Source organism: Thalassophryne amazonica, chromosome 17 (genome assembly GCF_902500255.1).
Source record: "Thalassophryne amazonica chromosome 17, fThaAma1.1, whole genome shotgun sequence".
NCBI lineage: Eukaryota > Metazoa > Chordata > Actinopteri > Batrachoidiformes > Batrachoididae > Thalassophryne > Thalassophryne amazonica.
In genome coordinates, this window is record NC_047119.1 from 42520316 (window position 1) to 42581263 (window position 60948).

At 42.1% G+C, this 60948-nt stretch overlaps 1 protein-coding gene across 1 annotated transcript; it reads left to right on the forward strand.

Moving 5' to 3' along the window:
* Positions 1-36053: 36053 nt before the first annotated feature.
* skor2 (SKI family transcriptional corepressor 2) lies at positions 36054-59852 on the forward strand. The gene is made up of 8 exons (XM_034192384.1): positions 36054-36160; positions 38292-40245; positions 41922-41985; positions 43130-43207; positions 53866-53931; positions 54026-54124; positions 54247-54314; positions 59796-59852. Exons 2-8 carry the CDS (start codon positions 38293-38295, stop codon positions 59850-59852), a joined length of 2385 nt encoding a protein of 794 aa, XP_034048275.1. The 5' UTR covers positions 36054-36160; position 38292.
* The last annotated feature ends 1096 nt before the right edge of the window (positions 59853-60948 follow it).

The window sequence follows — 60948 nt, forward strand, 5'->3', positions numbered from 1 at the left end:
GAGCAGTTTCCGTCAATTAAAAGTTAACCGTCCTGATGATGGTACTAAAGTGGAATCAAGGTCAGTAACAAGTTACGTCACTATGTGTGGAAGAGTGTGAACAAGCCAAATATGTCTGCTGTTTAAAAACATGTTTTCACGCTTTAAGTCATTAAAAACATTTCATGAAAAACATGTTAATCTTTGTTGCTGTCACACAAGTGACAAACCTGATCAAAAACAACAAGCTGACATTCCTGTGATTATTAGGGGGGTCAGATCAGTGTCATATATCCCTAGTTAATCCTTTAACTCGCACATCGCTGCACAAGATCAGGCAGGAAATCAATAATAATGCCCTAAAAGCTGTTTTGATGCAGACTTTTAATGTGGAGATTAACATGTCAAAAACAATACAGATGTAAAATCCACACATATGCAAAGTGCATGATCCTGTTTGGAATGGCATAAAATGCAAATGTTTCTTTTTACATTTGAAAAAGAAAAAAAGGACAAATAACAAAAAATAAAGTCAATAACAGCCTTTCAAAATTGATGCCGTGAATGTTTTCAGAGAACACAGAATACATTATGATTTTATCCCCATCACAAAGTCAACACAGTGTTTGGAAAAATCTGAGTGAATCCAAAGTCTCCACCAAATTACACTCAAACAAACTGAAATATGTGTTTCCTGACTATAGGAATATGAAAATATGAATATGAAATTTCCTGACTAAGATGTGAGTGTGATCTCGGTGTCAGTGTGAATAAAGACCCAAAACACCTTAAAAATACATTCTTTAAATATATCTTACCTCTGAATTCAAAATGAACTATTGTCCTCTCCAGGCTAGACACACCTCATCATCACATTTTGAGATTTAATTTCATTAATTTATTTAGTTTTTGTAATCTTGCAAAATAAATGAATAAATTATCAGTAATCAAAGCAAACCAAAAAAAGCATTTTATTGAGTCAGTCAACTACATACTTGAAATTATTTCTCTGAAATGTAACATACTGTATTTTCCTGAGTATTAGTCAGGGTTTATTTATTTATTTTTTTACTCGCTTGGAAGGCCCTGTGACTTACACTCCAGTGCGACTTTTGTACTGAAAAATCACACATTTGTTGTTAATAATAATTATAACGACTATTTAGATAGGATGTTCCCAGTAATCAAAGCACTAAACACAATACACTCTAATAATAAAAGAATCAATGTCAGTAACAATAAAATACACTGCAACGCACAAATAATAATAATAATAATAATTATTATTATTATTATTATTATTATTATTATTAATGACAATAAAACATTTTAAAGAGCTGATAATATAAGGAAAAAAGGTGCACCTTATACTCTGGAAAATACAGCACCTGCCCTGAACGTTTCAAACCTCAGCATATCGGTTATCTAAATTTAAATGATTTAACTTTGATTTCAGACATCTGCATCACTTGTGAGTTGTTCTCGTTATGTGTCCTTGCAACACAAATTGACATGCACGGAGAAACAACATAACAGCGTGTGTGTCAGTATGTGTGTCCATCCACCACAACAAAGACTGCTAATATTCATTATTTAAACACCAGAGGAGATATGCAGCTGAACAATAATTATTTTCCAGAACAATAATTATTATCATTTAATTCTGTTCTTTACCATCTTGCCCAGTGGCTCATCTTTTAAAAACCAACCTCTATCTATAATGACAAACTCTTGAGCAGAGCGGCTTTTAACACAGATGTCAAATAATAAACAATTAACCTAAAGAAAAATTAAAGTGCAGCTTTTTATTACAACATTAATTGCCAGCTACAGAATCCTTCCTTCCTTCCCTCCTCTAGTCTAATGCTGCACAGTGGGATGGAGTGGTGCAGCGGTTAACACTGCTGTCTCATAATGACCACAAATTTTAAGAAGCAATTTGACTTGGCTTGACTGTAATTCTCCAAAATTCCAGGGTTCAAAACAATCGAGTTACATTCAATTGCTGCGAATATGCAAATAGTGTCACATGATTAAATTTGGTTAAAGTTTGAAACCGCTGAAGTATAATGCGTTCCTCACTATTATGTGTAGCCGAAGTTTCCTTGAATTATTAAGTATTGATTACTGAATTAATGAATCATTTCTGATTTGCTGATTTGAAATTTGACTCCTTCAAACAAACATGAATTCAGTTTATAGTGTTTACTGTGTCGCTGTTATAATCTGTGAGGGAACACTGTGTGGCAGTTATTCTGTACATTTGGAGGGATTACAAAGCGGGTCGAAGGATTAAACAATTAGTTTGTGTGACAGATTACAGACCCTCAACCCCTTTGGTCAGTTCCCCACTAAAGACTACCCCAAATACAGTGCATCCGGAAAGTATTCACAGTGCTTCACTTTTTCCACATTTTACATAGTGCAGCAGATAAACAAAACAATCTTTCAGTTTGTGATAAAAGCATGAAATTTGCCAGACATAAGTACATAAGTAACTTTAACTTTTCACCCCTGTACAAACTGAAACTGACCTTTGTCACCATTTTTTCTGTTTACCCCATAACTCCAGAACATTCAGTCATAGATAGTCCAAACTATTCCTTTTTGGAATCTTTATGATCAGACAAATAATGTCGTATATTTTTCAACATGATTGAGGCATTTTTAAATTTTTACCCCTGTGTAATTTTTTATTGATCCCTGTAGCTCATTAGAGGTCAGCTCCAGGATGTCTTCATATCTGAAAATGAACAGTAGTTAATTTAGAATAAGTGTGCCAAATTTCATGCTTTTATCACAAACTGAACGACTGTTATGGAAATTTTAGTGAAGCTGCACCACTAACAGCCTTATTCCAAAATGGAGTAAATTCATTTTTTCTACTCTCAACACCCCATAATGACAACATGAATTAGTTTTTATTTTACGTTTTTGCAAATTTATTAAAAATAAATAAATAAATAAAGTAAGAAATCCCATGTACGTAAGTATTCACACCCTTTGCCCAATACTTTGTTGATGCACTTTTGGCAGCAATTACAGCCTCAAGTCTTCTTGAATATAATGCTTGGTGCACCTGTCTTTGGACATTTTTGTCCATTCCTCTTTGCAGCACTTCTCAAACTCCATCAGGTTGGATGGGGAGCGTTGGTGCACAGCCATTTCTCCAGAGATGTTCTATCAGATTTAGGTCTGGACTCTAGCTGGACCACTGAAGGACATTCAGAGAGTTGTCCTGAAGCCACTCCTTTGATATCTTGGCTGTGTGTTTAGGATCATTGTCCTGCTGAAAGATGAACTTTTGCCCCAGTCTGAGGTCAAAAGCACTCTGGAGCAGGTTTTCATCCAGGATGTCTCTGTACATTGCTGCATTCATCTTTTTCTCAATCCTGACTAGTCTCCCAGTTCCTGCCACTGAAAAACATTCCCACAGCATGCTGCCACCACCATGCTTCACTGTAGGGATGTGAATATGTGAATACTCTCTGGATGCATGTATGTCTATAACCAGACAATCCAGATACATCTTTCCATCTTTTTATATACTCTGGCAGAAATTGCTGGTGGAATGGAACCTCTTTATTATGTCGGGAGGGAACAATGGGTCACAAGCTTTTTTTTTTCTATTCCCCCAAACTTATGGAACTTCCAGACACAAAGGAATAAATGTGTCTAATGCTCATCAATCTGTTACTTGACTGATGAGTGACTGGATCGTTGAGGTAGAAAAACATGCAAGTTTCCACTTTTATATCTGAAGGTGTTTCAAACTCACTGTAAATTTTCAATGTTGAGATGCAGATTTTGCATGCAGATATGAAGAATAAACACAAAAACCATGAAAACCCAAGAACCTGGATGGTCTGAGCTTTATTTCATCTACAGCTTTTCAAATCAACATACTTTTTGACAGTGAAGGTAAACCTCCATCAAGCACTAGACCTCCACAAATCACAAGTTACCTGAAACTACTACACAAGTCAGATCTAGACCTAAGAATATTGGTGACAGTGGGAAGGAAAAACTCTTTCAGTGTTTTCTGATTACAGCAAGAAACCTCAAGCAGACCAGATTCAGTGGGGTGACCATCTGGGGTAACTGAATATACAATAACATGGTGAGGATTCAAAACTAAGAGAAACAGACTCAGTGAATCAGTGTGTGCTGCAATGCCAGGCCAGTCACCAAAGCAAGAGAGTTCTAAATCCCATTCCAAATCAGCAGGACCCTCAATATGTCCAAAAGACACTCCATCACTCAGCAAGTGTGTTCCTTGGATCTACTGTAACTGAAACGTAGACTCTGCACCTATTGGTGTTTGGTCTCAGATTTTACACAGTCAACAAACACCTCCATTCATGTTCATCGTCATTCAGACAGACGTTACCCAGGAAGTCCCTCCACACCAGATGAACCTTGCATATGTTCAACAACCAATCAGTTATTTCCAAAATCATCTGAATTAAATAAATAACAATAAAATGTTCTACAGTATGTGAGGTGGTTACCTGAATCACTACATCTGGTCACTACATCTATATGAACTGATGTTAAATCCCACCCCGCCAAAAAAAAAAAAAAAAAAAAAAGAAAGAAAAAAAATTAGGTTTAGCGTAAGTATGAAAATATGGGAATCTTGGTTTCTATATCCCAAATGTTAAGATTTTTCTGTTTGTTTTTTCACAACTGTAAGTTGTAGTTGTCAGTAGAAATTCAATCCTTCCATACGTCCTCACAACAAACTTTCATATCTTAAACTCAAGAACTATAAAACTCTCAAAAATTGATTTTTTTTATATATATATATATACGAGGTCTATTAGAAAAGTATCCGACCTTATTATTTTTTTCAAAAACCATATGGATTTGAATCACGTGTGATTACATCAGACATGCTTGAACCCTCGTGGGCATGCGAGAGTTTTTTCACGCCTGTCGGTTACGTCATTCGCCTGTGGGCAGTCTTTGAGTGAGGAGTCGCCCACCCTCTCGTCGATTTTTTCATTGTTTAGGAATGGCTCAGAGACTGCTGCTTTGTTTGATCAAAATTTTTTCAAAACTGTAAGGCACAACTGAGTGGACACCATTCGATAAATTCAGCTGGTTTTCGGTAAAAATTTTAACGGCTGATGAGAGATTTTGGTCTGGTAGTGTCGCCGTAAGGGCGGCCCACGGCGCCTGACAGCGATCTGCGCTTCAAGGCGGCAGCGTCTCGCCATTTCAAGTTGAAAACTTCCACATTTCAGGCTCTGTTGACCCAGTAAGTTGTCAGAGAACAGAGAACTTTCAGAAGAAGTCGGCATTAGGAGTTTATTCGGACATTCCATTGTTAACGGACATTTTGTAATGAAAGAACATGTGGGCAGAGTCGCATGTCGGGCCGGACCCGACCGCGGGGGGTCACCACAGGAAAAACACCGCCGTTGGAAACCTTAACGGACAAGTTGGAACATGCCCAAGCTGTTAAACAATTTCTCAGTTACTCACTTGTTGAAAGCCATCAAAAGCCACCTGAATTTTACAAATGGTTTTCAACACGGAGGTGTTTTTCCTGTCGCGGCGCACACAGATTTACCGAGTCGTCACGGAAACAACTCTGCGAATTTGCGCGCACGTCTTTCATTAAAAAATGTCCTTAAACAGTGGAATGTCCGCATAAAGTCCTCATGCCGGCCTCTTCTGAATCTTCTCTGTTCTCTCACGATGTTCTGGGTGAATTAAGCCTTAAATTAGGATGTTTTCAGGTCGAAACAGGCCGATGACGGCGCCTGGAAGCGCTGCACGACGTCCCGCTCCGTGGGAAGTCCTTACACCGACAGAAACACCCCATAATCTCTCATCAGCCGTTAAACTTTTCACCGAAAACCAGCTTAATTTCTCGAATAGTGTCCACTCGGATATTCCTCACAGGTCCAGAAAAAATTTTGATAAAGCAACGCGCTCCGTCTCGAGCAGCGTGTGAAACAAAGGAATTCAGCTGAGAGGGCGGGACCACATCTCACTCAAGGCCTGCCCACAGGGAAGTGACGTCACCGACACGCGTGCATGCGCACGAGGGTTCAAGCATGATTGGTGTAATCGCACGTCATTCAAATCCATATAGTTAAAAAAAAAATAAAAGGGTCGGTTTATTATCTAATAGACCTCGTACATTAACACTAGGAGGTCAAAGCTCTGTGTAAAAAAAACAACAAAAAAAAAAATCATGCTTTTCTGTAATTGCCTTTTTTTAACAGAATTTTGGGTTTCACAAGTAGGAAATGTACCAGAAGCCCTGAAATGTTCACATCGCCCACTAGATGGCACCAAAGGCTGCTCAAATGTGTGGCAAGGTCTTGACTGTTTAATCATTTGAGAAGTTAACTTTTACAGAAAATAAGATCAACTTAGAATTGTGTCCCTTGGCCTTATGGGAACTTCTGGTTTTGTAAAGAAATGAAGAAAAAAAATTGTTCAATGACATCTATGTTGCGGATGTCTTCTGGACTTTGTTTTTTGTTCAAATTTGTCTCTTTCCATCTGCCCTTCTCTGTGTGTTGCCTGGTGATTAAGCAGTAGATTAACCTCCAGCTGTCATTAATAAAAGATGAATGGAAAAAGGTCTGGTTATTCCGCTTCCTGTCTGCAGCAGTAATAGACCCTTTAACGCTCACATTAACAAACCTCTTGTTTACTCGGGATGATGGCCACAGATTCACAGATACATTTATGTCCACCAGCGTATAATGCATGTGAACATGAGGGGAGGGCGAACCGCGGAGTCAAATGCAGTTCCTGAAATAATATCTTTACTTGATCCATTATGGCAAGATGCAATCTGTTTTCTACTCTATGTTGTCATGTTTGTCAGTTCAGACACCTAATTTTAGATGGTGTCACAGTGATTTCAACGGTGTATTTAGTTTGTCACAAGGGACCAAAAGCCTAATTTGTGCGCCAAAATGGGAGGATGATGCTCCTACAAAAAATTGTTCCATATCATATTCCATTCCATATTTAGACAGAAGTTTATCCAGAACTGTGTTTTTTTCCCTTCAAATGGGCAATTACTCGTATTGATCCGTTCACACTATCAAACCAGAGTTCAGAGAATTTTAAATATCCAGAGGATCTCCAAAACTAAATAAATTCAGTTTGCATCTGCCCAGAAAAAATGTGCACAAATTATAACAAATGTTCTTAGAGCCAAGGTTACTAAGAAATGACCAGGGTCGACAACAATCCAGAATCACACTTCTGTCTGGAAACCAGGTTGTATTAGTTACCCAGAAAGCAAACAGGACAACATGGAGCAGCAACATCTTAGGTCTCAGAAGTCCAAGAAGATCATCACAACCATCTTCCAGGATAGCCAAGACATCATTCATTCTAACGTCCTACCACATGCTTCTGAGACATGGTTCCTACCACATGGTTCTACCATATGCTGCTACAACATGGTTCTACTATGTGCTTCTCCCACGTGATTCCTAAGACATTGTTCCTACCACATACTTCTACCACATGGTTACTACCACAATGGTTACTTCAACAAGGATCCACCACATGTATCCTACTACATGGTTTAAAAGTACATGATTCCACTGCTGAATTCCTACCACATGGTTCCCACCACATGGATCCTACTACATGATTCCCCTGATCAAGGCAGCATCTGCCCCTAACCAAAGCAGTGTCTCTACATCTGGAATTGGTACCCGGGCGCCGGACTGTGGCTGCCCACTGCTCCTAGTGGGTGGATTGTGTCTAACTGTAATTAGGATGGGTTAAATGCAAAGGACAAATTTTGTTGTGTGTGTGTGTGTGTCTGTGTGTGTGTGTTTTGTGTGTGTATATATATATATATATATATATATATATATATATATATATATATACACTCAACAAAAATATAAACGCAACACTTTTGGTTTTGCTCCCATTTTGTATGAGATGAACTCAAAGATCTAAATCTTTTTCCACATACACAATATCACCATTTCTCTCAAATATTGTTCACAAACCAGTCTAAATCTGTGATAGTGAGCACTTCTCCTTTGCTGAGATAATCCATCCCACCTCACAGGTGTGCCATATCAAGATGCTGATTAGACACCATGATTAGTGCACAGGTGTGCCTTAGACTGCCCACAATAAAAGGCCACTCTGAAAGGTGCAGTTTTATCACACAGCACAACGCCACAGATGTCGCAAGATTTGAGGGAGCGTGCAATTGGCATGCTGACAGCAGGAATGTCAACCAGAGCTGTTGCTCGTGTATTGAATGTTCATGTCTCTACCATAAGCCGTCTCCAAAGTCGTTTCAGAGAATTTGGCAGTACATCCAACCAACCTCACAACCGCAGACCACGTGTAACCACACCAGCCCAGGACCTCCACATCCAGCATGTTCACCTCCAAGATCGTCTGAGACCAGCCACTCGGACAGCTGCTGAAACAATCGGTTTGCAAAACCAAAGAATTTCTGCACAAACTGTCAGAAACCATCTCAGGGAAGCTCATCTGCATGCTCGTCGTCCTCATCGGGGTCTCGACCTGACTCCAGTTTGTCATCGTAACCGACTTGAGTGGGCAAATGCTCACATTCGCTGGCATTTGGCACGTTGGAGAGGTGTTTTCTTCACGGATGATGTGAAGGAGATGTGTTGCACTGCATGAGGCAAATGGTGGTCACACCAGATACTGATTGGTATCCCCCCCCAATAAAACAAAACTGCACCTTTCAGAGTGGCCTTTTATTGTGGGCAGTCTAAGGCACACCTGTGCACTAATCATGGTGTCTAATCAGCATCTTGATATGGCACACCTGTGAGGTGGGATGGATTATCTCAGCAAAGGAGAAGTGCTCACTATCACAGATTTAGACTGGTTTGTAAACAATATTTGAGGGAAATGGTGATATTGTGTATGTGGAAAAAGTTTTAGATCTTTGAGTTCATCTCATACAAAATGGGAGCAAAACCAAAAGTGTTGCGTTTATATTTTTGTTGAGTATATATATGAGGTCTGTCAATTAAGTAATGGACCTTTTTATTTTTTTTAAAACTATATGGATTTGATTCATATGTTTTTACGTCAAACAAGCTTGAACCCTCGTGCGCATGCGTGAGTTTTTCCACGCCTGTCAGTGACATCATTCGCCTGTGAGCACGCCTTGTGGAAGGAGTGGTCCCGCCCCCTCGTCAGATTTTCATTGTCTGGAAATGGCGGAATGATTTGGACTTTTTTTCCATCAGAATTTTTTCAGAAGCTGTTAGAGACTGGCACCTGGAAACCACTTGAAAAATTTATCTGGCTTTCAGTGAAAATTTTACGGGCTTCACAGAGAATAAGGACTGTTACTACAGCTTTAAGGACGGCTTTAAGGACGCTCGGCGCGCCGCGCTCTGAGCTGCGACGACAAGGCAGAAAACGCCAGATCATTTCTAAGCTGATGGCTCTGTGGATACGAGACCGTCGTGTGCACTTTCTCTGGTTATCACAAGAGCTGGACATCAGCCATTTTCCGGCAGATTTCACTTGTAACAAGAGATTTTGTCATGGAAAGGCGCGCGGAGGCTTCGTGCGTAACGACCGATTCGCTGTTTGAGCAAGACAAAGGAACACCTCCGTTTCAGCGTGTCAGAGGACAAGTTAGGACAAGCCCAGCTCTCCACAATTTCTCTGATACTTACTGGACTGGTAAGCATTGAAAGCCGAGATAGGCATGTCCCAACTTGTCATTTCTGTTATGTGTCGACGCGGGTTGAGGAGCGGACCTGCGCCAGACAGGACCCAGCGCTAAAAATAACCAGAAAGCGGTTCCAAACAGAAACTATTTATTATACACCTGTGCTTAAAAGTGTAAAAACATAAAAACAACGTCCCTCTGGTGGAGTGATCCGCGGCTCGCTCTCCAGCGCCCGCAAGGATTAAGCCGGCGCTCCTGGACTTCCTACCACCGCCAAACACCCCCCAGGTGGACACGACAAACTGATTCTCTGTGAAGCAAAGAGACGGTGAGGTAAGTCAACAGATACAACTATATCTTCCAATAAACACACGCCGTCAGCAACACACTCAGGTCAGTGTCCTTTTTTACTTTATGCAAATGAGCAGCTTCTCACAACAAGTGGAGGATCACTTATCCTTCACGCCACAGTAGTGAGAAGCAAACTGCGCAATTCTCTTCACAATTCCAGTATACTGTGTAACAAAACACCAAGTTACTATCAACAATTATTTAAACACTTAATTACCTTTCGTGTGTGCTGACAGCATGTGTCCTCACCCCTCCCTGCTTCACGGGCTCGATGTGTCAAAACCCAGGCGCGGTCCTCAGCGTCTCACAAACGAACGTCACAAGGTCGAGTTCCCGGCAGCTCTGCTTGAATCACACATGACCCAAATGCAGAACGCCATCCAACCATCCGCTTCAGCTGCAAGTCGTCCAGGTTGCACGTGAGCACCAATCACAGGTGCTTTCCATGATGTTGATGAGGGTGAAGACTCTTCAGCCAGCACCTTCTTCACAGACAAATCAGCCCTCATGCCACCTGGAGAGCAAAGAAAAGAAAAGAACACCAAAACATCCAGCCACGCCCCCCCCCAACACACAACAATTTCAAGGAAAAAGACAGAACGACTGGAGCAGCACCGCATCAAATTTTGCCAGAAACTGGGCGACAACCAGGTGGAAACCATTCGGAAGATTCAGATGGCTTTCGGTGATAATCCTATGGGCATCACACAGATTAAGGAGCGGTACAACCGGTTTAAAGACGTCCGCACAATGGTGGAGAGCGAGCCACGCTCTGGTCGGCCATCAACATGCTGAAATGACCAGATCATTTCCAAAGTGAACGCTGTGGTGATGCGGGGCCGTCGTGTGACTATCCAAGAAATTGCGGAAGAGGTGGACATCAGCACTTTTTTGGTACATTCCACTGTGACAGAAGATTTGGCCATGAAAAGTGGCGGTGAAATTCATGCTGCTGCTGACGGCAGCGCAAAAGCGCCTCCGTGTTGAAGTCTCACAGGACATGCTGTGACATGCCCACCTCTTCCACAATTTCTCGGATAGTCACACGACTGAAAAGTCACAGAAAGCCGTATGAATCATCCGAATAGTTTCAAGGTTTGCTCATGCAAGCACACGTTACAGCCAGATCTGCTTCGGTATTTAGCACAGGTTTTATGCTGGATGCCCTTCCTGACGCAACTCCAGTTTTACCTGGAGAAACATACACAGCCGCTGGTGTTCTGAAGAGGTCTTCCATCCAAGTACCAACCAGATCCTGCACTGCTTAGCTTCTGAGATCTGACGGGATCAGGCTGACACAGAGCAGACCGGCTGCATGTATATATGTACAATGACAATAAAAAAGCCTCTGTTCTCTATTCTATGGTTATACCATATGATTCCTACCACAAGGTTCCTACCACATGCACATGGCTCCTATCACATGAATCATATGACATGGATCCTACCACGTTTCCAACCACATGGATATGACATGGATCCTACCACTATTTACCACATTGTTCTACTATGCGCCTCTTTTCTACATGGTTACTCCAACAAGGTTCCACCACATGGATCCTATCACATGGTTTTAAAACACATGCTTCTACCAGTGTGTTCCTACCACATGATTCCAACCCAGTCTCACGTTTGTTTTGTGCTCCCATCACAAAATGAATCAAATTTCTACGACTGACACTGGAGGGTACAATGGTATGTAAACTTTTGGGCACACCTGATGATTTCCATGATGTTCTTTTATAAATCATTGGTTGTTTCGATCAGCAATTTCAGTTAAATATATCATATAGCAGACAAACAGTGATATTTGAGAAGTGAAATGAAGTTTCTAGGATTTACAGGTGCATAAATTTGGCCACCGAATATTTAGTAGATCCTCCTTTAGCAGAAATAACAGCCTCTAAACGCTTCCTATAGCTTCCAGTGAGAGTCTGGATTCTGGCTAAAGGTATTTTGGACCATTATTCTTTACAAAACAACTCAGGTTTGTTGGTTTCTGAGCATGGACAGCCCGCTTAAAATCACACCACAGTTCTTCAATAATATTCAGGTCTGGGGACTGAGATGGCCATTCCAGAATGTAGTACTTGTTCCTCTGCATGAATGCCTTAGTAGATTTTGAGCAGTGTTTGGAGTTGGTGTCTTGTTGAAAGATCCAGCCCCCTTCAACTTTGTCACTGATTCATAAACATTGTTCTCAAGTATCTGCTGATACTGACTGGAATCCACGTGACCCTCAACTTTAACAAGATTCCCAGTACTTGCACTGGCCACACAGCCCCACAGCATGATGGAACCACCTCCAAATTTTACTGTAGGTAGCAAGTGTTTTTTTTTTTTTTTTTGGATTGCTGTGTTCTTTTTCAGCAATGTATACCGTCCCCTGTTAGGTCCAAATAACTCAATTTTAGTTTCATCAGTCCACAGCACCTTATTCCAAAATGAAGCTGGCTTGTCCAAATGCGCTTTAGCATACCTCATGCGACTCTGTTTGTGGAGTGTACGCAGAAAAGCCTTCCTCTGCATTACTCTCTCATCCAGCATCTCCTTGTGCAAAGTGTTCTGTATAATTGAATGAAGCACAGAGACACTATCTGCAGGAAGATCATGTTGTAGGTCTTTGGAGCAGGTCTGACTATGGCTGTTCTCACCATCCTTCGCTTCAACTTATCTGAGATTTTTCTTGGCCTGCCACTTCGGGCCTTAACTAGTACTGTGCCTGTGGTCTTCCATTTCCTCACTATGTTCCTCACAGTGGAAACTGACAGCTGAAATCTCTGAGATAGCTTTTTGTATCCTTCCCCTAAACCATGATGTTGAACAATCTTTGTTTTCAGGTCATTTGAGAGTTGTTTCGAGGCTCCCATGTTCCCACTCATTAGAAGAGATGCAAAGAGGGGAAACATTTGTAAACGGCCACCTTAAATACCCTTTCTCATGATTGGCTTCACCTGTGTAAGAAGGTCAAGGGTCAATGAGCTTACCAAACCAATTTTGTGTTCCAATAATTAGTGCTAAATGTGTTAAACTCAATAAAATGACAAGGGTGCCCAAATTTATACATCTGCCTAATTTTGTTTAAATAATTATTAGCCACTTTCTGGAAATAATAGAAATTTCATTTCACTTCTCAAATATTAGTGTGTTCGTCTCCTATATGATATATTTAACAGAAATGTCTGATCCAGACAACCAATGATTTATAAAGGAAAATCATGAAAATTATCAGGGGTGGCCAAAATTTTGCATATAACTGTATGTCTCTTCCACACAGTGTTATGACTCAACAAATGAATTGAGCAATATGATCCTACATGAAATAAATAGATAAGGCATTGATGTAGATCAGGTGTGATGCATTGTAATAACTGACTGGGAAAAATATGCGAGGCTCAAAACTTTCTGACATCCCTTCGTACCTTCTTACTGTGAAAAAGATTGTGAAACAGCACCTCACTGTGCTGGTCAAGAACCAAAAGACCTTCTGCATGCCCATATCTCCGCCAGTCTATGAAGACTGCACTTCCATGAGAGAGCTATCAGTGGTGCTGTAAGGAAGATCTAGAACTTTTTCACTACCTTTGTCGAGTCATCTGTCAAAGTGAGTGATCATTTAAAAATGCATTTTGAGTTTATTTGTCTGACATTAAATTGTTAGAATATAACAAATCGGGGCTTTTCTTGCAGTACTGTTCTCAGATCAGTTTCATTTTCTGGGATATGAGCATGAACAAAGTGTTTGTTGCCAGCAACACTGGCTTTATGGCACATTTGTGGTAATTCATTCACAATCCATTTGAACACACGGAGCTGGCCTAAGTACCAATCTTCCTTTTTGGTGAGTTTTCATGATTTTATGTCTCATATAAAACGATGCAGTTTGCTTCACAATGGCCTATTTAAGTTACATTAAATTCCCCAGTAAAGAAAATTAAGTCTGATACTGGGAGATCATCTCAGTTAGTTATCTTCTCCCTGCCGAGATGAGCCGCTCTGACACCCTGTGGAGAACTCAGTGACTCTGTTGACTGATAGATAATAGTCTTCTGCTCCCTTCCTTCCCTGCGCTCGCTGTCCCCGCCCCCTCTGACCTTGAAGGCAGTGCACTTTAAAGCATACAGTAGCGCCCAGCTGTCTGTCTGCATTGGATAACGACTCATTACTCATTCTGCTTAGAATAACTTCCACAAGTTTGCTTGTGTTCAGAGGTCATTAAAAGCTGAGTACCCCTTTAATTACAAACTGGATCATTCAGTAACTACACTGAAGCTGTGGATGTGCACATGCAGGGTCTCACCAAAAACACATGGGTCTGGTTTTTGGGTCAGCAGCAGCAGGTTATGATCTGGTTCATGTGTTGTTAAATGTCCTTTGATCACTTCACTATAATCCAACTTTATGACATCACAAAGATCTATAGTTATTGTTCATACAGACGTGAATGGGAGAGATCATTGTGTGGCGTCCGTTTACCCATTAATTTCACCGGATGCCTATGTGATGTCTGACATATTGTGAACCTTCTCTTCCATTATTTATTTATTTATCAGGAAAATTTTGCCTCAAGTGTATTGAATAAATTCACCTTTTGCCATGGATTTCAGAGAGATAGCATGCGAAGCTAGCTTTGGAAAGCTGAAAAAGCTTTGGATATTAGTTGAATATTGAATATTAGTATTTTTTGTTTTGTTTTGAGGTTTTTTTTGCAGCGGTGAGAACCAAATTTGTAGCCTCTTGTTTTTGTCTCTATGTAGTGTTCCACTACGTCTGCAAATTACACACAGAAGGGGAAAGTTTACAAGACAGCAGTGAGACCAGCTATGTTGTACGGTTTAGAGACGGTGGCACTAACAAAAAGACAGGAGGCAGAATTGGAGGTGGCAGAGCTGAAGATGTTGAGATTCTCCTTTAGGAGTGACGAGAATGGACAAGATTAGGAATGAACATATCAGAGGGACAGCTCAGGTGGGACGGTTTGGAGGCAAAGTCAGAGAGGTGAGATTGAGATGGTTTGGACATGTGCAGAGGAGGGACCCAGGGTATATAGGGAGAAGGATGCTGAGGATGGAGCCACCGGGCAGGAGGAGAAGAGGGAGTCCAAACAGGAGGTTTATGGATGTGCTGAGGGAGGACATGCAGATGGTTGGTGTGACAGAGGAAGATACAGAGGACAGGGTGAGATGGAAACGATTGATCTGCTGTGGAGACCCCTAACGGGAACAGCCGAAAGACAAAGAAGAAGAAGCAGCATGATAAAAACAGATAAAATTAGCCTTTCATGGCTGTTGTGGTCTCTGAAAGGAAATGCATTTCTTTGCGTTGAACACTCGATGATGTATCATGTATACTATGGACACAGTACATATGCTATGTGGAAACGGGTTGAGTGTGCAGTGTCGGCACAAAACATTCGGAAAATGGGGTGTCAGCGCTCAGCGGCGAAAACGAACGGTGCCCCGACAAGATGAGCTACTTTTAGCTTATATATGCAGTTTGTCTTGCTGCTCCAGCAAAATAGCTAGAAAATCTGTGTGGATATATCTTGTTTCTTGCTTATTTGAATTATACCCAAGATTTTGCTAGGTAGTCGTAGCATTTTCTTTATTCTTTTTGTTTTGGAATTCATACTTTATATTTCTCTGTATTTTGACAACACTTTTATTGCATGAAAATGTATAGCCTCTACAAGAAGATGTATGTTTTTCTATATTGTTTTATTGTGTTCAATTAAAAAAAAAAAAAATCTTGTCTTGCTGATGGCCACACGCTTCAAGAAAGAAGAACCAGGGCTGTGAATCCTCGAGAATGACATGAACTGAGTGGCATAAACTTAAGTTAATTCATATTACAAGGGGAATTTTCCAACTTCAAAATTTTATTGTATTGTTTGTTCTCTGTTTCTAAGAAAAAAAAATGTCCCTTATCACTTTTTTCTGATGTCAAGGATGATAAACTATTTTTTAATGGTTGATGAGGGATTTTACTGCCATAATTTTGTTTGGTTTATGTATTTTATTTTGCATTATGCATATTTTACATGGCATTTGGGAGGTATTTTTTTCACCACCTAGCGCTCTGTAAACAGCATACTCACCACTGACTCACATCGCTGACACCCCTTCATCCGAATGGTTTGTGCTGACACCGCACACTCAACCTTGCGTTAGTCTCCCCCTGTGGAAGGCGTCAGTGTGAGGGTTGCAGTAAATATATATATTAAAGCCCATATGTACAGTCAGACGTGCATGATGGGGAAAAAATCTGTTGCGCACCCTCACTTGGTTGGAAGTCATAACAACACAGCCTATTCTCAAGAAAAATTTCTAATGAAATGTAAGAGAAACAGTCCACAAAAATTTGTATATATTTGCACGTGGGGATTTTGTAGATATGTCACATATATGAAGAAAAAAGAAAACAAAGGCAAAAAGTTAAAAAGAGAGAGAAAAATAAAGAACAATGGAAAGAGTTGTTTACGACTAATACAATTTTTTTAATATCAGTGACCATGATTAAATGAATGAACAGATAGTACAATTGCAATAAATCAGAACACCCCCCCCCCCCCCCACACACACACACACAGACCAAAAATTTATGTTTTAAATTTTATGTTTTTGTAAATAACCATGAAATATTGTGCTTATTACTGTTCTGCTTGCCTCTTTGATTTTTTATGGTAAATTTATTCCCACCAACAGAGGAGGAGGAGGAACAGAGCTCATGTGATTTCATGTGTCTGTTTGCACTCACTGTGACAGACTGGCGGCCTGGCCAGGGTGGACCCCGGCCTGCCCCGCCCCACTCCAGCCCCCTGTGACCCTTAATTGGAATAAGTGGATACAGAAAATGAATGAATGAATGGTTGCACATTTTTGGTGGAAACATTTTTTTTCCTTTTTGTCCTTTTGTCTTTCATTAATTCCTTTAACATTAATGACGCATTTCCCACATTTTCACTTTGTGATAACACAAGGATGTGGTGGGGGAAAAGAATTCCGACCTCTGTGCTCTGTCAGTGTGTGGAGGAAATGTTATTTGGCTGTAAGTGGAGGTACGAGCGCTGAGTGCCGCTCTTTTCTGCACCGGTCATGTTACCATTTAAATATATATTTATGGCACCAAATATTATTTTTCATTGAGAGTAATGGAGCTTTAAATCAACAAATCACATCCATTATCTTTATTATTATTATTCCCCTTCATTTGTTAAAGATGTGTTTTAATTATGACAGCCAGCAAATCTTGGTTGAGGATGAACACAAAACGGCTTTATGAGGACTAAAAGTGGGACACCATATTGTAGCCTCCATCTGCTCTCAAAGTCACAATAAATCAGATAATAATGTGTGTTGTTATTGTTTCACATCGATAGTGATCAGTTTAAAAACGAAAAAACAAATGTGCTTTCAGAAAAGCAGGTGATGTATTTATGAGAATCATTCACCCAGAGGCGTGTTCCAATTAGTGACGGGCTTCATGTCAGCTCTGAATTCAGTCTCTCTCTCTCTCTCTCTCTCTCTCTCTCTCCCCCCTTTCTCTGAATTTCTCTCCCTTCCTTTTCATTTCTTTATCTCTCTCTCTCTCTCTCTCTCTCTCTCTCTCAATTTCTCTCTCCCTTCCTTTTCATTTCTTTATCTCTCTCTCTCTCTCTCTCTCTCTCTCTCTCTCTCCTTTCTCTCAATATCTCTCTCCCTTCCTTTTCATTTCTTTATCTCCCCCCTCTCTCTCTCCTTTCTCTCAATTTCTCTCTCCCTTCCTTTTCATTTCTTTATCTCTCTCTCTCTCTCTCTCTCTCTCTCTCTCTCTCTCTCTCTCTCAATATCTCTCTCCCTTCCTTTTCATTTCTTTATCTCTCTCTCTCTCTCTCTCTCTCTCTCTCCTTTCTCTCAATTTCTCTCCCTTCCTTTTCATTTCTTTATCTCTCTCTCTCCTTTCTCTCAATATCTCTCTCCCTTCCTTTTCATTTCTTTATCTCTCTCTCTCTCTCTCTCTCTCTCTCAATATCTCGCTCCCTTCCTTTTCATTTCTTCATCCCCCCCCCCTCTCTCCTTTCTCTCAATTTCTCTCTCCCTTCCTTTTCATTTCTTTCTCTCTCTCTCTCCTTTCTCTCAATATCTCTCTCCCTTCCTTTTCATTTCTTTATCTCCCCCCTCTCTCTCTCTCCTTTCTCTCAGTTTCTCTCTCCCTTCCTTTTCATTTCTTTATCTCTATCTCTCTCTCTCTCTCTCTCTCTCTCTCTCTCTCTCCTTTCTCTCAATTTCTCTCTCCCTTCCTTTTCATTTCTTTATCTCTCTCTCTCTCTCTCAATATCTCTCTCCCTTCCTTTTCATTTCTTTAACTCTCTCTCTTGCTCGCTCTCTCTCTCTCTCTCTCTCTCTCTCTCTCTCTCTCTCTCTCTCTCTCCTTTCTCTCAATATCTCTCTCCCTTCCTTTTCATTTCTTTATCTCTCTCTCTCTGTTTCTCTTTCCCTTCCTTTTCATTTCTTTATCTCTCTCTCTACCCCCCCCCCCAACCGTGAGGTCACACTGTCATTCTGTTTATTTTTAAGGCCTGATTAATTTCTCGGCAGGCTGAGCGCTTCACATCTGATGAAACAGTCAGATGATTTTTAACTGCTCCTTTGTATCCCAATAAACCGTTTTCCTGCTTCACATTACAAATATTTGAATAAGACGTCACCAACTCCTGTTGGAGATGTGGATCATTACTCTCACCACTTTCACTCCGTAACAAAAACATACTTATTTTTATACTGTCAGGAAAGTGAGAAATAGCAATTGTTCATTAATTTATTACAGATATCAGCGTTGAAAAATTGCATGCTAAATCTAAGTTACTATTATGTGTCACACTGTTGGACAAGAGAAACTCTGAGATTGAGACTACTCACTCACTCTCACTCATCTTCAACCACTTATCTGAGATCAGGTCATTGGGGCAACAGCTCCAGGAAGGGACCCCAAAATTCCCTTTCCCAGGCCACAGTAGTCATGTTGTGTGGGCCGCTGAAGAGGAGGTACTGCTGGCCCACCACCACCAGATGGCGCCCTGCTTGGAGTGCAGGCTTCAAGCACGAGAGGGCGTCGGAGCCGCTGGGAGTGACAGCTGTCACTTATCACCATCACTATAAAGGCCGGACTGCAACTCCACCTCCTCACCAAGAAATCAGCTACCACTCAAGGTAACCTTCTCTGCGGTGATTTTGTTGTATCTAAACATTGTTCTGTGTGCAGCCGTTTTTCCTGTGGACACAGTCTGAAGCTGGATTGGTGGATAGTGGGAGTGCGACGTTTTTCACCTCTCACTCCTTCCAGGGAAGAGACTGACAGGAGCTGCACGGGCAAAGCTGTTTCTGGAGGTGGAAGTTCTCCCTCCCGGAGGAACTGAGCAAGAAAGGATTACTGGGTGTGTCTTCACACACCCACCATTAACTGTTTATGTTTCTGCCAGCAGTACCAGGTCTGACAGGTGGAGACGGTGGCCACCTGGGACTCGGGACTTGGCGGCTCCGGTGTTCTTCAGATCGGCTGGCGGTGGAAGCCGTGTGGGATCCGGCTCTTCTCTGGACAGACGTCTTCTATCCTCGAGCCTGCCCACACGTCACCTTGTGTATGATTGACTGTACTCCTCAGTTGTTATTGTCTGTATTCCGTTGTGCAATTCACAACATTAAATTGTTACTTTTTGGCTTAGCCATTGTCCGTTCATTAACGCCCCCTGTTGTGGGTCCGTGTCACTACACTTTCACAACAGGATTTCTCGGCCAGCATCATGGATCCCGAGGGGTGTCAACCATCGCTTGAACAGCCAATGGAAGAGCGAGGTGCACAGGCGCCGGCAGGAGGCGTGTTAGGTGAGCTGCAGCACATCTTAACCGCTTTTACTGCTCGGTTGGACTTAGTTACCGAGCAGAGCATTATTCTCAATCGGAGGATGGAGGCTCTCACCGCCCAGGTGGAAGCGCGTGCTCAGGGCGCTGCTGCAGCACCTCCTCCTGCTGACCGAATGCCAGAAACAGACATTCCACTGGTCATTCAACGAACCCCCCCACCTTCCCCTGAAGCATACATAAGCCCTCTGGAGCCATACGGAGGCTGTGTCGAGACGTGCGCGGACTTCTTGATGCAGTGCTCGCTCGTCTTTTCACAGCGTCCCGTCATGTACGCATCAGACGCTAGCCGGGTGGCTTATGTTATAAATTTGCTTTGTGGAGAGGCACGCGCCTGGGCTACGGCACTCTGGGAGCAGAATTCACGGCTCCTAACGACATATGCTGGGTTTGTGAGGGAGTTCCGACAGGTGTTCGACCACCCTCATAGAGGCGAGACCGCTTCAAGCGTGCTGCTGTCGATAAGACAGGGGTGTCGGAGCGCAGCGAAGTATGCAGTCGACTTCCGCATCGCGGCAGCGCGAGCCGGCTGGAATGCTGTTGCGCTCCGCGCCGCCTTCGTGAACGGACTGTCTCTGGTCCTTAAGGAGCACCTGGTGGCGAAGGACAAGCCGCGGGATTTACACGGGCTTATCGACCTGATTATACGGTTAGACAACCGATTAACAGAAGACCGACGGGAGCGAGACGAAGGGCGTGGTCAGGCACAAGCCGTCCCTCTTCCTCCCGGGTCTGAAAGAGAGCCGGCTTCCCCACGCTCCACAGCCAGGGCACTCCACGTGACGACAGCTCCCCCTGCTGACGTTGTTAGAGAGACGAGCAGGGCCAAAAGGCGATCAGATCAGAGACAAAGGAGGCTGGTCCGTGGGGAGTGTTTTCTCTGCAGCTCAACCGAGCACACACAGAAAAAATGCCCCAAACGGTCAATACAGCAGCACTCGTCCTTAGAGACTGGGCTAAGGGTGGGTCACAATACCCACGCAGGGAGACCCCGAAAATCTGCACGCATCCCAGTCACGATCCTGAGCAGGGATTTAACCCTTCATGCCCCAGCACTGGTAGACACGGGGTCGGAAGGGAATCTGCTGGATACCAGATGGGCAAAGGAGGTTGGGCTCCCTCTAGTGGCCTTACCATCACCATTGTTGGTGCGGGCACTAGATGGCACCCTTCTTCCACTAATCACACACCAGACACAGCCAGTGACATTGGTTGCATCTGGAAATCACAGGGAGGAGATTGTGTTTTATGCAACACCTTCTACCTCCCGAGTGATTTTGGGTTTTCCATGGGTGTTAAAACACAATCCCCGGATTGATTGGCCGTCTGGGGTTGTGGTTCAGTGGAGCGAAACCTGCCACCAGGAGTGTTTAGGATCCTCGGTTCCACCCGGTGTGACAGCTAAGGAGGAGGTTTTAGTCCCCCCCAATCTGGCGGCAGTGCCAGCCGAGTACCATGACCTTGCTGACATCTTCAGCAAGGATCTGGCACTCACGCTGCCCCCGCACCGTCCGCACGATTGTGCCATTGATTTGATCCCGGGCGCTGAGTACCCGTCCAGCAGGCTGTACAACCTCTCACGTCCGGAACGCGAATCAATGGAGACCTACATCCAGGACTCGTTAGCTGCCGGGTTGATCCGGAACTCCACCTCCCCGATGGGTGCTGGTTTCTTTTTTGTGGGCAAGAAGGACGGCGGACTCTGTCCATGCATTGATTACAGAGGGCTGAACAAGATCACGGTTCCCAACCGAGACCCGTTACCTCTGTTGGATTCAGTGTTCACGCCCTTGCATGGAGCCCAAATTTTCACTAAACTGGATCTCAGGAATGCTTATCACCTGGTTCAGATCCGGGAGGGAGACGAGTGGAAGACGGCATTTAACACCCCGTTAGGTCACTTTGAGTACCTGGTCATGCCGTTCGGTCTCACCAATGCGCCCACGACGTTCCAAGCATTGGTTAATGACATCTTGCGGGACTTCCTGCATCGGTTTGTCTCCGTATATCTAGACGATATACTCATCTTTTCTCCGGATCCTGAGACCCATGTCAAGCATGTACGTCAGGGCCTGCAGCGGTTGTTGGAGAACCGGCTGTTTGTGAAGGGCGAGAAGTGCAAGTTCCACCGCACTTCTTTGTCCTTCCTGGGGTTCATTATCTCCTCCAACTCCGTCGCCCCTGATCCGGCCAAGGTTGCGGCGGTGAGAGACTGGCCCCAACCAACAAACCGTAGGAAACTGCAACAGTTCCTCGGTTTTGCAAATTTCTACCGGAGGTTCATCAAGGGCTACAGTCAGGTAGTTAGCCCCCTGACAGTCCTGACCTCCACAAAAGTCCCCTTCACCTGGTCGGATCGGTGCAAAGCCGCATTTAGGGAGTTGAAACGCCGGTTCTCGACTGCACCAGCTCTGGTGCAGCCTGATCCCAATCGCCAGTTTATAGTTGAAGTGGACGCCTCTGACTCAGGGATAACAGCCGTGCTATCCCAGAGCGGGGAGTCCGACAAGGTTCTCCATCTATGTGCCTACTTTTCCCGCAGGTTGACCCCGGCTGAAAGGAATTATGACGTCGGTAATCGGGAACTTCTAGCGGTGAAAGAGGCTCTGGAGGAGTGGAAACACCTGTTGGAGGGAGCATCGATACCATTTACGGTTTTCACGGACCATCGGAACCTGGAGTACATTCGGACCGCCAGGCGTCTGAACCCCAGGCAAGCCCGCTGGTCACTGTTCTTCGGGCGTTTTGACTTTCGGATCACCTACCGCCCCAGGACGAAGAACCAACGATCTGACGCCCTGTCCCGGGTGCACGAAGAGGAGGTCAAGACCGAGCTGTCAGACCCTACGGAAACCATCATCCCAGAGTCCACTGTCATGGTCACCCTCACCTGGGACGTGGAGAAGACCGTCCGGGAGGCCCTGACACAGAGCCCGGACCCAGGGACAGGTCCGAAGGACAAGTTGTATGTCCCACCAGAGGCCAGGGCTGCGGTCCTAGACTTTTGTCATGGTTCCAAGCTCTCCTGTCATCCAGGGGTGCGAAGGACCGTGGCAGTGGTCCGGCAGCGCTTCTGGTGGGCGTCTATGGAAGCTGATGTCCGGGAGTATGTCCAGGCCTGCACCACCTGCGCCAGGGGCAAAGCCGACCACCACAAGGCCCAAGGCCTCCTCCAGCCTCTGCCCGTGCCTCATCGCCCCTGGTCTCACATCGGCCTGGACTTTGTCATGGGCCTCCCGCCATCCCAGGGCATGACTACCATCCTCACGATAGTGGACCGGTTCTCCAAGGCGGCCCACTTCGTGGCCCTCCCGAAGCTCCCGACGGCCCAGGAGACTGCAGACCTCCTGGTCCACCACGTCGTGTGTCTGCATGGGATTCCATCGGACATTGTCTCAGATCGTGGTCCTCAGTTCTCCTCCCAGGTCTGGAGGAGTTTCTGCAGGGAACTGGGGGCCACCGTAAGCCTCTCGTCTGGGTACCACCCCCAGACGAATGGGCAGGCGGAGTGGACGAACCAGGAACTGGAGCAGGCCCTCCACTGCGTGACCTCCGCGCACCCGACGGCCTGGAGCAACCATCTGGCCTGGATCGAGTACGCTCATAATAGCCAAGTTTCATCTGCCACCAGCCTCTCCCCGTTTGAGGTATGTTTGGGGTACCAGCCCCCATTGTTTCCGCAAGTGGAGGGAGAGGTCGGGGTGCCCTTGGTCCAGGCCCATCTGAGGAGGTGCCGTCGGGTGTGGCGTACCACCCGCTCTGCCCTGCTCAAAGCCCGGACGAGGGCTAAGGCCCATGCAGACCGCCGGCGTGCCCCGGCCCCTACGTATCAGCCCGGGCAGGTGGTTTGGCTATCTACAAAGGACATCCCCCTGCAAGTGGAATCCCAGAAACTAAAGGACAGATTCATAGGACCCTTCACCATCACCAAAGTCCTCAGTCCAGCTGCAGTGAAGCTGAAGCTGCCAGCTTCACTGCGGATTCATCTGGTTTTTCATGTGTCACGCCTCAAACCCTGCCATACCTCTCCGCTCTGTACCCCTGGACCGGCGCCGCCACCTGCCCGGATCATTGACGGGGAGCCGGCTCCTGGACGTCCGTCGGAAGGGCCGGGGGTTCCAGTACTTAGTAGACTGGGAGGGGTACGGACCCGAAGAACGCTCCTGGGTGAGGAGGAGCTTCATCCTGGACCCGGCCCTCCTGGCCGACTTCTACACCCGGCACCCAGACAAGCCTGGTTGAGGGGGGGTCCTGTTGTGTGGGCCGTTGAAGAGGAGGTACTGCTGGCCCACCACCACCAGATGGTGCCCTGCTTGGAGTGCGGGCTTCAAGCACGGGAGGGCGTCGGAGCCACTGGGAGTGACAGCTGTCACTTATCAGCACCAGCTGTCACTCATCACCATCACTATAAAGGCCGGACTGCAACTCCACCTCCTCGCCGAGAAATCAGCTACCACTCAAGGTAACCTTCTCTGCGGTGATTTTGTTGTATCTAAACATTGTTCTGTGTGCAGCCATTTTTCCTGTGGACACAGTCTGAAGCTGGATTGGCAGATAGTGGGAGTGCGACGTTTTTCGCCTCTCACTCCTTCCAGGGAAGAGACTGACAGGAGCTGCACGGGCAAAGCTGTTTCTGGAGGTGGAGGTTCTCCCTCCCGGAGGAACTGAGTAAGAAAGGATTACTGGGTGTGTCTTTACACACCCACCATTAACTGTTTCTGTTTCTGCCAGCAGTACCAGGTCTGACAGCTGGAGACGGTGGCCACCTGGGACTCGGGACTTGGAGGCTCCGGTGTTCTTCAGATCTGCTGGCTGTGGAAGCCGTGTGGGATCTGGCTCTTCTCTGGACAGACATCTTCTATCCTTGAGCCTGCCCACACGTCACCTTGTGTATGATTGACTGTACTCCTCAATTGTTATTGTCTGTATTCCGTTGTGCAATTCACAACATTAAATTGTTACTTTTTGGCTTATCCATTGTCCGTTCATTAATGCCCCCTGTTGTGGGTCCGTGTCACTACACTTTCACAACAAGTCATCTCTGACTGGTTGGATACTGAGGCGTTTGTGGGGCCAGTATAGAGATATAATCTCTCCACCTAGTCCCTGGGGTCTCCTCCCAGATGGATGTGCCTGGAACACCTCCCTAGACAGGCACCCAGGGGGCATCCTTACCAAATGCCCGAACCACCTCAGCTGGCTCCTTTCAACGTGAAGGAGCAGTGACTCTAGTCCGAGCTCCCCATGGATGACTGAGCTTCTCACCTTATCTCTAAGGGCGACACCAGCCAACCTCCTAAGGAATGCGTGAAAGCCTTGCCTCCTGAATGCAACACCATCCCTGCTGCACCGTTTCTCCGGCCAGTCTCATACTGCATTGTCCCCTCACCCGTGAACAAAACCCCGAGGTACGTGAAATCCTTCACCTGGTGCAAAACCTCATTCCCTACCCAGAGTAGGAAATCCATCTGTTTCCTGCTGAGAACCATGGCCTCCGATTTAGAGGTGCTGATCCCACTCCATACTCCCGCAGCACCTCCCACAGTATCTCCCGGGGTACCCAATCATATGCCTTCTCCAAGTCCACAAAACACATGTAGACTGGGTGGGCATACTCCCAGGCACCCTCCAGGATCCTTGTACTAGTGAAGTGCTGGTTGGTTGTTCCACAACTAGGACGGAACCCACATTGTTCCTCTTCGATTCGAGATTCGACTATTGGCTGAACCCTCCTTTCCAGCACCCTGGAGTAGACTTTACCAGGGAAGCTGAGTAATGTGATGCCCCTGTAATTGGCACACACTCTCTGGTCCCTCTTTTTAAATATGGGGACCACCACCCCAGTTTGCCACTCCTTAGGCACTGTCTAAGACCTCAATGCAATGTTGAAGAGACATCTCATCTAAGACAGTCCCTCCACACCCAGAGCCTTCAGCATTTCTGGTCGGATCTCATCAACCCCTGGGGCCTTGCCACTGCGGAGCTGTTTGACTACCTCAGTGTTTTCCACCAAGGAAATTGATGATAATCCTCCATCAGCTTCCAGCTTTGCCCCTACTATAGAGGGTGCTCCGGTCTAATGTAAGAATTCCTCAAAGTATTCCTTCCAGCACCTGATTATTTCCTCAGTTGAGGTCAATAGAGTCCCATCCTTACTGCAGACAGCATGAATGGTTCCTCATTTTCCCCTCCTGGGGTGCTTCAGGGTCTGCCAGAAACACCTTGGTGCTGACCGAAAGTCCTTCTCCATGGTTACTCTGAAATCCTCCCACACCCACTGCTTTGCCTCCCTCACAGTAGAGGCTGCCACCCTTCAGGCCTGTCGGTACCTTGCAATTGCCCTCTGAGTTCTCACAGACAACACATCCTGGAAGGACTCCATCTTCAGTTGGATAGCTTCCCTGACCATCGGTGTCCACCACGGTGTTGGAGAGTTGCCGCCCCTTGAGGCACCCAAGGCCTTCAGGCCACAGATCTCCACTGCAGCAATGGAAGCTTTGAACATTGTCTATTCTGGTCCAATGCCCCTAACCTAAACAGGGATGCCATAAAAGCTCTGCCAGAGGGGTGTTGAAGATCTGTCGGACAGTGAGCTCCTCCAGATGTTCCCAGTTCACCCGCACTGTCTGTTTGGGCTTACTAGGTCTGTCCAAAATCCATCCCCACCCTCTGAACCAACTCACCACCAGAAACAAAGTCAGAAACAAATATATAATTAATTGACTAAGAAATTAACAAATTATATTTTAAATAAAATTATATACAATATAGCTTCAGGTTATCCTGAAAATTTCACACTAGTCAAGAAATATAAGAATGACAGCAAATAAACAAAATAAAAAGTAGCCAGGCATAATTAACAAAATTTTAAACAATAGATAGAGAGAGAGAGAAAGAGAGAGAGAGTAAAACCTCAATAATGTAATCATAAAATAAATATTTAATAAACTAGATGTAGTTTTATAATCACAGAAAAATAATAATAATAGAGCATAGATCATATTTGGGAAGACAAAAACTAAATGAATACATTTATAAATAATGTAAGCATGCTGTTTAAAAATTAAACAATATCGCAAATCTTCTTTTGTTGCAGAAAAATTTACATTACAGATTATAACTCCCAAGACTACAAAGTAAACTGAGTCTTTCCAGGATATTACTGAAAGACTGAAGTGATTTTTCAGGTGAAAAAGTCTCCGCTTTAATCAACCTGCTTCTTTCTTTCTTTCATCTACAACCTCTGGCAAAAATTATGGAATCACCGGCCTCGGAGGATGTTCATTCAGTTGTTTAATTTTGTAGAAAAAAAGCAGATCACAGACATGACACAAAACTAAAGTCATTTCAAATGGCAACTTTCTGGCTTTAAGAAACACTAAGAAATCAAGAAAAAAATAGTGGCAGTCAGTAACGGTTAATTTTTTAGACCAAGCAGAGGGAAAAAAAATATGGAATCACTCAATTCTGAGGAAAAAATTATGGAATCATGAAAACAAAAGAATGCTCCAACACATCACTAGTATTTTGTTGCACCACCTCTGGCTTTTATAACAGCTTGCAGTCTCTGAGGCATGGACTTAATGAGTGACAAACAGTACTCTTCATCAATCTGGCTCCAACTTTCTCTGATTGCTGTTGCCAGATCAGCTTTGCAGGTTGGAGCCTTGTCATGGACCATTTTCTTCAACTTCCACCAAAGATTTTCAATTGGGTTAAGATCCGGACTATTTGCAGGCCATGACAGTGACCCTATGTGTCTTTTTGCAAGGAATGTTTTCACAGTTTTTGCTCTATGGCAAGATGCATTATCATCTTGAAAAATGATTTCATCATCCCTAAACATCCTTTCAATTGATGGGATAAGAAAAGTGTCCAAAATATCAACGTAAATTTGTGCATTTATTGATGATGTAATGACAGCCATCTCCCCAGTGCCTTTACCTGACATGCAGCCCCATATCATCAATGACTGTGAAAATTTACATGTTCTCTTCAGGCATGAATCTCATTATAAATCTCATTGGAACGGCACCAAACAAAAGTTCCAGCATCATCACCTTGCCCAATGCAGATTCGAGATTCATCACTGAATATGACTTTCATCCAGTCATGCACAGTCCACGATTGCTTTTCCTTAGCCCATTGTAACCTTGTTTTTTTCTGTTTAGGTGTTAATGATGGCTTTCGTTTAGCTTTTCTGTATGTAAATCCCATTTCCTTTAGGCGGTTTCTTACAGTTTGGTCACAGACATTGACTCGAGTTTCCTCCCATTCGTTCCTCATTTGTTTTGTTGTGCATTTTCGATTTTTGAGACATACTGCTTTAAGTTTTCTGTCTTGACGCTTTGATATCTTCCTTGGTCTACCAGTATGTTTGCCTTTAACAACCTTCCCATGTTGTTTGTATTTGGTCCAGAGTTTAGACACAGCTGACTGTGAACAACCAACATCTTTTGCAACATTGCATGATGATTTACCCTCTTTTAAGAGTTTGATAATCCCCTCCTTTGTTTCAATTGACATCTCTCGTGTTGGAGCCATGATTCATGTCAGTCCACTTGGTGCAACAGCTCTCCAAGGTGTGATCACTCCTTTTTAGATGCAGACTAACGAGCAAATCTGATCTGATGCAGGTGTTAGTTTTGGGGATGAAAATTTACAGGGTGATTCCATAATTTATTCCTCAGAATTGAGTAAGTCCATATTTTTTTCCCTCTGCTTGGTCTAAAAAAGTAACCGTTACTGACTGCCACAATTTTTTTCTTGATTTCTTATAGTGTTTCTTACAGCCAGAAAGTTGCCATTTGAAATGACTTTAGTTTTGTGTCATGTCTGTGATCTGCTTTTTTTCTACAAAATTAAACAACTGAATGAACATCCTCCGAGGCCGGTGATTCCATAATTGTTGCCAGGGGTTGGTTGGTTGGTTGGTTGGATCTATCTATCTATCTATCTATCTATCTATCTATCAAGCGATGATGTGCACACTTTTTTTTTATTTTTTTGAAGTATAAAATATAAATACAGTGCACCCCCCCACACACCCACCCCCAGGTCCAAAAATAAAATAACAAAATATATTTTTTTAATTATTGTGTTTGTTGGGGCGTAAAAAGGTTGACCCCATTGGTGCCCACCACTATGTATGAAATCTATCAAAACTGAAATTAGTTTGTTATTAAAAAAGCAGATTTCAAAAAAAAAAGACATGATTATAAAGACAACTACAATTTGAACAGACACATTTTACATTGAGAAATCTAAAAGAATCTCGATTCTCGCAGTATTTCTGGCTCTTGGCTACCAGTCAGGATTTAAAGCACTTTCATTTGGCAGTCAAAGCATCACCAGCTCCCAAACCTGCCCTGTCCTTTTATTAGGCACCACACTCTCATGAGCGCCACTAGCTTAGCTTATGACAAACTAAAAGTGGATGCTCTCGTTATGGCTGAACAAATGTCTAGTTTCTGGGCATTCTGTGTTGGTACACACCCGCGGCTGGCGTGCTTGATGAATTCCTGCACAAAAAAGTAGTTCCCAGATAATTGTGATATACGAGGTCTGTCCATGAAGTATCGTACCTTTTTATTTTTTTTAAACTATATGGATTTGATTCATATGTTTTCACGTCAGACAAGCTTGAACCCTTGTGCGCATGCGTGTGTGGAAGACTCCGCGCGGCTTTCCATGACAAAATCTCTTGTTAAAAGTGAAATCTGCCGGAAAATGGCTGATGTCCAGCGCTTGTGATAAGCAGAGAAAGAGCACACGACGGTCTCGTATCCACAGAGCCATCATCTCAGAAATGGTCCGGTGGCTTGTGCCGTGTCGTCGCAGGGCGCGCTGAGCGTCCTTAAAGGGGTCCTTAAAGCTGTACTAACAGACCTTATTCTCTGTGAAGCCCGTAAAATTTTCACCGATAGCCAGATAAATTTTTCAAATAGTTTCCAGGTGCCAGTCTCTAACAGCTTCTGAAAAAATTCTGATGAAAAAAACCCCCAAATCATTCCGCCATTTCCAGACAATGAAAATCCGACGACGGGGCGGGACCACTCCTTCCACAAGGCGTGCTCACAGGCGAATGACGTCACCGACAGGCGTGGAAAAACTCACGCATGCGCACAAGGGTTCAAGCTTGTCTGACGTGAAAACATATGAATCAAATCCATATAGTTTAAAAAAAAATAAAAAGGTACGATACTTTATGGACAGACCTCGTATTCCTGTGAGATAATGAGTATATTTCATCTAAATCAATTCTAAAATTTACCAGTAATAAAATGATAAAGATAACTGTTTTTAAGAGTGGCCATAATAAATATTTAAGAAACTTAAAGTTTATGAGCAACTTCACCTGTTATTGCTCAAGCACATTGTAAACATTGACACAATGGAGTTTAATGCGGAAGAGTTCAGAAAGATACGACTGGAATGATTTGATTACCATTTACAGTTGGCGATGAAAGACTTGGGTGTTAACTTCATGTTAAAGTCAGAACAAGAAGCTGCACTGAAAGAGATCTATCTGGGAAGAGACACATTCTATGTGTTGTCGCTCCAACGAGAGCGGCACGTTGAGCAGTGTGGTAAAGTAGTCCGGCGAGCTCAACCTGTGAGCGCGAGCTATCCCACAGTGCCAAAATAGCAGAGATGTTGGTCCAATGAGAGCGGCACTCTGAGCAGGGTGATTAGGCACAACATGGAGTGTGGAGTTTGTGTGACATAGAGTTTATTAGTGAAGTGTACCTGCTCCCTATGGGGTGTGATGCTGTCAGATGAACCAGATGACAAGCTTAGGTTTGTTCACTCTTGGCAGAGGTATTAGCTTCTCAGAGTGCCACATCCAGCTGACATTATTTCTGACATGGATGCCACCAGGACAATAACAACTACAAACAGGCTTTGTGTGAGCAGTGGTCCACCCCTCTCGTCGGATTTTTATTGCGAATAAATGTCTGAACGATTTGGAGCTTTGCTGCATCAATTTTTTCCAGAAACTGTGAGAGACCTGCAGGTGGACACCAGTCGGAAAATTCAGATGGCTTTCAGGGACCATTTTATGGGGATTACACAGATTAAGGAGTGCTCCAGCCGGTTTAAAGACCACCCACAGTGTCTGAGAGCGCGGTGCACTCCGAGCGTCGATCGACAGGCTGACACCCCGCTGAAACAACCAGATCATTTCCAACGTGAAGGCTGTGTTGATCCGGGACGTCGTCTGACTTCCACAAAAAAGGCATAAGGCGTGGACATCAGCACTTTTTCGGCACATTCCACTGTTACAGGAGTTTTTTTCATGGAAAAAGAAGCGGACGGATGCGCCACCGTGCCACTCATGGCGCGGGACAAAACCACCTCGGTGTCTCACAGGACGGCTTTGAGATGGATTTCAGACGGCTGTCGATGGCTTTTCAGTCGTGTGACTATCCGAGAAATTGTGGATGAGCCTGGACATGCCCCAACATGTCCTGTGAGGCTTCATCACGGTGTTGCTTTGCGCCATGCGGCTCCGCCGCGACTCGCGGAATTCCTCCGCATGTCTGTCTCTGTGCCGAAAAAGTGCTGATGTCCACGTCTTCCGCAATTTCTGTGCTAGTCAGAGGACGTCCCGGATAAACCACAGCGTCCACTTTAGAAATGAACGGCACATTCCACTGTTACAGGAGTTTTTGTCATGGAAAGAGGAGCGGAGGAATTCCGCGCATCACGGCGGAGCCACATGGCGCAAAGCAACGCCGTGATCAAGCCTCACAGGACATGTTGGGGCATGTCCAGCTCATGCACATTTTCTCGATTAGTCACACGACTAAAAAGCCACCGACAGCCATCTGAAATCCATCTCAAAGCCGTCCTGTGAGACCAACACAGAGGTGGTTTTGTCCCGTGCCATGAGCGGCACGGTGGCGCATTCGTCCGCTTCTTTTTCCATGAAAAAAACTCCTGTAACGGTGGAATGTGCCGAAAAAGTGCTGATGTCCACGCCTTATGCCTTTTTTGTGGAAGTCAGATGGCGTCCCGGATCAACAAAGCCTTCACGTTGGAAATGATCTGGTTGTGTCAGCCTGTCGATTGGCGCTCGGAGTGCGCCGCACTCTCAGACGCTGTGGGCGGTCTTTAAACCGTCTGGAGCACTCCTTAATCTGTGTAATCCCCATAAAATGGTCCCTGAAAGCCATCTGAATTTTCCAAATGGTGTCCACCTGGAGGTCTCTCACAGTTTCTGGAAAAAATTAAAGCAGCAAAGCTCCAAATCGTTCAGACATTTATTCACAATAAAAATCTGACGAGAGGGGTGGACCACTGCTCACACAAAGCCTGCTCACAGGCGAATGACGCAACCGACAGGCGTGAAAAAACTCACACATGCGCACGAAGGTTCAAGCTTGGCTGATGGAAAATCCATATGGTTTTTGCAAAAAATAAAAAGGTCCAATACTTTTTGGACAGACCTCGTATATAACGCATTCCACATGCTGTTCCAACTTGTTGAAGAGTATGGGCCATCAAAATACTGTATTTTCCTATGGTAAGCTCCAGGATTTTTTTTTTTTACTATTTTGGGAGGTCCTGTGACTTATACTCCAGTGTGACTTACATAGAAAAAAAAATTACGTGTTTGTTATTAAGCACCAAGGGCTGATATAGGACTTACTAGTACACATTTTTATAGTAGTGTTTTCAACACTATGGGCCAGCAATCTGTGCCCATCTGAGAATTTTTTTTTTTTTGGTCTAAACTGCATCAAATAACATTTATTATATGGCTATGGCTACGACAGTACATGCTCTCTGATTGGCTGATTTCTGGTCTAATATTTTCCCATATCAGACCGTTACCATGACAATGGTCTAAGTCTGTGCTTTCATATCTGTAATTTGTCTGCATATTTTTAGTGGTAGAAGTAATTGAGCAGCAGCAATTGTGTGGATTTTAGGCTGTAGCTAAGAATTTGTGGGTCCACTGAGAAAAACTGATCTGCTCCTGCTTTTTGTGGATCCTCTTCAAGTCTAGACATGTTCAAAATAATAGGTATGTGCTTAAAAAAGTGAATAAAGCTCAAAATCCTCATAATAGCTTTTATTTCCATACAGACAAATACATTGGGAATATTACACATTCTATTCCAAATCAAAACATGAAGAAAAATTTATCAAATTTGTTATTACTTTACAGAAAGTGAAGGAAAAGGAATATTATGCTGTTAAAAAATAGCAATCTTATTCAGCAATCTTTACAAGTGCAAACATTGACTGTATACACCCATTTCAAGGGCATTTCCTCTTTAGATTATCAATCTACAGCAGTACTCAAGACTATACAACCTCTGCTGTATTGTCAAACGGAGTTTGTTGGTGGAATTCCCACAGTTAGGCAGTCCATAGTAATGGAACTATAATCAGAGCAAATTTTTAGTGGACTGCATTTTTATGGACTGCATTACAATAATGCCTCACATTCACCACGATGTGAGGGTGCTGTCACACAAGGTGCTCACTACACACCGGGAGCAACTAGGGGATTAAGGACCTTACCCAAGGGCCCTTAGTGATTTACTGGTCAGGCTGGGATTTGAACAGAGGATCCTCTGGTCTCAAGCCCAACGCTTTAACCACTAGACCAGGGGTAGGCAACCTGTTCCAGAAAGAGCCATGAGGGTGCAGGTTTTCTTTGCAGCCACTGACTCCACCAGGTGATTTTACTGATTAATATCACTTTGAGCAGATGGAATCAGTTAATCAGTGAAATCACCTGGTGGAGTCAGTGGCTGCAAGAAAACCTGCACCCTCATGGCTCTTTCTGGAACAGGTTGCCTACCCCTGCACTAGACCATTACCTCCCCTTAATGTGAGCTAAAATATGGAAAGACTTTGTTGTCATTGCAATAATGTTAACCATATAGAATTATGCTGTTGCAACCACAATGCACATCTCAACAGACAAAAACGACAATGAAGGAAAATAGCAGAGAAGCTTGAATCTTCGACTGGACTGGGTTGCTTGACGCGAGGCCATTTCGCTTCAAATCACAGAAGCTTCCTCAGCTAAAATTCTTGCTCTGGTAGTCTGACTTCTGTCTGACCCTTGTCAAGAAGAACAAACAAACTGACCCTTGTTCTTCTCGACAAGGGTCAGACAGAAGTCAGACTACCAGAGCAAGAATTTTAGCTGAGGAAGCTTCTGTGATTTGAAGCGAAATGGCCTCGCGTCAAGCAACCCAGTCCAGTCGAAGATTCAAACTTCTCTACTATGGAAACCACCTGGACAACTGAGAGCCTTCACAGAAAAAATGAAGGAAAACAAACTTTTGGTTCTCAATAATCGATCTCACTGTAGACAAACGTGACTAAAATACAAGCTGAGTTGAGAATTTCAAAGAAGAAGCAAAATTCTCAAATCTCTCCAAAATTAAGTCAAGTCTGGGAGCGTGCACTGGTGCTGATTCCATCATACCACAGAACCGTCCTGGATTCTGGGTGCCAACCACCCAGCAGACAGTCGATCCATCCCCACCTCTCCAAAGTAACTATCTATGCAGCCAGGTGAAATGTGGGTGTGTCCTTAAAGTTTTCCAGATGAGTCCTCAAAATTGAGAGACCTGCATGGACCAGGACCAGAGAAACACACTACATTGCCAAAATGTCATTGCTGATGTTCCATCACAATGCATGTGACCCACCTCATCAGAATCTCCCTAAGTAACTGCTCATTTGACACAAAGTCATTCCAGCAGTGCTGAAGGATCCTCCAAAGTACCAAAGACATCACCTTAGGTCACTGAATAGTATACAAATCTCACAATCATACAGTTTATCTTTGCAACCCACTGTGCAAAAAAAAGAGAAAAAAAAATCATACACTATTGGTGGGAAATGCAATAATATAAGAATTAAAAATGAACTCAAATGTGAAGAAATATAACCAAAAGTATCACAACTCATCGTGATACTTTCATGTGGAAAAAGTTCAGATTTTGTGCTGACCAATACAAAAGAAAAATTAATTAGGAGCTGTCTACCATTTCCTGAGGTGGTCAAAGCCAACAAATCCAGCAACTGATTGCTACTGAAACCACTGATGATAGGGGGCGCTAGTCCGAAACATGGTGTGAAGTTGTGTACATGGTGCAAGTATTGTGCCTGTCAGACACAGATTATTTTAAAATGATTAGGATTCAGTAGCCTGTATCATTAGACAGAAGTGCATGTTGCCAGCGTGGCATGGACTCAAGAGGGCAAAACAATGAAACAAAAGGCAAAGCAAGTAAAAGTGAACCAGGATCAAACAAAAATGCCTCTGAAACTAAGAAGAAGAAGAAATAAGTCTGAGGCCTGGAGGCCTGTGCTTAGCTTTGGGTTCCATGGTGTAAAGTGGATGAGCGTCCACATCTCCCCCTGAACTGGACACCTGACGCAGGTTACTTCCCCAACTAATGGTGGCACCCATTTACTGTACAGCTGGGTGGACTGAGACAGTGCAGTTGAAGTGTATTGACCAAGAACACAGACAGGTAATATGAGAGGGATTCAAACCTACAGATTGCTCGCCCAACTCATCATCCCACTGAACTTATCTGTTCTACTCTGAAACTACATCCTTATTTAAAAACAGAAATCCAAATCAGGCAACAAACCTCACAGTGCTCCGCTGCAGCTCACAATTCAAGAACATTTTTAAGTGTTTCAAAAACGATGTTGCAGGAGCAGCAAATAAACGCATCACTTCAAAAAGCAAAGCAAAACAAAACAGCCGGTTTGAAAGGATTTGAGGCTGAGAACCTTTTCTCACTGCGGTCAGCTGCAACGGGATCGTCAAAAACATGAGCACTAAATGGATTTTTAGATATTTACAGTGTCGCTGTCCGCCACGCGAGACCGGCGGGTGCACGTGTGTCTGGACGGGGCGGAACAGCGCGGGAATGTGCTCGCGCGACACGCCAATCAAACTCAAGGCGTGTGAGTGTGTGTGTGAGTGAGAGAGAGAGAGAGCGACAGAGAGAGAGAGAAACACTGCGCGTGCAGTCTGTGGAAAGCGAATAAAGCGGTGCGCGCGCTGCAGTTTACTCACATGTCGCGTGCGGCGTCACTGACAGTTCCCAGAAAAAAGGCGGTCGGTAAACCGCGTGTCCCCGTTTTTTCCCTCCGTGCTGTGATTAAAGTGAGTTTTGAGAGCTGCGGAGGATGAAGCCGCTCCACTTCTGACGAGGATCTTTAGTTTGAAACGCTGTGACACTTTTGGGGGATTATTGTGGAGTCACAGGTAAGAAGCGCTCCGTCCACGTGCACGTGCAGGATGCGGACAGTTAAAACGAAGAAGTGTCGGTGAGAATAAACATTACAGGCGGTTGGAAGATATATATTTTTTAAAAAGAGAAAGAAGTCAGGAAGGACAAAATCCGTTCATCTGAAAACACAACAGGCTGCATTGTTATTATTATTATTATTATTATTATTATTATTGCTGTTTCGTAGTACTTGAGAGTCGCAGATTTATTTGTGTAAAAAATGCTAAAACCTTTGAATCTGGATTTCTGACTAGAACAAACTAATCGCAAAGCGGGGTTATTTTATCTCAAGTATAATTTAACTTTAAATAATTAATATTTACTAAATAAATAATTCAGTAATTTCTGGACGAACGACGGATCTGGTCAACTACATAATTGTTAATTAGCTCATGCGGACCGATCTTCCAAATAAATTGCGGTTGAGGGCAGAAAATTAAACTATATCCGTTGTTTTGCGCTTTATTAAATTATTCGGCTAGTCAAAATTACATTTTCAATGTTTTTAACTGTTACATATTAATGACTGCTGTGTATAATGATTTTATAAAACCGTATTATAATTTCCTCATTATAGTTTGTTGTAATTATTTAGTCCAGTAAATAGACTTTGAGAAAAATATAAGTAATTTAATTCTTCGAATTTCTGTAAACACACAAACGCGAAAACTGTGGCTATTTTTAAGAAAAACATGAAATTATTTTTTCTTGTTTTAATTAATAATTTGTGTTATTTCATAAATGTAAATAGATGTTTAAAAAGGAAGATTCTTTTCAATTAATTTTAAAACTATAAAGCTATAACATAAATCTCAAAAGGTTTCATCTGTATGGAGTCCAATATTTAACCAACCGACCAGCAGAATTGTTTTCTTTATTCTATAAAATATATATTATTTGTAACAATAGAAAATAAATAAAAATAAAATTTTAATTACTGTAAATATGATTTTTCCTCGATACATTTCTGCCAGGTTTGTGACATTATTTTTAGAATGCACCTCAATCATTGTAGCAACAAAAAAAACATAATTAAAGTGGAATCATATGTTTTGTTTGGGTTTTTTTTTTTTTTTTTGCATAAAACCAAAGAAAAATACACTAGAAACATTAAGTTTACACAAACAGTCTTTAATAAAGAAAATTTATAGGACAATAACCTGCAATTTCTACTCTTACACAACTACTGAAATTATTCAAATTAATCGCATTTCATTATTCGTCCTGTATTAATTCTAATATCAAATTTAGCGTTTTAGGTTACAGGGTTTATTTTATTTTTAATTTACCTTAATTTATTTAGCAGTTGTTATTTTGAATGATTCTAAAAATGCAACATTTAAACATGATTGATTTGTATTTTTTATACTTTTAAGCTTTACTTGTAAGGAATTTTTACACTTTATATGTTTGGTGGTAATAGTAATTTTAGTGTTACTTGAAAATCAGAAATTTCATTTTGCAGACCAAAAAAAACAAAACAGAAAGAAACAAACATTTTGAGATTTTATAGTTACACTGAGGAATTTTTAAACTTACTGGTGTTTGAACAACAGTCATGAAATTAGTCATTTTTATTATTTTAGATAATAAAAGACACCGAAATTTTCCAGTGTTAAACTATTTCATTGTGCATTTCTGCAGCAAAATTAAAGTTTATCATTAGAAATCAAACATGCAGTAATTAATTACATGCAAACCACAGGAAGGCTAAATGTTTATTGATGCACTGATGAGCTGTGGAGGTCCAACAGTGATTGCAGAGGTGGCAGTGATTATATTTGATTAATCATTTAATTAGATTGCATTTTTAAAATGAAAATATACATATATAAAAACAGACTCCCTCCTGCGTTTTTACGGCCAGTTCCATTCGTCTCCATCGAGTGATTATACTTATTCTTATTATTCATAATAATTTGTTAAATGACAATTTTGGGGGGCTGGGGATTGAAATCTAATCATGAACAAATAAACAATATTTTATGATTCACTGAATTATTTAAATAGTCACTGTTAGACAAAAATCATACACTCTCATGTAAGATACTGATTAATCTCTCTCTCCCTCTCTCCTTCCTTCCTTCTTTCCTTCCTTCCATGCAGCATGGATAAGACTCATCTTGCGAGTACTAATGGCCTCATCATGGCGAGCTCCACAGGCCCATATCAACAGGAGCCTCTGACTCCACCGAGATCCACCCACCTCCACTCCTCTTCTTCTTCATTATCCTCTCCCTCATCCTCCTCGTCCTCCTCACCCCTCAAGCCCAACCAGGTGGGACAAGTTATCCTCTATGGCGTTCCAATCGTGTCACTGGTCATCGACAACACAGAGCGGCTCTGCCTGGCTCAGATCTCAAACACACTCCTGAAGAACTACAGCTACAATGAGATTCATAATCGCCGTGTGGCGTTGGGTATCACCTGTGTCCAGTGCACTCCGGTTCAGTTGGAGATTCTCCGTCGGGCCGGCGCCATGCCCATCTCATCACGCCGTTGCGGTATGATCACTAAGCGGGAAGCTGAGCGACTCTGCAAGTCCTTCTTGGGCGAAAACACACCACCTAAACTCCCAGACAACTTTGCCTTTGATGTTACACATGAGTGTGCATGGGGTTGCCGTGGAAACTTCATCCCGGCACGCTACAACAGCTCCAGGGCGAAATGCATCAAATGCGCCTTCTGCAACATGTATTTCTCCCCAAATAAGTTTATTTTCCATTCTCACCGCATGCCGGATGCCAAGTACACCCAACCTGATGCTGCCAACTTCAACTCCTGGCGGCGCCACCTGAAGCTCACTGACAAACGGCCACCTGATGAACTGGTTTACGCGTGGGAAGATGTCAAAGCTATGTTCAACGGAGGCAGCCGGAAAAGGGCTCTGCCCTCTTCCCTCGGAGCTGTGAAGGCCCTTCCAGGCTCAGTGATGCCTCACATGATGGGACCTGACCTGAGCGCTCAGAAACGAGCTCGCTTTGAAGATGATGACGACGTGGATGGAGACAGTTTGTCTCCCAGAAAAACTCCCCGTAGTTACCCTGTCATCCCCGTCCCAAGTAAAGGTTTCGGCATGTTGCAGAAGTTCCCACCCACATCACTCTTCCCCTCACCATACCCGTTCCCAGCGTTCGGCCTCTGCCAGCAGAAAAAAGAGGACAGTGACGTGTCAGCTGGGCAGAAAGGGGCGGGGTTGTCAGGACTCTTGTGGCCGGGCCGTAAAGACACTTTTTACCCTCCTTTCTGTATGTTTTGGCCCCCAAGAGCAGCCGGTGGGATCCCCGTTCCTACATACCTCCAGCCGCCGCCCACTGCCCTCTCCTCACTGACAGAGAACCCCTCCCTCAGACAGGCCTTCCTGGATCTCTCAGACCCCAACGAGCCTGGGGCGCCAAATCCTGTCAGCATGACTATGGGGGGAAGTAGCGGAACCACCGCTCCTCGATCTGGGCTCTTTGACACTGACTGCCCAACAGTGCCCCCTGACCTTCGGCCTGTGACATCAGAAGGGTGGCTGAAGCTCCTGGATGCTCCAGCTCTCCAAAACAGGAAGCCAAGTTATGGCTCGGCCTTCCGGCCTGTGGTCAAGGATGCTGAGAGCATAGCCAAACTCCACAGCAATGGCACAGGAGTCGGCACAGAGGAGGACTTTGGGGTCATGATCGCTGGGTCTGACAGGCACCAGCGGTTGTCACCCACCAGCAGCTGTAGTTACGGAAGCGAAAGTGGTGGGGACGGAGAAGCAGACGGAGGGGAGAGTGAGGAAGAGGGGGATGTGGACGTTGAGTCATCCAAGCAGGACGAAGAGAGGGAGGATGTGGGGAGCTTTGCGAGCAGGCCGCCACACACCAACTTGTACCTCCCCGTCCTGAGCCAAGGCGCAGGAGAGGATCGGGAGAAGGAGAGAGGGAGTGCTGCTGTGTATCCCAGTGCCTCCCCCCGCTCCTCCTCTGACCTCATCCAGCAGGAGTCCCCCAGCCTGCCCGCCTCCCCTCCTGCCAGTCTGCCGCTCTCCAGCTCCACGCCGCCTCAGCGAGAGGAGCCGTCTTACAAAAACGTAAATATCCCCTTACGCCGCTTGAGCTAATTATTATTTAAATGACACAGCAGCTAAGCATCAGTGTGATGTGACTGACAGGCAGCTTGTTTCTGTGGAAACACAAACCCTCACCTCACTGTGATCCTGTTAATAGGCCAAGACGTGGATTGTGTAATGACTACGGTGTGTTTGCTCTCTGTTTTCACCTTCGATGTTACAGCTATGCTAATCTTTAACCTGTCACCTCCCACATTAACCCTGCCCCCGAGAGGAGGAGCTTACATTACTGAGTGACAACCCAAAAATGGTAGCAATTAGTGTGAGGATTTTTTTCTATTTATTTATAAGAAAGTGGTTTAAATTGCTGTGAAATCTCTTCATCACATATAAATCTAGTCTAAATTAGATAATGGATAAATTTGGGTAAGTTTTTTTTTTTTTTTAGCTCATAAACTAATATTTTAAATTGACTTAATATGGGAAAATAAGATAATCTGTTTTGAAAATGTTGCATACTTAAAATTATTTTTTTTAAACCATCAAACTGGTTTAAAAGCAGACATTAGTTGTTTTTTTTAACTGTTTTATTAAAAAAAACTTAGTTGAGATAAACTTGTTTTGATTGGTTGGCAAGAAAAAAAAAGATTATTGAATGTTTTGGGACTTGAGTTTTAAACAAACAAATATGAATGAGTTCTAATAAAATTTGAATGTTTTTGTTGCTGACAGTTAATCTACACAACTAATTAATTGGGAAAACTGAATTGACAGTTTAATCAATGGTGAAAATAATTATTAGTTGATGAACTCAAAATACCTCAATGGAAAATAAAAATATGAAACTTCATATTTAGCATCTAATGATTTGTTTTCATTAAAATAAGAATAAATAACATCATGTACATTTAAACCACATAATAGCTTGTAAACATCAAAACTGTGACAAGCCCAAAAACCACATTAATTACAATAAGGCTCCATGATAGTTTTTACATAGTGTTTTACTCTTCGTGTTAAAAACCAGCGCATCTCAACATTTCCATCTTAAATCTGATTTCCATTAGTTTAGATGACCAAAAACAGCTTTTAACTGGATAACGCTGGTGAATAAAAGTGTCTTAAAGACGCTTTAAAGCCGTTTGCCCTTCACAAAGAGCCACTTCAAACCAGATTATTTCTACCTTACATTTTACAGGATTTTTTTGTTTGTTTGTTTTTATACAGCCATATAAAACTAGTTTCAATTACCAATGTCTGATTTAAAACTGTTTCAAAAATATTTGAAGTGTGTTGAACCAAATGACCATAATTGGAGAACTGTCAAAAAACATATTAGATTGGACAAAATAAATCTACTGTATATACCTGTCAACCGGCTATAAATTACTTGTTGCACTGTTTTATATTGTAAATGTTGATATATATATATATATATATATATATATATATATATATATATATATATATATATATATATATATATATATATATATATATATATATATATATATATATATATATGTGTGTGTGTGTGTGCGTGCTGCTTTTTACCAGATAACATTTTGATTGATTTGATGAAGACCGTATAGCTGCAAACCTCGAGCCTTCATCATTCGCGTGTATGACCATTTTATAGTAAACTGATGTGATTCTGATCTAACTCGTGTTTTTACATTTGTGTTTCTTTGCTCCAGATTCATAAAAACAGGGATGAAGGACTCCCTGTGTACGCAACCAAAGACACTAACAGTATTTCTGGTGAGATTATTGAGTTTTTTGTGTTTGATATTTTAGATGCATGGGTAACTATGTCTACTCTAACAAATTTAATCACAATAATTCATGCAAATATTATTTTTTCTTTTGTTTCAAGTGACAGCTGCATTACTTGAGAAGTTTGACGTGATCACAATTCAGCATTTTTGTTTAATAAATGACCTGAAATGATTGACTGAATTATTTGATCACTAAATAATAATTTCAGATGTTCTTGAAACATATAATGAAGTATTGTAGAGTAAAACTAAAACTTCTAAACACAGGATGTGATGAGTGACTTTAAAAACTTCAGATCAGTCTGTCGATGTTCAAAGTCAAGGTTGCATCTACATTACCATCTGAAGTGGGCAGAATCACATTATTTCACTTGTTTCAGGAATCAAGTACAAATCAGATCAAGGATCATGTAGACATTGTTCCAAATCTGATACAATCAGTGCATTAATAATTAGATGTGACACATTCATAATCCTCCCAAAATCAGTCAGATCAGTTCAGTTGGTAATGTGAACACAGCCTAAAATTTTTTTTCTCCCCCTCCCCGAATGGATTTTGTGCCAAAGACTGAATTCTAAAAAGAAAATGATTTGTGTCCCACATGCAAACATGGATTCTTCACAAATATTATATTTAATGAATCTTATAGTAACTATGTAGATAAGTTTAATTTGATTAATATACAATTAAATATATTTAGTCATTGTACTATTAATTACTATTAATTATTAACAAAATCCATTAAGTCAGTTAGTTATATTCTGTAACTTTTCCTAAAAATTGAAAATTTAACTTTATTTTGGAAATAACTTATGTGAAATAAGTTGAACAACTAAATTTAAATTAATTGTTTGAGGAAGCATACATTAATCATCTGCATAAATATGATTGCATCATTACAAACTGAAGAAAAAATCAAACAGATGTTTTAGTGGATTTTTTTCATCAGGTGTGTGTGTCTTTGTTTTCCTTGTGCGTGTGAGACGTCTCATTTCCCACCTTGTTACTGAACAAAATGTGCAGAAAAAATACACACAGCATGTGCACACTTTGCTATTATCTTCATGTGACGGCTAACCAGCTCAGTCAATGGGCCTTACTAACTCTCTTTCCGTATGTTCTACAGATGAAAACAAAGAGCAAAACAGTTTCTTTGTAGCAGACAGTGAGACATCAGCGCCAAACTACTGGAGGGAGACTTCAGGTACAAATATTCTTTTATTTTTAACTTCTGCCAAGGATATTATGTTTGCTTGCTGGTACATGACACAAAAAAAATAAATGTAAAACTGGTAAAAAACAAAAAAGTTGGTGTAATTTGGGAAAGACACCTTTAAAATATGAGATGGAAAGAAGGGCGATGCCACAAAATGTAACCTGTACCCTTTGTATGTCAGGAACTTGTGTTTAGGACACATTCCCACTTTAGTGGAAGTACATCCCTAACAGTCCAAAATTGCAGAAAGGATTCAAACCTTGTCTCAAACTTGGAAAATCTTAAAAGGGTTCCCGATGGTGTCCTTGATGAACCATGATATTCTGTCATTGCATTATGGTCTTTGTTTTAACAGCGGTGGGATTTTCATGATGTTCAAAAATTCCTTTTTTCTGTCTCCAATGCTGACATACTTTGGTAGTCCTCACATTTCTGTGGACAGAAATACTTTTCTACATGTTGTGACATCACTGTTTTCTGGATGTGAAACCCTTATGCTAAAGTGACAACACGCACTTGCTACACTTGTTTTTGCACATCACATGGACTGTAGTGTGTTACATCATCAAATGTGTGCTAGATCGCACTCAAGGACAACCGTTATCTTCACACACCGGTTGGTTGCTATTTTTGACTTCAGGATTCTATGATCCTTTGCCTGCGTGGAGGGGTTCTGGTCCCACGTTAACATGGCGTCGCATGGAGATTCATTGGTTGTTTGCAGTTATCTGGAAATAAGGAACGTCTGGAACAGGAATACCAATGGCACGTAATCTGGGTGTGATTCGTCGTGGGATATGACAAAAAATCCATATAAACATTAACATACATTTGAATGCCTTTTTCCATATGTGTGAAGAGTAGTGATGCAATTTTTGTTATTTACAACCGGCAAATCGGAGTGGAACCCCTCTGGGAGTGCATGGGATTATGGGATCCTGAAAGGCTCTATATTAGATGCTAACCCTAACGCTAACCATATCTGCTAAAGTGTGAGCATGGCAGATGTCAAATAAAATCAATATTTTCCATTTTCCATAATGCCACAGTTGTTGCCAGAAATCAGTCCACATTAAAAAATAAGGTCATTTTATAGCGTCAGTGTTTTTGACAAGGCGTTAGTGGCAGTCTGCTGCACTCTAACGGGTGCCGTTCTATTTGCATGTGTCACATTTTTACCTCGTTTGTTTTAATCAGGTGAGTATTTACAATTTAGCTATGAATTCATACAGATTTGCACAGAGATCAAATATTTTCTCACATAATCCACACAAATATTTCAGTTTTGGTGACATCTGACACAAACATTTCATGCCAGCAACACCCAAAAAAAGATCTGAGCAGTGATAAACTTTGAGTTAGCTAGTTAGCTTTGTCAAATAATCAAATTTTATAAAGTTCTGCTCACCCAGACTATAAACTGTCCCAAAAACAAGTAAAAGTAAATAAACAAGTTTGATATTAGGTGAAAGTTGTCGTAGTGCAAAAACATTCCTTTTATGTAAGTGTACATGATAGCAAGCTAATTGCTTAGCCTAGCTCGCCAAGCTGCCTAGCTGGGATAATTAGCATTTAGCTAATGTAGCTTGTAGCTTCCCAGCAATGGAAAACAAGTTTGTTGAGTTAGTTTGTGAATTAATAATGGATTCTGCTTTTATGTGTTGAGAATTTGCAATGATTTGTGTGTGAAAGTTAACTTACCGCACTGCAAGAAAACTGCACCAGATTCCAAGTTGTCCTTTATCAGCAAAAACTAACAAATATTTGTTTGCTCAGCCTTCTTAAATATAAGGATTAGTTTGTTTAATCACTGACAAATAGCTTTACATTCGGAATCCCCTGAAAAATTATGGGATTGTCTAGGGCAGTGGTTCTCAGAGTGTGGACTAGTCAAAAACACCCTTACAGACAGATGTATCTTTTCTTGTATGTTTATATCACGGTGTGTGGAGTGTGCAGGGAATGAATCAGCCTTTCGTTTTTTCTCTCTCATTTCTCTGACATTGTACACCAAGCATTTAATTGATAAACTAGAGATCGATGATCAAGCCGACAAAATAATAGCTCTCGTTCTCTCTCTTCTTGCAAATATTATATACTGGTGGGATTAATGAATGAATTAATGAATGAATTTATTCGGCACACAAATCAGCAACAACAAAAACTCAAAACAACTCTACAACAAACCCGTGTGACCGAAAGGGTGTGGGCAGAAGCAAAGCCTATAATGTATAGATGCATGCACACATCAACACAATTTCAAACGTACGAGGTCTCTTAGATAATAAACCGACCCTTTTATTTTTTTTTTAACTATATGGATTTGAATGACATGCGATTACACCAATCATGCTTGAACCCTCGTGCGCATGCGTGAGTTTTTTCACGCGTGTCGGTGATGTCATTTCCCTGTGGGCAGGCCTTGAGTGAGATGTGGTCCCGCCCTCTCGGCTGAATTCCTTTGTTTCACACGCTGCTCGAGACGGCACGCGTTGCTTTATCAACATTTTTTCTGGACCTGTGAAGAATATCCGAGTGGACACTATTCGAGAAATTAAGCTGGTTTTCGGTGAAAAGTTTAACGGCTGATGAGAGATTATGGGGTGTTTCTGTCGGTGTAAGGACTTCCTGCAGCGCTTCCAGGCGCCGTCGTCGGCCTGTTTCGACCTGAAAACATCCTAATTTAAGGCTTAATTCACCCAGGACGTCGTGAGAGAACAGAGAAGATTCAGAAGAGGCCGGCATGAGGACTTTATGCCGACATTCCACTGTTTAAGGACATTTTTTAATGAAAGACGTGTGCGCAAATTCGCCGAGTCGTTTCTGTGACGACTCGGCAAATCTGTGTGCACCGTGACAGGAAAAACACCTCCGTGTTGAAAACCATTTGTAAAATTCAGGCGGCTTTTGATGGCTTTCAACAAGTGAGTAACTGAGAAATTGTTTAACAGCTTGGGCATGTTCCAACTTGCCCGTTAAGATTTTCAACGGAGGTGTTTTTCCTGTCGCGACCCCCCGCGGTCGGGTCTGGCCCGACATGCGACTCTGCCTGCACGTTCTTTCATTACAAAATGTCCGTTAACAATGGAATGTCCGAATAAACGCCTCATGCCGACTTCTTCTGAAAGTTCTCTGTTCTCTGACGACTTACTGGGTCAACAGAACCTGAAATGTGGAAGTTTTCAACTTGAAACGGCGAGACGCTGCCGCCTCGAAGCGCAGATCGCCGTCAGGCGCCGTGGGCCGTCCTTATGGCGACACTACCAGACCAAAATCTCTCATCAGCTGTTAAAATTTTTACGGAAAACCAGCTGAATTTATCGAATGGTGTCCACTCAGTTGTGCCTTACAGTTTTGAAAAAATTTTGATCAAACAAAGCAGCAGTCTCTGAGCCATTCCTAAACAATGAAAAAAACGATGAGAGGGTGGGCGACTCCTCACTCAAAGACTGCCCACAGGCGAATGACGTAACCAACAGGCGTGAAAAAACTCTCGCATGCCCACGAGGGTTCAAATATGTCTGATGTAATCACACGTGATTCAAATCCATATGGTTTTTGAAAAAAAATAATAAGGTCGGATACTTTTCTAATAGACCTCGTATATTATACACCTCGTCCAATATAACTTTTCTGAATCCAATATTTCTCTATGTTGGATGACTTGCCATCCATCAATTGTTATGTTCTCCACCCCCCTCCCAAATTAAGCAAACAACAAAGAGTCAAGTAAATTAGATCAATTTATTTTGTTGTGAACAGCATATGATTGATTCTGATGCGATGAATGCTTCTAAAACGTCAGTAGCGTACTTGTCTACCGTCTTAGTGTTTTTGGCATCCTTGGAGTTCAATATTTCCACCAGTTCCTCCTCTGTGAACTCAGCAAACCTTGCTGGCAGACGATTTTCTGCTGTTGTTGACATGTTTGTTGCCATTTTGTCAACCAGCGTCTGTCAGCTAGTTCCTGACCTTCGTATGAAGCGCTCTAATTGGCTAGCTGTTGGCGGTTCGAAAAATTAAGCTGGTTTTCGGTGAAAATTTTAACGGCTGATGAGAGATTTTGAGGTGATACTGTCGCTTTAAGGACTTCCCACGGTGCGAGATGTCGTGCAGCGCTCCCAGGCGCCGTCGTCAGCCTGTTTCAAGCTGAAAACCTCCACATTTCAGGCTCTATTGATCCAGGACATCGTAAGAGAACAGAGAAGTTTCAGAAGAAGTCGGTTTCAGCATTTTATCCACATATTCCACTGTTAAAGGAGATTTTTTTAATGAAAGACGTGCAGGCGGATTGCAGTGTCGGCTTGCAGCCGCTGCGACACTCCGCCACAGGAAAAACACCTCTGTTGGAAGCCTTAAGGACAAGTTGGAACATGTCCAGCTGTTAAACAATTTCTCATATACTCACTCCACTGAAAGCCATCAAAAGCCGCCTGGATTTTACAAATGGTTATCAACACGGAGGTGTTTTTCCTGTGCCGCCGCACTGCGCCGGCTGCGTCCCGACGCGCGGACCCCTCCATTCATTAAAAAAATCTCCTTTAACAGTGGAATATCCGGATAAAATGCTGAAACTTCTCTGTTCTCTCACGACGTCCTGGATCAATAGAGCCTGAAATGTGGAGGTTTTCAGCTTGAAACAGCACCGTGGGAAGTCCTTAAAGCGACAGTATCACCTCAAAATCTCTCATCAGCCGTTAAAATTTTCACCGAAAACAAGCTTAATTTTTCGAACCGTGTCCACTTCGATGTGCCTCACAGGTTTAGAAAAAATTTTGATCAAACAAAGCGCCAGTCTCTCAGCAACTTCTCAGACAAAGGAATTCCGACGAGGGGCTGGACGACTCCTCCCACAAGGAGTGCTCACAGGCGAATGACGTCACCGACAGGCGTGGAAAAACTCACGCATGCGCACGAGGGTTCAAGCATGTCTGACGTAAAAACATATGAATGAAATCCATATAGTTTTTGAAAAAAATAAAAGGACCTATACTTTATTGACAGCCCTCGTATATATGTACACATACATAGATATAGACATACACACACTCATGATTATGAATACCAAAAAAAAAGCATGCGTAATTAGTCAATGAACTCAAATTTACAAAACACAACCAGACAAACACACAATCCCAAAAGCAATAACAAAAATCAAACAAAAAAGTTTTCAAACTATAGCAAGCAATTTTATTACTCTTGTAATGCTTTTTAAAGCTTATCACTGAAAAAAGAGAATGTTTGAACCAACAGGTTTTTACAGTTTTTAAAAACCTGAATTAAGTTGTTTGAACTTAAGTTTGAAAGTTAAATCAACTCTAACTTACAAACTTAAGTTCAAACAACTTAATTCATTCAGGTTTTTACAAATTGTAACACTTTTTAAAGTTGGTTCAAAGATTCTCTTTTTCAGTGTACTAAAGTACCATTAAATCATTTGTGATGAAATACCTGATTTTGAAAATGGGTGAAGAGCCCAACACATCTGCATATATTGTATTATTTTTCTACATACGTATATACCATTGTGTGAACTTTCACTGAAGTCCACAAACCAGCTTAAGAGGAGTTCTGCTTACAAGACTCCTGGACAGACCGACGTGGTGATTTTTTTTAACTGCCCCGCCCCAAATCTTTGTTTGCCTGGAATATAATTAATTCATAATTGTTCATTAATGTATTGTTGGAAAAAATTACCCAGGTAGTGAAAGTCACCTGGCCTGGTGAATCCAGTGTTGTCCAGAACTGGCCCAAATCTGTGAAACAAAGTTCTGTGGTACAGTGGACCAATGCAAAAGTTTTTTGTTGTTGTTATTGTTGTTGTTCATTTGTTTGCTTTTAGAATCTGGGCAGGAACTGGGCTTGTAGTTGAAGATTTATTTATTTTTATTTTTTGTGGCCCATTTTTTGGCTTTACTGTGTCAAAGTCAAGCTGCAGGTCTGGAAGCAGAACTGACCCAACGTCAGCTGTATTGTTGCATAACACTGTAAATAATGAGAAATACAGTTTGACAAAAAAGAAACATTTTTTTCTTCATTACAGCACATGTGAGACACTTTAAAGTGGTGACAGAGAAGTCGTCACTCTTCCTCCTCCTCCTCCTCCTCGTCCTCATCTCACATGATGAGTTCAGGGATTCTGTCGCCCAGCTCTGTCTTCAGGGGGCCGTTATAGTTCAACAAGAAAACATCAGCTCAGAGATAATCTCCATCTTGGACCCGTATTGCCTCAGACATAATTGCCTTTTTTTCTCCTTCATCAGCTCAAAAAAGGTCTTTTCTGTTTGCGAAAGATCGCAGCTTATTGCGCTTTTATATCTGTCAGGAAGGCATTCAAAGTGCTTTATGACATCTGTGCCGACGTTTATATCCACCCCCCTCCCCCTCATGCCGTAATGATCCCCGCGCATAATGTGTAATGTATTTGGAAAAATTACACGAAACAAATTAAATGAGACCACCTTTCCCCTGATTGCCAAACGTCTCCCTGGGCGGCGGGAGGCTCGACATGATTAGGAGGCCTGATTCCTCTGACTCCCCCATCCTCCCCCTCCACTGTCTTTAAACGCTCCCTCTGTTTCTAGGGAGAAAAAAATAATCTAATTTTCCATTTATGTAATGCAAACCGCCTCGGCTTTGACTATTCACGGTTAATTGACTGTCAAACGAGGTTGTTATCCTCAGGCACTGTCTGCAAATTTGCTTGTCAAATGAGACAGAGAGAGGGGAGGAGCAGGGAGGAGGGGAGAGGGGAAGAAGAAGAAGGGAGAAAAGAAGAGGGAGGTGAGGAGATGAGGAGAAGAAAGGAGACAGCAGGGAAAGAAGAGAAAGGCAAAGAAGGAAGGGGAAGTGAAAGAAATAGAGGATAAGGAGAAAAAATATTGAATTGAGGAGAGAAGAAGGAGGAAAGGGAAAAGAGGAGAAAAAAGAGAGAGAGAAGGAAGATAAAGGAGAGAACAGAGAGAAAAGAGAACGAGAGGAGAAGGAAACAACAAAGGTAACAGAAAGAAAATGAGTTTGTTTGAATTAAAATGCTGCATTTTTACATCATTCACTCTTTCAAAGACATTATGATATTTGCAAAAAGTATATATATGAAAAGAAACAAAGATATAACACTGACATCAAAATCACAATGTGCACTATGGTCCCAAAGATAGGCACGTCTGTACAGTATAATTCTGGGCTAAACGGTGACTGGTCCTCTGGCCTGCAGGTAAATCCTTTTTGGGGGGTTTTGATAGTAGGATTGACACTGTAGCCACCATAAAATGTCCCGCAATACTGAACACTAGAAAAACCTCTTCTTTCTGCATTCTGGGGACTAAATTCTGCTGGTGGCTTCCACCAGAGGGCAGCATGTCTTATGAATGGGAAAGGGAAAGCTGTTTGTGTCCTCATCCGAGACACAAAGAAACCAGCAGAGTGGCATGCTTGGACATGGTTGTCCCATGTTGGAGGTGCAGCAAAGGAGATCTATTACGTTCTTATGGAAAGATCCTCCTGTAGACGTGCAGGGTTTGTAGAAAGCCCCAGGGTGTGAACTCTGTCCACAGACTTGCTGCAATGTGGCTGCACTTCACCATTGGTCTGTTTCACGGGAGCTTTCATGCAGTCTGTGGCTGAGTTGAATGTGGCAGTTCTTTCACGACATCCCGAGAGCCAGCAGGGATTCTAATGGAGTCACTGATGTTCACTGAAGGAGGTGTTTAATCTCTGGTGCACTCAACAGAGTCATCATGCATGTTTTAAGTGGAAGTAGAAGGAGCTGAGAAGATGGGCTGTGATGGCACTGAGGGTAGATGTGGAGGTAGGAATCTGTGGTCTAGAGACCCCCTGCCTGCTTACAGAGGAATTAAAGCACCACATCCTTCCAAACCTACACGTTGTCCCCACTGCAGTTATGGTGGATGCCAGTTTGGCTCTGACATACACCTTTGGGGTACTGTCCCATTGGACTGCTGACTTTGAGCAGTTGCTTACAATGTTTGCTGCCATTTGAGAGGCAGATATCACCCAAACAGACTAGAAGAATGCTGCTGTTGTCCCCTCTCTGGAAAGGAACAGGTGATTGCGTGGTTTGCAGGAAATACAGTGGTAGTGCCTGGGTAAGGTACTTTTAAGGGTTACTCTCAAGAGGATTCAGCTCCATCTGTTTAGCATTGCGAGCAATCTAGTTTTATGCCCAGGAGGTCAACCACTGACTGCATCATAACTTTATCAGTGCTCATTGAACACAAGTGTAAATATCAGCAGTGCTTCTTTGCAACCAGTGTTGCTTTTCCAAAGCATTTATTTCTGTTGTTCAAGCTGCCCTCAACAAATTCTCGGGGGCAAGAATTCTTTGTATATCCAATTAGATATTGTGCATCATAGCCGGCCTATTACACAGGTACTACGAGTGCAGTTCAGAGAGGGTGCAGAGTCTCAGATGTCTTCCCAGTAAAAACTGATGTTCCTCCGGGATGTATTCTGGTGGCTCCTACACTGTTCATTTCTTCCAAGGACTGGGCAGTGCTTCGATCTGCTGCTTTGTTTTATTTCACTTTATCTTAATTTTTCCCCACTAAAACCCCAAAAAGCATATGTCTGTGAGTAATATTTACCTTTTTATGTTAATCTGACCTGTTATGGTCTTCTGAAACAGTTGATGTATTTTATAACTTAAAAACGGGACCGATGCTAACACGTTAGCATGTCTATGGCGTTTTCAAAGTTAAAGTTAGTATTAAGCTGTTGCAGCTGTCAGCACATTTGTTTTCTGTATAATAATTCATGGCTCAGTGTTTGTTGTCGTAAGAGTCAGATGTATTACAAATTGTAATATTTTTTATGTATTTTTTTTTATTTATATATTAGTAATAATAGCAACAACAATAATAGTAATAATAACCAGTAATGCTACAATACAATTTTAGAGAAAGAAAAAAAAGAACCTGATTAAACACAACAGAAAAGATAAATCCAACTAACAATGAACATAAATAAATAAATATAGAAATAAATAACTGTTTCCCGTGAACACCTATTGACTCTTAAACCTCCGCTTCACCCCTGTTTTATTTAAGTTTAATGACAATTTGTTTCAGTCAAACCACATCTAAGCTGTGTTTTTACACAAGAAAAAATAAAATGCAGTTAACTGCACATTTGTGTCTTTTTTCATGAAAATATGTTTTTAAAGATCACATATTACACTTTAGTCAAACCTTTAAAATAGTTTCATGGACTCTTGCTGTAATATGTTGTCAGTGGTTGAGATAGTTGCTGTAGGCATCTAGAAATGCTCATAATTGGGTGAAACCTGATAGAAATGTCTTTGTGGTGTGTCGGTGATGTATGTATGTATGTACAAAATAAAACTAAACACTACTCCAGGTATGGTTTTGACGAGAATATAACATAACTTTGTTACAAGCTCAAATACTGATGTTGCGTGATAAAGCCCTTTTAAAATAACTCACTTAAAGAAATAATGGCAAAACTCACATGCAAGTAAAAAAAAAAAAAAAAACCAAAACGATTAATCGAAAAAATAATCGACCGATGAATTGATAACTAAACTAATCATTAGTTGCAGCCCTAGTGTTTAGGTTGAAATAAAAAATTTCTTTCCTAAAAAATCAACGTCCGGATTTCAAAAAAGAAGAGGACAGTGAAAGAAAACTAGAGAGAGATTTTTCTAGAAAATGGTGCAATTTGGTGCATTCCTGTGCATTTTAACAGAAGGGATATATATATATATCAGTAACACAAAAAATGCATCAACACCTATTTGCACTGTTATGTTTGGAAGTCTATATTCATTCATCCATTTGTTCATTTTCTGCTGCTTCTCCGGGTCCAGATCTATAAAAACAAACAAAAAAATAAAAATAAAATAAAATAAATCAAATGTTTAAATAAAAATATTGTAACTGTTAACTATATATATATATATATATATATATATATATATATAATGCCAGATAGTCCACAATAGCTTTGCAATATATCATTTATTGTTACTGCAATGTTTTACTCAGAGGGGGCAAAATGTATTTCTGACATGATTCAATAATAGTTTTTCAGCACATTATCCTGTTATAAATGATCAGTTAAAGTTTGGGATTCTTACATTTGTATCTTTGTAGTAGTTTTTATCAATATTTATCCGTGATTTGATTGATCCACAAATCTATTTAACTTACGAATGAACTATTTTCCTTCATAACAATTAAACTAAATTTGACCTGAAACCAGAAACCGGAATCGTACACTGACACCTACAGGACAAAGCATGAATAGCATGCCGTAGAATTCACACATACAACAGAAAAAAAACAAAAAAACACTCTGCTGTCACTCATATGTCTGTGTATGCACAGATGAGAGCCGGTGAAGTCATTTATTTCATGTTAAAAGAAATGAGAAGCTATGAAGTTCAGAGGTCACTACTGTCCAGGGTGTCAGACTTAAACCTGGACTTTAGATTAGGTCAGAATTCTTGCAGTTTGTGTTATTTTGTGTGATTAAATACAGTCTGTATGATATATTTTTTTAATCAAACAGTAAAAAGGAATTTAAAAATTCTCATATTTGAGATGTGGATCAATGAAGTCATGTCGAAAGAAACAGCTGAAATAAGATGACGTTTGTGTTTTTAGGTGATCAAAGTCAAAATGCTGCATCTCCTGTGCCACTGAAGAAGGATGTTGAGAACATGGAAAAAGGTAAAGATGAGGACTTATTGATTATTCATAGATAAACGACGGCATGCACCCACCCCGCCTGAGTTAGACGTGTTCTGCTGGTCGTGTCCTGCAGAGGAGCTACAGAAGGTTCTGCTGGAACAGATTGACTTCAGGAGGAGGCTGGAGCAGGAGTTTCACGCTCTGAAGGGCACGTCACCTTTCCCAGTCTTCCGTAAGCCCTTTATTGTCTCGTTCTGAAGGACAGAGTCTCCTTCTTCACGTTCTCTGTCCTCTCACTCCATCACTTATTGAAATCAGAGCACAGCTCAGATGAATCCTATTTTCTTTTTCCAGAGAATTTTCAGGACCAGATGAAGCGAGAGCTGGCCTACAGAGAGGAGATGGTCCAACAACTGCAGATGGTAGGATTGCTACCTGCACGTTTAACACGCTGAAGACAAAACAAGTCTACAAAATGAAAATATTTACGGCAAACACACAATTACACAGATGATTACATCAGATATTCTGAAGAAAAAAGTTTGCAATTATTGATGCTGATGAATCATATTCACACAATTTGGCAACAAATTTTTGTAGAAAATTTCAATAAAGCTTGACATCAAAGTGCTGTAATAAGATCAGTGAGGCAGGTGAAATCATTTGGTGACGTTTGACCAAATGTCAATCAGCAACCTTTGACATTTGAAACAAAGTGAACAGCTGCTGTGTTCACTGTCGTCAGAATTCCAAACTACCTCATTTTCGACTTTGGCTGGTTTGATGTACAAAGTGGGAAAAATCCTGGACAGCCTCCAGGTTTCTTTTGTTGCAGACTGAAGAAACAGAAGAGTGAAAAAGGAGCTTGTCTCGCATTTTACTAGATCAAGATTTGATTATTCTGGTGGCAATATGCTGGACACCAGAGTGCAACTAAAATAATGTTGCATTTATTGAAAGTGGGAATTTAGAATTTCTGACATCCGAGTTGGAAAACACCACTAGAAGTCGAATTTCCTACTTGGTAACTTGGGAATGGCTTTTAAACCTCAACTTCTGCATTTAATGTTATTTCCAAAAGTAGTTTGAATTTTCAAAGATTATTTCAAGGAAACAGCGGGGTAAGGAGCTAAATGTAATGCTACCTGTCTACGTCATTAGCCGAGACACTTCATCTCCTTTGTTCTAGTCCATCCAGCTGTAAATGTTAACCAGTTGTAAAGGGTACTGACTGAAAGTGGTTACCAGCTGTAAATGATCAAATCAAATCAAATCAATTTTATTTATATAGCGCCAAATCACAACAGTCGCCCCAAGGCTCTTTATATTGTAAGGCAAAAGCCATACAATAATTACAGAAAAACCCCAACGGTCAAAACGACCCCCTATGAGCAAGCACTTGGCGACAGTGGGAAGGAAAAACTCCCTTTTAACAGGAAGAAACCTCCAGCAGAACCAGGCTCAGGGAGGGGCAGTCTTCTGCTGGGACTGGTTGGGGCTGAAGGGAGAGAATCAGGAAAAAGACATGCTGTGGAAGAGAGCAGAGATCAATCACTAATGATTAAATGCAGAGTGATGCATACAGAGCAAAAAGAGGTGAATAAAAAGAAACACTCACTGCATCATGGGAACCCCCCAGCAGTCTAAGTCTATAGCAGCATAACTAAGGGATAGTTCAGGGTCACCTGATCCAGCGCTAACTATAAGCTTTAGCAAAAAGGAAAGTTTTAAGCTTAATCTTAAAAGTAGAGAGGGTGTCTGTCTCCCTAATCCGAATTGGGAGTTGGTTCCACAGGAGAGGAGCCTGAAAGCTGAAGGCTCTGCCTCCCATTCTACTCTTACAAACCCTAGGAACTACAAGTAAGCCTGCAGTCTGAGAGCGAAGCGCTCTATTGGGGTGATATGGTACTATGAGGTCCCTAAGATAAGATGGGACCTGATTATTCAAAACCTTATAAGTAAGAAGAAGAATTTTAAATGAAATGAATTAAATGATACCATCTGTAAATGGGTACCGTCTGTAAATGGTACCATATGTAAATGAGTACGTCTGTAAATGGTACCATATGTAAATGGGTACCATATGTAAATATGTACCGTCTGTAAATGGTACCATATGTAAATGGGTACGGTTGTGAATGGAATAGATTGTAAATGGGACCAACTATAAAGAGGTACTGACTGAAAGTGGTACAGGCTGAAAATGTGTACCAGTCCTGGCTGGGGAAGTAATTTGGAATGGAGTCCCCTCTTGGGGGAGTTGTAGTCGACTCTCATCTTCTTCACGAGCACCAACAGTCCTTAGGACTTAGACAGGACTTTCTTCTACTTAACTAAACGGGCACTTAGAGATCATCAAATGTAAATACTCCAATTAAAACATAAATTAACAACACACATTCACATCCTGATCAAAGCTGACATTTAATGAGTTCTGAAACTATGTTTTGGTGACTCAATTTTTTTGGGGGGGCAAACAGCTAAAAAATACAATTTCGTGGTCAAGGTAACCAGAAGGGAGAACCCAGCAGAGCGCTTACCTCTGTCCTTCTTAAAGATTTGCTTATTTTAATACTTTGTGCTCTCAGACGGAGCCTCATTTCATAAAATCCATTGCTTTGTTTTTAAGTAATCAGTAAAAATCAGGTGAACCTGATAACTCATAAAAAGAAGAAAAATCTGGGCTTGTGTGGCTTTGAGTATTTGTCAGTCAGTACTTTTTACAGGGGTTCGTCCAGTTTGTCTTTCACAGCCGAACGGTTCCTCTGCAGCAGTCTGAGTGTTCGGGTCCACATCAATCAACTGAGACAGACGTTGTTTGTCTTTACACGGTCCTCCGCACATGATCACAAAAACACAGTGACGAGCACACGCGGTGTTCACGGGACCTCACAGACGTGTGTGCATGCACATGCCGAACGTGTTGACAAGCACAAGATGGATCTTTCAGCCACATGGAAGAAAAGTGACATGTTAATTTCACATATTCAAATCAACACAAACATTTCTGAGTAATGTACTTAAGAATTCTCAACTTCTCACATACTGCTATTTTCACTCGTAAAAAAACAAACAAAACTAGAACTGCAACAAAATCAGTAAACTGTCATACTTCTGTTTGCTGGGGATGTAATTGTAATAATTCTCTTTGATATCTCAATAATTGGAAAAGATGTTGACAGAACAACAGTATGGTCGTTTGGTTCATGAAATTATATGTGACCTTTGGCCTTATGAACTAGAAAATGAAAAAAAAAATTGTAATGCATATAGCAATAAAATGCAAACAGTGAAATTTGCATTTTTTGTTAGCCACTACCATCCAAAGTAATAGAGATTGTGGTAGAGAGGTGATAAAGAGAGTACAAGGAGGGTGGAGTGGGTGGAGGAAGGTGGCAGGAGTGATTTGTGACTGAAGAATATAAGCAATAGTGAAGGAAAAGTAGCAGTGAGACCAGCTATGTTATATGACTTAGAGATATAACTTAGTCACTAACAAAAAGACAGGAGGCAGAGCTGAAAATGTTGTGATTCTCTTTAGGAGTGACAAATGGACAGGATTAGGACTGAACATATCAGAGGGACAGCTTAGGTGGGACGGTTTGGAGACAAAGTCAGAAAGCAGATAGAGACTGAGATGGACATGTGCAGAGGAGGGACCCAGGTTATATAGGGAGAAGGATGCTGAGGATGGAGCCACCAGGCAGGAGGAGAAGAGGGAGGCCAAAGAGGAGGTTCATGTATGTGCTGAGGGGATATGCAGGTGGTTGGTGTGACAGAGGAAGATACAGAGGACAGGGCAAGATGGAAACGATTGATCTGTGGCGAACCCTAACGGGAGCAGCCAAAAGAAAGACAGAAGAAGACCTACTTTCTTAAAGACTGATAGTTTGTCCATCATACCTCAAAAAATGAATAGTGCAAAAATAATGTTAATAAGTTGAGCAGAGTATCCGTATAAAAGATCAACAACAACAAATAAAGAACAAATCCAGCACGAGTTTCTTCTTTTTGAAATGAGCAGAATGTGGCGGCACAGATGCGACATTTTGTGCTTCCTAATGCACACATGCAGTAATTAATGGACTTTACTGGAATTTTAGGAGCTGTGCAGTTTGTATTTTTATTTGTAATTTGAACATGTTTTAAATCCTGTGCAAAAACATAAAATCTGGCAACACTGATTTGCATCTTGGAATGTGAAATCAAGAAAACTGTAGTTTTTTGGGATTGGGTTTTGTTTTTGTTGTTGGTGGGTTTTTTGTGCAGCTGCACAACAAACTGTGATACACAGTTAATATTTGAATGATCATTTGTGTTCCATAATGGAACATTGCTTGGGTGGGAAAAGTGGATTTCACTTTTAATCTTAAGTGATTATACACTCAACAAAAATATAAATGCAACACTTTTGGTTTTGCTCCCATTTTGTATGAGATGAACTCAAAGATCTAAAACGTTTTCCACATACACAATATCACCATTTCACTCAAATATTGTTCACAAACCAGTCTAAATCTGTGATAGTGAGCACTTCTCCTTTGCTGAGATAATCCATCCCACCTCACAGGTGTGCCATATCAAGATGCTGATTAGACACCATGATTAGTGCACAGGTGTGCCTTAGACTGTCCACAATAAAAGGCCACTCTGAAAGGTGCAGTTTTGTTTTATTGGGGGGGGGATACCAGTCAGTATCTGGTGTGACCACCATTTGCCTCATGCAGTGCAACACATCTCCTTCGCATAGAGTTGATCAGGTTGTCAATTGTGGCCTGTGGAATGTTGGTCCACTCCTCTTCAATGGCTGTGCGAAGTTGCTGGATATTGGCAGGAATTGGTACACGCTGTCGTATACGCCGGTCCAGAGCATCCCAAACATGCTCAATGGGTGACATGTCCGGTGAGTATGCCAGCCATGCAAGAACTGGGACATTTTCAGCTTCCAAGAATTGTGTACAGATCCTTGCAACATGGGGCCGTGCATTATCCTGCTGCAACATGAGGTGATGTTCTTGGATGTATGGCACAACAATGGGCCTCAGGATCTCGTCACGGTATCTCTGTGCATTCAAAATGCCATCAATAAAATGCACCTGTGTTCTTCGTCCATAACAGACGCCTGCCCATACCATAACCCCACCGCCACGATGGGCCACTCGATCCACAACACTGACATCAGAAAACCGCTCACCCACACGACGCCACACACGCTGTCTGCCATCTGCCCTAGACAGTGTGAACCGGGATTCATCCATGAACAGAACACCTCTCCAACGTGCCAAACGCCAGGGAATGTGAGCATGGATGTGGAGGTCCTGGACTGGTGTGGTTACACGTGGTCTGCGGTTGTGAGGCTGGTTGGATGTACTGCCAAATTCTCTGAAACGCCTTTGGAGACAGCTTATGGTAGAGAAATGAACATTCAATACACGAGCAACAGCTCTGGTTGACATTCCTGCTGTCAGCATGCCAATTGCACGCTCCCTCAAATCTTGCGACATCTGTGGCATTGTGCTGTGTGATAAAACTGCACCTTTCAGAGTGGCCTTTTATTGTGGGCAGTCTAAGGCACACCTGTGCACTAATCATGGTGTCTAATCAGCATCTTGATATGGGATGGATTATCTCAGCAAAGGAGAAGTGCTCACTATCACAGATTTAGACTGGTTTGTGAACAATATTTGAGTGAAATGGTGATATTGTGTATGTGGAAAAGTTTTAGATCTTTGAGTTCATCTCATACAAAATGGGAGCAAAACCAAAAGTGTAGCATTTATATTTTTGTTGAGAGTATATATATATATATATATATACATTTATTTATTTATTTTTGTAAATTGTGACTTTCATTGTGTGCTAAATAAATGAAATGATTAATGTTAATGTTGTTTTAATTTCAGATTCCTTATACAAACATCATCCGTAAAGAAAAGATCAACTCCCACCTTAATAAATAACTCAAAGGTGAGCTGTTTTCTTAAATCATTTTAATATTCTAATGGATTACAGAAAAATGTAACAATACTGTTAGCACAACTTTAGTACTGTAGCAACATTACCATCTAAGCATCCTACATTATCGCTAACATCACATGCTAACAGTTTGACACGTACCTCTAGTGCACATATTTTGGAACACAACAGTTTTGGAAACCTGTTTCTTTCCTTCCAGGCTCTAAGATCTGCCACACTTTAGAAAGTGACATTGTGTGAGCTAATAAGTAACACTAGCTTTAGCAGCACAGGAAAAACAAGCTAGGCATGCTAATCTACCTGTTTATGTGCACTTTATTTATTTATGTCTGTTTTTGTTTTCATAGGTCAAATCAACAACACTTACAAAAACTTGGGATGAGCGCTAAATGTCAGGATTCCCAAGAAAATCCCAGAAATAAAAGCTCATCTCATGACTTACAAACATGAAAATCAGCGGGGAGTTTTTTGTTTGTTTTAGATTTTTGTTAATTTCCAGCTCTTTGATTGTTTGTTAATTTTTCTGCACCCAAAGTCAACTAGAAGAAAAAACAACACCTTGCCTTCCTCTGAATTTATTTCCAAATCAACTCAAAGCAACCAAAGCTCCAATCTACAGATCAGTTCTCCTTCAGAACTTCACCAAACCAGGACCAAAGTCAGATCTGGTTTTGCCTTCTGAGCACCTCAAGCTTTCGTTGGCTTAAGATAAATGCACGACTGTGGAGATCTTGTCCTGCTGTTGCCCCCCTGTACATAATCCAGATCCTGGACCAGGATGGACTTTAAGTCTTCACATGGAGACTTGAAAAAGAATCAGCACTAACAAGCTTTATTTAATGGAGACTTTCTGTCCCAAAGGGATCCTCTGCTCACCACCATAAAGTCTTCTTTCCCACACAGGAACTACTTCCTGACCCAAACGTGTCCAACTGGGATCAGATCTAGTTCTGGCCTGGACAAAGATCCACATGACCAGCTCGCCTCATTCCAGCTCATCAGTGACATTTTTTGTCCATTCTTCTTCTCTGTAGGAGAAACATTGATTTACTTTTTTGGTTGGAGTTCTCGTTGGACTGA

What these genes read in the sequence shown, in the direction of transcription:
- skor2 (XM_034192384.1), top strand. Translation starts at nt 38,293, where the DNA reads ATGGATAAGACTCATCTTGCGAGTACTAATGGCCTCATCATGGCGAGC. An exon ending in AGACACTAACAGTATTTCTG is followed by an intron (nt 41,986 to 43,129) that starts GTGAGATTATTG and finishes TATGTTCTACAG; the next exon opens with ATGAAAACAAAGAGCAAAAC. An exon ending in TGGTCCAACAACTGCAGATG is followed by an intron (nt 54,315 to 59,795) that starts GTAGGATTGCTA and finishes TTTTAATTTCAG; the next exon opens with ATTCCTTATACAAACATCAT.